Genomic DNA, 71,252 nt, shown 5'->3' with positions numbered 1-71,252 from the left:
TTACATAGGAAATGTAGACGGCATTGATTCAAGAACGTCTCAAATTCTCGCGGGTCTCCATAAAACCTTTTGGGGAGCTAGAGGTATTCCATGATTTTGGATTATATGGACCGTGGGAGTGGTCTCGGTAGAAGTGGATGGGGCTGCAAACGAACCCCCTGTTTGGAAGGAAGAAGGCGGCTGCAAGGTAGCCGGCCTAATCAACGGTTTCCCCACCGGCTCTTTATGTGCAAGGTCGGACATATCTTTGCGTAAATCAGAGACCTCTTTATATAAAGCCTGGTTCTCTGCACGGGAGGTTTGAACCTCTTGTTGAAGTTCTGTAAAGCTCTCCAACAAGGAAGTGAGAATAGTATTAGTATCCATTGTCTCGGCTGGGCTGTACTCTTGGGCTTGTCAATCTGTCGGGATTGAAAGCAGCGCAAGGTACGCAAGCGCCACTAACCTCACTCTGATGGCCACCAGAGACGATAGACGATAGTCCTACCAACTCCGCACCGCACAAACCCCAACAATGGAATATACCCACTATTCGAGCCTGTACTGAAAGGGGCCGGGAGGTGGATTGGTATCGGGGGAATGGTACTTCTGGTATCATCTGGTCGTTACACCACGAGGTTACTGGTACTGGGACACTGCAGGTAGAGGAGGGGACAGAGAGCAAGAGATTAATGCCACAACGGTAACTGTATGAACTTTGATCCCCCCCTTTGATTCGACACTCACCAGTTTCTCAACCCCATGTATCCGAGAAGGAATCCAAGAATACGCACTGCGCACAAGCGAAAAGATTGCCAGAAGTATGGAGAAGTTAACTGCACTTCTCGACCTACAACAATTTATAGGTAACAAAGGTATATAAGGAGGGTTACTTATACTAAGCGTTAAAAGCCACGCTTTGTAAGAACCACAATACACCTTGTGGAACGGTGTAGCCCAAGTAGCAGGTAGTGTCAGTAACACCCGGACAGAGAAAACGGGAATCCCCAGTATATAAACAATAATGGCAGATGCACTTGTACCTAAACTAAACAATAGCAATATACGAAAGAACAGGAGGCGAGCCCGCACTCCTCAGGTATACTTGCACGACTGAATACGGCTTGCAACAAGAATTCTACTGGAGTCCTGACCACGTTGGCTCTTCGTCGGCGTTGATTGCTCCAACGAGGACTGACCACGCTGGCTCTTCGTCGGTGTCGTGCAGATCAGATTTATGACCATGCTGGCTCTTCGTCGGCGTCGTGTTGAACAAGATTTCAGACCACGCAGGCTATTCATCAGCGTAGTTCACGGTAAAACAACTCCGAGAGAGAACACCCAATACTGCTACGAGAGAATACGGAACAAGATTGACAAGCCCCGTTGTGTTCCGGAGGTGGAGTTTATATAAGGTCCTCCCATTGATTCAACCCCCAGCGCCAGATGGCCTTCTGGGACTTGTAGTATTTCCATAAGGGACGGTCAGTACAAAATCTTTTGCCTTTGACTGTGTCGATGGTAGCGATCGCTACACTCTGGCAGGATTCATATTTCATATTGCTTTTTAGGGTTCCCCTCTGGGTCAGCTGGCCTTGCTACAGTGAAAATAGCTTTTTTTGGGTACTAGCCACTATAAGGACATGTTAACGTTAAATTTCTACATGTCCTACTTGCAAATGCCAGGCACCCAGTCTTGTGGGCTATAAGCCCTACAAAGTGGAGAATTATTAATATTTACAAGGAAGGTTTACTCCAGTCTGAAAGGGTTATTTTGACAGGTCTGGCTACAGGTTTTACATTTCTGCAGTCAGGGTACAAAGGTATGCATAGAGTCTTATTTGCTGGTCACAATAATGGATGTCACAGTAGTGCTGCAATCCATAGGGGACATTTAACTGTCCCTGCCACGGATGTATCTTGGGCAATACATTCTAAAGCCTTAGTAGGAAAGTTAAATCTACTAATTAAGAATCTACCAGTGTTACCATGTTTTAGGGTTCAGAGCACATGCACTGCGGTACAAAAGGGGGCGGTGATGGACAGAGCATCTGAGTGGGCTAAGGAACGGTGATGGATTAAACCCAGATCTTTTGACTGGGTGTGAGTGTTTGATTGATTCAGATGCTCCGTCCATCACCACCCCCTTTTGTACCGCTTTTGGCCGCCATAAGTGTGGCAGGGTGTGCTCAGACGTGAGTCCCTTGCTCACTTTGCCACTGGATTCAAGCAAGCCGGGCTGAAGACGGCTGGAATGCCAGAAACCGGTCCTCGGAAGCTTGTTTCCGGTCCAGGGAAGACATGGCTTGGCAGTTCGGGCGGGACTATTTCCATGAGGCACAGGGTCGGACTGATTTGCATATAGCCATATCTCAACTGGGGTGGCAGAGTGGGCTAAAGAACGGTGATGGATTTAACCCAGATCTTTTGACTGGGTGTGAGTGTTTGATTGATTCAGATGCTCCGCCCATCACCACCCCCTTTTGTACCGCTTTTGGCCGCCATAAGTGTGGCAGGGTATGCTCAGACGTGAGTCCCTTGCTCACTTTGCCACTGGATTCAAGCAAGCCGGGCTGAAGACGGCTGGAATGCCAGAAACCAGTCCTCGGAAGCTTGTTTCCGGTCCAGGGAAGACATGGCTTGGCAGTTCAGGCTGGACTGTTCCCATGAGGTACAGGGTCAGACTGATTTGCATATAGCCATGTCTCAACTGGGGTGGCAGAGTGGGCTAAAGAACGGTGATGGATCAAACCCAGATCTTTTGACTGGGTGTGAGTGTTTGATTGATTCAGATGCTCCGTCCATCACCACCCCCTTTTGTACCGCTTTTGGCCGCCATAAATGTGGCAGGATATGCTCAGACGTGAGTCCCTTGCTCACTTTGCCACTGGATTCAAGCAAGCCGGGCTGAAGACGGCTGGAATGCCAGAAACAGGTCCTCGGAAGCTTGTTTCCGGTCCAGGGAAGACATGGCTTGGCAGTTCGGGCTGGACTGTTCCCATGAGGCACAGGGTCAGACTGATTTGCATATAGCCATGTCTCAACTGGGGTGGCAGAGTGGGCTAAAGAACGGTGATGGATCAAACCCAGATCTTTTGACTGGGTGTGAGTGTTTGATTGATTCAGATGCTCCGTCCATCACCACCCCCTTTTGTTCCGCTTTTGGCCGCCATAAATGTGGCAGGGTATGCTCAGACGTGAGTCCCTTGCTCACTTTGCCACTGGATTCAAGCAAGCTGGGCTGAAGACAGCTGGAATGCCAGAAACCGGTCCTCGGAAGCTTGTTTCCGGTCCAGGGGAGACATGGCTTGGCAGTTCGGGCTAGACTGTTCCCATGAGGCACAGGGTCAGACTGATTTGCATATAGCCATGTCTCAACTGGGGTGGCAGAGTGGGCTAAAGAACGGTGATGGATCAAACCCAGATCTTTTGACTGGGTGTGAGTGTTTGATTGATTCAGATGCTCCGTCCATCACCACCCCCTTTTGTACCGCTTTTGGCCGCCATAAATGTAGCAGGGTATGCTCAGACGTGAGTCCCTTGCTCACTTTGCCACTGGATTCAAGCAAGCCGGGCTGAAGACGGCTGGAATGCCAGAAACCGGTCCTCGGAAGCTTGTTTCCGGTCCAGGGAAGACATGGCTTGGCAGTTCGGGCTGGACTGTTCCCATGAGGCACAGGGTCAGACGGATTTGCATATAGCCATGTCTCAACTGGGGTGGCAGAGTGGGCTAAAGAACAGTGATGGATTAAACCCAGATCTTTTGACTGGGTGTGAGTGTTTGATTGATTCAGATGCTCCGTCCATCACCACGCCCTTTTGTACCGCTTTTGGCCGTCATAAGTGTGGCAGGGTATGCTCAGACGTGAGTCCCTTGCTCACTTTGCCACTGGATTCAAGAAAGCCGGGCTGAAGACGGCTGGAATGCCATAAACCGGTCCTCGGAAGCTTGTTTCCGGTCCAGGGAAGACATGGCTTGGCAGTTCGGGCTGGACTGTTCCCATGAGGCACAGGGTCAGACTGATTTGCATATAGCCATGTCTCAACTGGGGTGGCAGAGTGGGCTAAAGAACGGTGATGGATCAAACCCAGATCTTTTGACTGGGTGTGAGTGTTTGATTGATTCAGATGCTCCGTCCATCACCACCCCCTTTTGTACCGCTTTTGGCAGCCATGAGTGTGGCAGGGTATGCTCAGACATGAGTCCCTTGCTCACTTTGCCACTGGATTCAAGCAAGCCGGGCTGAAGACGGCTGGAATGCCAGAAACCGGTCCTCGGAAGCTTGTTTCCGGTCCAGGGAAGACATGGCTTGGCAGTTCGGGCTGGACTGTTCCCATGAGGCACAGGGTCAGACTGATTTGCATATAGCCATGTCTCAACTGGGGAGGCAGAGTGGGCTAAAGAACGGTGATGGATCAAACCCAGATCTTTTGACTGGGTGTGAGTGTTTGATTGATTCAGATGCTCCGTCCATCACCACCCCCTTTTATACCGCTTTTGGCTGCCATAAATGTGGCAGGGTATGCTCAGACGTGAGTCCCTTGCTCACTTTGCCACTGGATTCAAGCAAGCCGGGCTGAAGACGGCTGGAATGCCAGAAACCGGTCCTCGGAAGCTTGTTTCCGGTCCAGGGAAGACATGGCTTGGCAGTTCGGGCTGGACTGTTCCCATGAGGCACAGGGTCAGACTGATTTGCATATAGCCATGTCTCAACTGGGGTGGCAGAGTGGGCTAAAGAACGGTGATGTATTAAACCCAGATCTTTTGACTGGGTGTGAGTGTTTGATTGATTCAGATGCTCCGTCCATCACCACCCCCTTTTGTACTGCTTTTGGCCGCCATAAGTGTGGCAGGGTATGCTCAGACGTGAGTCCCTTGCTCACTTTGCCACTGGATTCAAGCAAGCGGGGCTGAAGACGGCTGGAATGCCAGAAATCGTATTATTATTATGACAGGCTGTATAATAATTTCCTTATGCTGCATGACCCTCTTACCATCACAAAAGACAATGCTTCTAAGTGTCTTATCCATCACCCAGCACTGCACAGGCCACAGCGGTAAACCCCTCATCACCATATAAACACGCCACAATAACTGAAGAGACCGACCCGGTGCCGCTGGGCAAGGACTTACGACTTTAATATAATTCACCACTGTGGGTCCCAACAAGCTGCGCACTACAGATGTGGGGGGGGGGGTAAGGGAGGGTAACAAAGTCCATCCAAGGAGTTCTCTCCACCATGTCTCCCTTCTGGGCCTGCTCAGGACCAGAAACTATAAACAGAATATCTCAGAAGGGACAGCCCAGAGCGGTAACAAGGTACGTGGACTATGAACATATGAAATACTATATAGGGACCCTGCAGAGATGCTCAAAGCTGCCCCGTAGGTGCATTTCCATGTGCGACCCTGTGTGGGGGTGTGAATCTGTGAAGGTGCGCCCTGTGGGTGAATTGTGTGCGCGGACCCACTGTGAAGGTGCTGTGAGTGCAGGGTGCCCTGTGGGTGCAGGTGTGTGCTGACCCTGTGTGAAGGTGCTGTGAGTGCAGGGTGCCCTGTGGGTGCAGGTGTGTGCGCGGACCCTGAGTGAGAGTGTGAATCTGTGCAGGTACTGCGAGTGCAGGGTGCCCTGTGGGTGCAGGTGTGTGCGCGGACCTGAGTGAGAGTGTGAATCTTTGAAGGTGCTGCGAGTGCAGGGTGCCCTGTGGGTGCAGGTGTGTGTGCATGGACCCTGTGTGAGGGTGTGGTGCTGTGAGTGCAGGGTGCCCTGTGGGTGCAGGTGTGTGCACGGACCCTGTGTGAGGGCGTAAACCTGTGAAGGTGATGCAAGTGCAGAGTGCCCTGTGGTTGCAGGTGTGTGTGCTGACCCTGTGTGAGGGTGTGGTGCTGTGAGTGCAGGGTGCCCTGTGGTGCAGGTGTGTGCATTGACCCTGAGTGAGAGTGTGAATCTGTGACGGTGCTACGAGTGCAGGGTGCCCTATGGGTGCAGGTGTGTGTGTGGACCCTGTTTGAGGGTATGGTGCTATGAGTGCAGGGGTGCTCCGTGGGTACAGGTACGTGCATGGACCCTGCTTGAAGGTGTGAATCTGTGAAGGTGCTGTGAGTGCAGGGTGCCCTGTGGGTGCAGGTGTGTGCATGGACCATGTGTGAGGGTGTGAACCTGTGAAGCAGCTGCAAGTGCAAGGTGCCCTGTGGGTGCAGGTGTGTGTGCGGACCCTGAGTGAGAGTGTGAATCTGTGAAGGTGCTGCGAGTGCAGGGTGCCCTGTGGGTGCAGGTGTGTGTGCATGGACCCTGTGTGAGGGTGTAGTGCTGTGAGTGCAGGGCGCCCAGTGGGTGCAGGTGTGTGCGCAGACCCTGTGTGAGGGTGTAAATCTGTGAAGGTGCTGCGAGTGCAGGGTGCCCTGTGGGTCCAGGTGTGTGCATGGACCATGTGTGAGGATGTGAATCTGTGAAGGTGCTGCAAGTGCATGGTGCCCTGTGGGTGCAGGTGTGTGCATGGACCATGTGTGAGGGTATAAACCTGTGAAGGTGCTGCAAGTGCAAGGTGCCCTGTGGGTGCAGGTGTGTGTGCTCACCCTGTGTGAGAGTGTAGTGCTGTGAGTGCAGGGTGCCCAGTGGGTGCATGTGTGTGCGTAGACCCTGTGTGAGGGTGTAAATCTGTGAAGGTGCTGCGAGTGCAGGGTGCCCTGTGGGTCCAGGTGTGTGCATGGACCATGTGTGAGGGTGTGAATCTGTGAAGGTGCTGCAAGTGCAGGGTGCAGGTGTGTGCATGGACCATGTGTGAGGGTGTGAATCTGTGAAGGTGCAGCAAGAGCAGGGTGCCCTGTGGGTGCAGGTGTGTGCATGGATCCTGTGTGAGGGTGTGAATCTGTGAAGGTGCTGCGAGTGCAGGGGCCCTGTGGGTGGAAGTGTGTGCGCCGACCTTGTGTGTGGGTGTGAATCTGTGAAGGTGCTGCGAGAGCAGGGTGCCCTGTGGGTGCAGGTTCATGCGTGGACCCTGTGTGAGGGTGTGGTGCTGTGAGTGCACAGTGCTCTGTAGGTGCACGTGTGTGCATGGACCCTGAGTGAGGGTGTGAATCTGTGAAGGTGCTGCGAGTGCAGGGTGCCCTGTGGGTGCAGGTGTGTGCATGGACCCTGAGTGAGGTTGTGAATCTGTGAAGGTGCTGCGAGTGCAGGGTGCCGTGTGGGTGCAGGTGTGTGCGCGGACCCTGTGGGAGGGTGTGAATCTGTGAAGGTGCTGCAAGTGCTGGGTGCCCTGTGGGTGCAGGTGTGTGTGCGGATCCTGTGTGAGGGTACTATCCCGAGGCCGTTCCCCTTCGAACTGTGACAGCACCAGTGGTAGGCCGAGCCTTGATGGGGATCTTCTCTCGAGTGGGCTTCTCCCGGGAGGTCGTCAGCGACAGAGGCACGAACTTTATTTCCAAATATATGAAATCCCTCTGGCAGCAGTGCGGAGTCACCTACCGATTCACAACCCCCTATCACCCGCAAGGAAACGGACTGGTCGAGCGGTTCAACCGCACTCTCAAGGGGATGATCATGGGGCTAGAGGAACCCCTACGCTGCCAGTGGGACGTGCGACTCCCGTGCCTCCTCTTCGCCTACCGAGAAGTCCCCCAGAAGTCCCTTGGCTTCAGCCCCTTCGAGCTCCTGTACGGACACCCTGTCCGAGGGCCCCTCAGCCTAGTTAAAGAAGAATGGGAAATGGCCCCCCTGAAAACCCCTCTAGACGTCTATAAGTACCTCCTGACCCTCCGCAATCAGACCAGGCGATTCAGGGAGATCGCTAAAGCCAACCTTGAGGCCAGTCAGGAGGACATGAAGAAATGGTACGATCAACATGCCTCCTCCATCGAGTTCGAGCCTGGTCAGCAGGTGTGGGTGATGTCCCCCACCGAGCCTTGTGCCTTGCAAGACAAATGGACAGGACCCTTCAAGGTGATCGAACGCAAGGGCCCTGTCACCTATCTCATCGACATGGAATCCCCCTGGAACCCCCTCCGGGTCCTCCACGCCAACAGACTCAAATCACACTTTGTGCGCGCGGAGCTCAGCCTACTGATGGCTACAGACAGTGGGGCGGAAGAAGACTCCGAGCTCCTCCCTGACCTACTGAGGACCCGTGAAAAAGATGGTTCGGTGGACGGGGTCCGACTCTCAGATGTCCTCACCCCGGAACAGCGCCAAGATTGCCGGGGCCTCCTGCTGCAATTTGCGACCCTGTTCTCCCTCACCCCAGGGGTCAGTCAGTCAGTCAGTCAATTTTTCTTTATTCGATTATTTAAAATCATAAAAGAGCAAGCATTTTGCATAACATGGTTACAATACATTTCATTGAAGCACAAAACAATTTAACAAATCTAAAACATTCAATCAATATTATAAAAACAGATAAGCTGCAATGCAACATACATAAATATCTAAAAAAGCTAAAAAAGAAGGGTTTATTGAGCACAATTCATTTAGGAAGTGAGGAAGAGAGGAAATTCATTTGTCAAAGATAAAGTGCCTGTGCCTTGTGCGGTGCTTATTTTGACGTGCACCTGCAACCAGAAAACTAGCCACTGAGAAAGCTACATGTACATTGGGGAGGAGCTGCAAGAACAACAGGGCTGGTTTAACCTGGATGAGGCCCTGGTGGCGTAAAATAGGGAGCAGATAACTTTTCCTAAACTCAGTGTAATGTCCGCAGAACATAATAAAGTGCATCGTGTCCTGTGTCGAGAAGTGATCACAGTCGCATGGATCGGCATCCTCGGGTCGCGACCAAGATTTGAAGTTACCCAGTACAAAATGAATTAGATCAAAGCAGAATCTCGTTAAGAGAAAGCGATGATAGGAATTTGTAGTAAAAAGGAGATATGGTTCCATTCCTGGAGCTAAGGAGAGCGTGCAATGTTTCCTCACCATAATCTTTTTTAGCTCTACTTCTTCCCTTTCCATGGCGTATAAATTTGTCAGGGTGTTTTTGACTGATTTTATATCGCCATAAGTTATCCCTTCTGGAGAAGAGAAGAGCTCCGGACGACCTGCCAGGGTAAGCTGCATTTTAACGTATCTCAACCAGGGAATGTAGAGGGCTCTATCCAGGGCTAAGCAATCTTTTAAGATGGTATGATTTAAAGTAAGCTCCTGATTGAGCCATGTTTTTATCCAGCCAATCACTGGGGCTAGTTTTAATAAGTCTGAGATATAGCCCACACCTAGCTCTGTATGTATTGCAAAGGTCGAAGTTGATTGGGGGACAGAGAGCAAGGATCTCAAAAATTTATTCTCTACAATCTGTATTTTATCTGGGCTGGTATATCCCCAGATTACCGAGCCATACTGGGCAACTGACAAACACTTGGAGTTATAAACTTTAATGATGCTTTCCATGGGGCGGGCACCCAGCTTTTTGGCAAAACCCAGCAGCCCTGCGGCCGCTCTAGCGACAGCGCTACTTTTGACCAAAAGCTGAGGGCCCCAAGTACCCCTATCGTCGAAAGTGACTCCTAAGTATGGGAAGGAGGAAACTCTCTTAACCTCCTTTCCTGCACAGGAAAAAGTTAGTAACTTTCTTTTCCTTCCTGCGGGTCCAGCGATCATTACATGTGATTTGTCTGTGTTAATTTTCATGTCCAAAGATGACATAAAAGTCCCGAAGGATGCAAGAAGTTTATTTAGCGCGACTCCGGAGCGTGCCAGGAGGACAGCGTCATCCGCGTACAGGAGTACAGGAATCTTTGTCTCCCCTGCACGCGGAATATCGCTGTGGGCTGTTATCATTACTGCCTCTAGGTCATTGATATATAAAGTGAAGAGGAGGGGAGCAAGTATGCACCCTTGCCTAACCCCCCTCTCCGACTTAAAGTGACAAGTGCATCTACCTTCCCGAGTAACTCTGACTGAGGTCAGAAGGTCCTTGTGTAGCTCGGCCAGGTATTCGACCAAGGGGGGGTCGAGACCCATGGCCAAAAGGATCCGCCACAGCTTTGCCCTGTTGACCAGGTCAAAAGCCGATGACAGATCCATAAAGGCCATGTATAAAGACCCCTCCCTGCCGATTACATACTTATTTAAAATTAATTCTAAATTTAGGCACTGATCTAACGTTCCTCTCTTGGATCTAAAACCATATTGTGCATTAGATAAGATACCCCTACTTTCTAAAATAAGGGTCAGTCTTGATAATAGGACTCTGCCCATAATTTTTACACTCGAGTCAATAAGAGAAATTGGCCTATAGCAAGCCGGGTCTGTCCTCTGACCCTTCTTAAAAATTGGCACTATAGTTGAGTTTGCCCAGCTAGAGGGGAAAATAAATTCCCGTGTTGCATTAAAAACATTGGTTAAAATTTTCGAGCTAAAATCAGGGGCACTCTTGAAAAAGTCTGCCGGAACCCCATCTGGACCTGGTGCCTTTTTACAGAGTGTATCGTTGATAGCTTTTTTCACCTCTTCCTGAGTAAAAGGAGAGATGGGATTTGGCGTTAGGGAAAGAGGAAGTACCCGTTCTATGCTCGTGTCATTGTGACGATAAATATTACTAAAATGTGTCACCCATTGCTCGTCTGGGATGGTACAATCCGCTCTTTGATGATCTAACCCTACAAAGTACGGGTGATTTATTACTGCCCAAAATTTAGCACTATCTTTCTGTGTCTCAGGCAGTAACAGGTTATTCCAAGCTTCATCTTTTATCTCGGATTTCCTCTTTCTAATAGCCAAATTATAATTTTTCCTTAGAGATGCTACCAATACTCTGTTCCTAGGTTTGTTTTTTAAGGCTTTAAGTAGAATTGAATGAGCCTTAGAACAGTTTGTATCGAACCATTTGGGGCCCATGGTCTTATTGCATTTAACCTTCACAGTCAGATCTAGATTGACTTGTTGACAAATAGTGCTAAAGGCCTCAACCAGAGTAGTGCTAGAATTTTTGTTGTCTAGACATATGGCAACTTCACCTTCTACCTTGGCCAGTGTATCTTGTAAGAAGGTTATAGGGGTAACTTTGTCCCATTTAAGCCTTCGATTTTGGTCTCTCAGCGCAAGGTTTGTTGCACAAAAATTATCAGAGGTTCTATTACCCAAAGCTCCCTGTGCTAAAACCTCTAAAATCACAGGATTGTGATCGCTAAAAACAGAGATTAAAACTTTGCAAACAAATACATCAGATAAAAGTCTAAGAGATACAAAAATATAATCAATGATTGTGCCTCGGTCCTTGCCCTCATAAGTCGGTAACCGTGAGTCATTTGAGCAAGTATAAAATTCATAGAGGTTGAAGGTAGCCAAAAACAGTTCCAGAGCCTCGCCACTAGGTGTGTGTTCAAAATGCGGCGTGGAAGAATATGGAAAAGATTCCTCTGTTTCTCTTTGGCAACCCGCCTGGCAAGGATGAATATTAAAATCTCCCATGAGGATCACCTCGTACCCATAAGAACTATTTGTATCGTAAGTCGATAGGAGGTCCTCTAGGGATGCTAAATGCTCGGTAGGAAATTGACTGGCTGGGGAATTATAAAAATTGATGAGTAAAATAGGATGGGAGTTTGATGAGCTCAATTCCACCATTAAACAATTTTTAGTGTTAGACTTAATATACCTCGCTTTTCCTTTTACATCAAGTGAAATATATAAAGCCAACCCACCCCTTGCTCTTCCTGCTTTACTGGGGTCTGCAGGTACATAAAAAAGTGAATAACCATCTATAGGCAGACACACTGATGTTTCCCAAGTTTCCTGGAATGCAAGGATATCATAGTTTCTAATTAGGTCCAGCCAGTTCTTATCTTTAAATTTAGCTCTAAGCCCAGCGATGTTCCAGCTCATAATTCTTCGAACCTCAGCACTTACTGAAGAATGAGCCAAAGGGCCAGGAGCTGGCTGTAAACCTTCTGAGTTATTTTCTTCTCCGGCTGGCAAAAGTCAATCATTTTGGTCCATGAATGAAAGAGGCGCAAAGCGATTAAAAAGTTCAAGTGGCTGAATGACAGGGTTAAACGTTGGAGGTTGATGACGGTGAACTGAGGCGTTGTTCCTTAGGTCTTGCCCCCATCTAAAGTGAGACTCCCAGTTGGTATCCCACCCTGGGGCGGGAGTCCTTGGAAAAGAGACATTCTGCTGCTCTCCATAAAAAAATTTCAAAGTAAGTGGAACCACAGTGCCTCTTCTTCGTTGGGGAGGAAAAATATTTGTAAGAATATTGGGAAGAACGTCTGGGTTAGAGAAGCTCACTGCCACACAATCCCCTTTAAATTTTTTTGGCCGGTTTCCCAGCCAAGGAACCCTGGTTGCAGATTTAATCACACTTGCAAGATGGTGTTTCCCACCTGGTGCTAGTCGCATATTGGTAGTTAACCAGTGTAGGGCTTTGCTGCAGAGTGAAGTTGAAGTTTCAGCTATGCCCCCTTCTAATGGGGGTACGTTTGCGAGGACCAAAACCACGGGTGTGGCCTCAACAATAAATTGCAAGGGGTCCGTGGGATGAGTTTGAGGTTGCACTTGTATTTGCTCGGGAGGAATGTTAAGCGAAGGAGTTGGGTCTGATGTGGAGCATGCTGGTATGGAGCCCTCAAATGCTACTGATAGTGTTTGTTGCGTTGGATTTGGCCCAAGCAGTTCCATTTCATCTCCAACATCCGTATTACTTCCAGCTTCAGCTCCTCTAGGATTATTATCCAGATTAGTAATTAGCGTAGTACATTTCTCAATACCACTTGCAACTGTATTTTGAAGTGCGCCCAACTTCTTGACCTCTGCTTGCAGTTTATCGATCTTGGATATGAGAGGTTTGACAATGATATTGATTTTCATCTCAATGAGATCAGCGATTTTATCAAGGAGGGCTTCCTCGGAGGAACAAAAAGGGTGTTCCTCAACAAGAGTCATTTGTTTATGCTTTGGAGTGGTAGCCCTCTTCCGCTTAGTCCCTGAGCGTAAACCCCCCCGCTTGGAAGGATTCTTAGTGCATTGACGTTTAGGTCTACCAGCGTGTCCTATAAGGGATTGATCTAGGACGGAGACCTGTGATTGTGTATCCTGCTCTGGGTCTTGATCAATGTCAGTGTCTATAATAACATCGGTAGGCAAGCCTTCAAGAGCCGGAATTGCGTTCTCCGGTGATCCCGATATAACTTGGGATGTAAAATCAGCTGTAGAGTCTACAGTATGAGTGTCCTGAGTTAATGTACCATTGAGCAGGATTGAAGCGGATGTAGGTGGTGATGGGCATAGCAAGTCAGGTGATAGGCTCAGCCCCAATGACTCCCTCCTTTGCATGTTTATTTTCTGAACAGTCTGGACCATGTAGTTGTTTATCTTATTTTGTTGCACTACTACAGGTTTTTTAGACATTGCTCAGGCTGTATAATATATGTACGTGACTTACTTGAGGGACGATCGATGTCTTCACGCTTGCAGGGTTTCTGGCCCTGCCCCTGCCTCCTCCTGCCGATGAGGGCCGTAGAGGGCCCGCCCTTTGCCCGGGCTTCGCCCCGGGCGCTCCCGCGCGCGACTCGCGGGTGCGAGGGGCGTTCCGTTCTTTCAAGCGCCTCCGGGCGCTCGTGCGGCGTCACTTCCGCCGCCGGGGCTCCTGGGAATTGTAGTCTGGCCGGGCTAGCCGTTTCCCTCACGGCGTCGTTAGGTAGGGCGCTGTAGCGCTAGTGTTCCTGGCGCAGCCAAACTGACTACTCTGCTCGCTGGCCGTTCACCTCACGGCTTGGAAAGTTGTCCCACTGGAGCTCAGGGCGCTCCGTTCTTTCAAGCGCCTCCGGGCGCTCGTGCGGCGTCACTTCCGCCGCCGGGGCTCCTGGGAATTGTAGTCTGGCCGGGCTAGCCGTTTCCCTCACGGCGTCGTTAGGTAGGGTGCTGTAGCGCTAGTGTTCCTGGCGCAGCCAAACTGACTACTCTGCTCGCTGGCCGTTCACCTCACGGCTTGGAAAGTTGTCCCACTGGAGCTCAGGGCGCTCCGTTCTTTCAAGCGCCTCCGGGCGCTCGTGCGGCGTCACTTCCGCCGCCGGGGCTCCTGGGAATTGTAGTCTGGCCGGGCTAGCCGTTTCCCTCACGGCGTCGTTAGGTAGGGCGCTGTAGCGCTAGTGTTCCTGGCGCAGCCAAACTGACTACTCTGCTCGCTGGCCGTTCACCTCACGGCTTGGAAAGTTGTCCCACTGGAGCTCAGGGCGCTCCGTTCTTTCAAGCGCCTCCGGGCGCTCGTGCGGCGTCACTTCCGCCGCCGGGGCTCCTGGGAATTGTAGTCTGGCCGGGCTAGCCGTTTCCCTCACGGCGTCGTTAGGTAGGGCGCTGTAGCGCTAGTGTTCCTGGCGCAGCCAAACTGACTACTCTGCTCGCTGGCCGTTCACCTCACGGCTTGGAAAGTTGTCCCCCAGGGGTCACCCCCTGGTGCTTGCACGGCGTGGACACCGGGGACAGTCCCCCTATCCGACACCGGGCGTACCGAGTACCAGATCGGGTGCGCCCCTGCATCCAAGAAGAAGTCTCCAAAATGCTCACACTCGGAGTCATCGAGCCCTCAGACAGCCCCTGGGCCAGCCCAGTCGTACTGGTCCCCAAAGCGGCTGCCCCGGGCACCACCCCCGAGCTCCGATTCTGCGTCGACTATCAGGGTCTGAACGCTGTCACCCGAACCGACGCTCATCCCATCCCCCGAGCAGATGAACTGGTTGACCGCATGGGGGCTGCCCGCTACCTGAGCATCTTCGACCTGACAGCGGGCTATTGGCAGATCGGCCTCACCCCCAGGGCCCAAGAACGATCCGCTTTCTCCACCCCGGATGGACACTACCAGTTCACAGTGATGCCATTCGGCATGAACAACGCTCCAGCCACTTTTCAACGACTTGTGAACCAGGTATTGGCGGGCCTCGAAGAATTCAGCGCCGCCTACCTGGACGATATCGCGGTATACAGCCGCCACTGGGCAGACCACCTCCGCCACCTCCGAGAGGTCCTGCAGGCCCTTCAACGAGCCGGCCTCACAATCAAGGCCAGCAAGTGCCAAATTGGCCAGGGTCCGTGACCTACCTCGGGCACCAAGTGGGGAGCGGTCTAGTGGCCCCTCTCCAGCTCAAGATCGCTGCCATCCAGTCCTGGCAGCCCCCCGTCACCCAAACCGAGGTACGAGCCTTCTTGGGGCTCACCGGATACTACCGGCGGTTTGTGAAGGACTATGGCAGCATTGTGGGGCCCCTCACGGAACTCACATCCAAGAAACACCCAAAAACAGTCAACTGGACCCCAGACTGTCAAGCGGCCTTCGAGAAGCTGAAGGCCGCCATGTGCACCGCCCCTGTGCTCCAGGCCCCCGACTACAGCCGTGAGTTCATCGTCCAGACTGATGCCTCAGACCATGGCATTGGGGCCGTCCTCTCCCAACTGAACCCCGAGGGAGTCGACCAACCAGTGGCCTTCATCAGCCGACGCCTGCTGGCCCGAGAACAGCGCTGGAGTACCATCGAGCGGGAGGCCTTTGCAGTAGTGTGGGCCCTCAAGAAGCTCCATCCCTACCTCTTCGGTACCCACTTTCGGGTACAAACAGATCATCGCCCCCTGCAATGGTTAATGCAGATGCGGGGGGAGAATCCCAAACTGTTGCAATGGTCCATCTCCCTGCAGGGGATGGACTTCACTGTGGAGCATCGCCCGGGCCAAGACCACGCCAACGCGGATGGCCTGTCACGCTTTTTCCGCCTCGACGAGGAGAGTCCCCAAGAGGATGGGTGACTCTCCCCGCCTTCAGCTGGGGGGGACGCATGTTGGACAGGCCCCAGGAAGGGCTCGCTCCCTCCCCGCATGACGGAGCCCGGACACCGGCTCTTCAGGTGCTACCCACAGAAGCAACCCGCAACCCGTCCCCTACGGGACGCCTGCCCCCGAACACCTCTGTATCACTGGCCCGGGCCACCATCAGCACCATTGCCCGGGCCCAGCCGCCATCTTGGACACTGCACCACGAGGACGCGTGGCCTCAGCTCGACCCCAACCCTGGGCCTGGCCAGGCCCCGACATCCCGGCACCACCATCCACCCAGGAGGTGAACGGACCACTTGGCAGGTCAATGGGAGAGAGGAGTGTCGATGGCTCTCCCCCGCCAGGTGCCGATCGCCACCAGCCTCCCCGGGCGCTGGCTCCACCCCCCTGCTTGGTGTCTGGACTCCCTCATCCCGGACCTCCCGACCTCCAAGTGCGAGGGTCCGGACATCAAAGGGCGCCAGACCTATAACTGAGGCAGCTCCAGAGCAGGAAGGCAGTTGTATCCTGGAGTCGAGAGACACCGTGAAGAACTCATCCTTGACGGACTGCTGGCGCTGCCGCAGCCCTGCCTTGTGAACTATCGTCCTGCCTGCTGGCGCTGCTGCGGCCTTCTGCAACCTTCATCTTCGTTGGGACCTGCTGGCGCTGCCGCGGCCCTTTGCAACCTACGTCCTCGTCGGGACCTGCTGGCGCTGCCGCGGCCCCTTGCAACCACCATCTTCGTCGGGACCTGCTGGCGCTGCCGCGGCCCGTTGCTATCTACGACCTCCTCTGGACCTGCTGGCGCTGCCGCTGCCCGACCCTCCAGAACGCCGAGCTCGAGGATTGTGAGCTATCATCATTCCACCTCAATACCAGATTGGTAACCAGACTGTCCCGCTACCCCCTTTCCATGCCAGAGACTAGAATTGAGAGGATCCTCTGTACCGTATTACCTTACTTCAAGAACTGCATATAAAAAGCGTTAACCTTATCTTTGTGTGGTGTCCATCTGTGGGGGGGAAGTTACTTGTCTGTACGATCGCTAGGAGGCGGCTCTCCCCGGAGGCTTCTCCCCTTGTCCTCGGCCGACCCTCCAGGTCCCGTCTAACACTGTGTGAGGGTGTGAACCTTTGAAGGTGCTGCAAGTGCAGGGTGCCCTGTGAGTGCAGGTGTGTGTGCGGACCCTGTGTGAGGGTATGGTGCTGTAAGTGCAGGGTGCCCTGTGGGTGCAGGTGTGTGCATGGACAATGTTTGAGGGTGTGAACCTGTGAAGGTGCTGCGAGTGCAGGGTGCCCTGTGGGAGAAGGTGTGTGTGCTGACCCTGTGTAAAGGGTGTGGTGCTGTGAGTGCAGGGTGCCCTGTGGGTGCAGGTGTGTGCATGGACCCTGAGTGAGGTTGTGAATCTGTGAAGGTGCTGCGAGTGCAGGGTCAGGTGCCGTGTGGGTGCAGGTGTGTGCGCGGACCCTGTGGGAGGGTGTGAATCTGTGAAGGTGCTGCCAGTGCAGGGTGCCGTGTGGGTCCAGGTGTGTGCGCGGACCCTGTGGGAGGGTGTGAATCTGTGAAGGTGCTGCAAGTGCCGGGTGCCCTGTGGGTGCAGGTGTGTGTGCGGACCCTGTGTGAGGGCATGGTGCTGTGAGTGCAGGGGTGCTCCGTGGGTACAGGTACGTGCATGGACCCTGCTTGAAGGTGTGAATCTGTGAAGGTGCTGCGAGTGCAGGGTGCCCTGTGGGTGCAGGTGTGTGCATGGACCATGTGTGAGGGTGTGAACCTGTGAAGGGGCTGCGAGTGCAGGGTGCCCTGTGGGTGCAGGTGTGTGCATGGACCATGTGTGAGGGTGTGAATCTGTGAAGGTGCTGCGAGTGCAGGGTGCCCTGTGGGTGAAGGTGTGTGTGCTGACCCTGTGTGAGGGTGTGAATATGTGAAGGTGCTGTGAGTGCAGGTTGCCCTGTGGGTGCAGGTGTGTATGCTGACCCTGTTTGAGGGTGTGATGCTGTGAGTGCAGGGTGCTCTGTGGGTGCAGGTGTGTGCGGACCCTGTGTGGGGGTGTGGTGCTGTGAGTGCAGGGTGCCCTGTGGGTGAAGGTGTGTGTGCTGACCCTGTGTGAGGGTGTGGTGCTGTGAGTGCGTGGTGCCCTGTGGGTGCTGGTGTGTGCATGGACCCTGAGTGAGGGTGTGAATATGTGAAGGTGCTGCGAGTGCAGGGTACCCTATGGGTGCAGGTGTGTATGCTGACCCTGTTTGAGGGTGTGGTGCTGTGAGTGCAGGTTGCCCTGTGGGTGCAGGTGTGTGTGCGGACCCTGTGTGGGGGTGTGGTGCTGTGAGTGCAGGGTGCCCTGTGGGTGCAGGTGTGTGCATGGACCCTGTGTGAGGGTGTGAACCTGTGAAGGTGCTGTGAGTGCAGGTTGCCCTGTGGGTGCAGGTGTGTATGCTGACCCTGTTTGAGGGTGTGATGCTGTGAGTGCAGGGTGCTCTGTGGGTGCAGGTGTGTGCGGACCCTGTGTGGGGGTGTGGTGCTGTGAGTGCAGGGTGCCCTGTGGGTGAAGGTGTGTGTGCTGACCCTGTGTGAGGGTGTGGTGCTGTGAGTGCGTGGTGCCCTGTGGGTGCTGGTGTGTGCATGGACCCTGAGTGAGGGTGTGAATATGTGAAGGTGCTGCGAGTGCAGGGTACCCTATGGGTGCAGGTGTGTATGCTGACCCTGTTTGAGGGTGTGGTGCTGTGAGTGCAGGTTGCCCTGTGGGTGCAGGTGTGTGTGCGGACCCTGTGTGGGGGTGTGGTGCTGTGAGTGCAGGGTGCCCTGTGGGTGCAGGTGTGTGCATGGACCCTGTGTGAGGGTGTGAACCTGTGAAGGTACTGTGAGTGCAGGGTTGCCCCATGGGTGCAGGTGCGTGCATGGACCCTGTGTGAGGGTGTTAATCTGTGAAGGTGCTGCGAGTGTAGGGGTGCCCCCTCGGTGCAGGTGCGTGTACCGCCCCTGCTTGAGGGTGTGGTGCTGTGAGTGCAGGGTGCCCTGTGGGTCCAGGTGTGTGCATGGACCATGTGTGAGGGTGTGAATCTGTGAAGGTGCTGCGAGTGCAGGACTCTGTGCTTGTGGCATGAGAGGTGCCCCCCTCCTCTCAGGTGCGTGAGTGCGTCGGTCAGCCCTCTTCAGGCGCAGTCGTGTTTGTTTGCAGAACAGCAGGTGGGCCCTTAAGAGTCACACCGATGGGCACAATGGTTGGCACCCGCCTCAAACACTCAGGTTTACGAGACCCCGGACAGGCTGCGTTTTGTCAAGGAACCCAGAGAGAGGGAAGGAGGTGGCATGCCTCTTACCTCATGGCACAGCCTCGCGCCCCCTGGGGCTCCAAAGGGAACACAGCCCCCTCCCTGGAGGCATGAATCACGCTTCACAGCTTGTTAAACGCTCCATCGACCTGTCCCGGTGTTTTGGTGCCTATCAGCGGAAATGAGTTTTACAACCTTCCCAGGGGCTGCCAGCGCGTGGCCCGCGCCACGGCAGGACTTTATAAATATCTCCCGTCAGGAGGGGGCATGCATGCCAGCCGCACACCGGAGGGTGAGAGCGAGGGGCACCGAGATACACAGGGCACAGGAGCAGGGCACAGAGCGGGAAGAGCGAAGAAAAACAGAACCCAAAGAGAATCAGAGAGATTAAAGGAAAGAAGACAGAAGACAGGAGGGAAGAGAACTTAAAGTAAAACTTACAGAAAAGGAAAGAAGGCGACGGGAGGCCTCGGTCCGGACCCGGCCATGAAGCTGCGGGTGCTCCAGGGGCTGCTGCTCGCCCGGCTGGCCGCAGCCTTCATCCTCCCGCTGCGGGAGTCTCAGGCCAAATGCTACTTCCAAGCAAGAGGTGAGTGCACCCCCCCCCCCGCCCCCCCCCCCAGCCTCCTCAAATCCCCACCCCCCACCACTACCACCACACCCAGGGCTGACCAGCGGTGGGACACTGGCCAGAGGGGGCTAGGGTACAGGTGCGAATACCTGAGGTCCGGGCAGTGATAGGACACTGGTCAGAGGGGTCTAGGGTACAGTTGGGCACACCTGAGGTCTGGGCAGTGATGGGACACTGGCCAGAGGGGGCTCAGAGGTACCGGTGGGTACACCTGAGGTCTGAGCAGCGATGGGACACTGGGCAGAGAGGGGCTCAGAGGTACAGGTGTGCACACCTGAGGTCTGGGCAGCGGTGGAACACTGGGCAGAGGGGCCCAGAGGTGCAGGTGGGCATTCCTGAGGTCTGGGCAGCGATGGGACACTGCCCAGAGGGCTCAGAGGGGGGGGGGGGGGGCACACCTGGGGTCCGGGCAGTGATGGGACACTGTCCAGAGGGGGTCGGAGGGGCAGGTGGGCATACCTGAGGTCTGGGCAGCGGTGGAACACTGGCCAGAGGGGGCTCAGAGGTGCAGGTGGGTACACCTGAGGTCTAAGCAGCGATGGGACACTGGGCAGAGAGGCTCAGAGGGGCGGGTGGGCACACCTGGGGTCCGGGCAGTGATGGGACACTGTCCAGAGGGGGTCAGAGGGGCAGGTGGGCATACCTGAGGTGTGAGCAGCGATAGGACACTGGGCAGAGGGGCTCAGAGGGGCTGGTGGGCACACCTGGGGTCCGGGCAGTGATGGGACACTTTCCAGAGGGGGTCAGAGGGGCAGGTGGGCACACCTGAGGTCCGGGCAGTGATGGGACACTGGGCAGAGGGGCTCAGAGGGGCTGGTGGGCACACCTGGGGTCCGGGCAGTGATGGGACACTGTCCAGAGGGGGTCAGAGGGGCAGGTGGGCACACCTGAGGTCCGGGCAGTGATGGGACACTGGGCAGAGGGGCTCAGAGGGGCTGGTGGGCACACCTGGGGTCCGGGCAGTGATGGGACACTGTCCAGAGGGGGTCAGAGGGGCAGGTGGGCATACCTGAGGTGTGAGCAGCGATAGGACACTGGGCAGAGGGGCTCAGAGGGGCTGGTGGGCACACCTGGGGTCCGGGCAGTGATGGGACACTGTCCAGAGGGGGTCAGAGGGGCAGGTGGGCACACCTGAGGTCCGGGCAGTGATGGGACACTGGGCAGAGGAGCTCAGAGGGGCTGATGGGCACACCTGGGGTCCGGGCAGTGATGGGACACTGTCCAGAGGGGGTCAGAGGGGCAGGTGGGCACACCTGAGGTCCGGGCAGTGATGGGACACTGGGCAGAGGGGCTCAGAGGGGCTGGTGGGCACACCTGGGGTCCGGGCAGTGATGGGACACTGTCCAGAGGGGGTCAGAGGGGCAGGTGGGCATACCTGAGGTCCGGGCATGGTTTTTGGGACACTGGCCAGAGGGGGCTCAGTATCTTGAGTCCTAAGGGGGAGGCAGGAAGACATTACGCCAGGGTCTCTCTGTCCTGCTCCACGGGTTAGCTCCTCAGTGGAAAGAGGTGCTTCCAGAGGCGCTATAACGTAACTATGAGGTAAAGAGGCGCTATAGTGTGATCAGGAGGTAAAGAAGCGCTATGGTGGTGCTATCATGAGATAAAGTAGTGCTATGGTGCTATCATGAGATAAAGTAGTGCTACTGAGGTAAAGAAGCGCTACAGTGTGAGCCTATCCTGAAAGGACGCTTTACAACATAACCGGGTCGCATATTCGGAAGAAGGGATCTTTAATTGCAAAGGGTGTGCGCACGTGGCTTCTTAACCTGTGAGTACAAGCGCTTTCTGTTTCACAAGGTAAATTGCACTCTTGGAAGTAAAAAAGGACATTTGTTCGGTGCGGTTCTTGTTTCGTGCAAAACAACATTATGAACGGGGAGTGAATAGCTTTTTCATTTTGATCTACTGAATGGATATAAATAGTGTTCCTAATCTACATGCATGTTTTATATTAATAGCTCTAAAATGCTAAAATGGCTCGTATGCCGCATAATCTCCCTCACCACACATAGAACGCCGCATAATCTGCCTCGCCATTTAAGATGCATTTCTTTCCTGTCCCTGGGTTTAGGCGGTCAAATCAGAGACGTTTTAAGGCATGGGCGAAGTGGGCAATTGCCCAGGGCCCCATTCATTCAAGGGCCTCCCTCGGAAAGTCACCTTTCTTTCTATTTGACCTCTGTCTCTTATGTTTCATTATCCACAGCTCTCTGCCTACTTTAGTGCTGACGCTCTAGCTCTCTACCTTGTGCCATTGAAATTATTTTTGGGGCCCCAGGCAAGACATATTTCACAGTTTAAAACATAATTTAATGTTGTTGACATCGTGGGTTTGAACTGGCTGGAAATTTGTGAGAAAATGCAATGTTTTTCAGAATTGGGGCCCCTAAAGTATGTCTCGCCCGGGGCCCCTGAAATCTTTCAAATGACGCTGGGTCCAATGCTGCGCCGTGTAATAATCCCAGAAGGATGAAAGGGGTGATGGGAGCGCAGGGGATAGCGCCTGTGACCAGCAGCCTCCGTGCAGGCGCTCTACCCTCTGAGGTGTCTGCCCGTGGCTCCTCCCTGCCACCCTGCAGCCCGTGTGTATCAGGAGGGCGAAGGGGCACCCTATGGCGAGAGGTCGCGGCCAGCCTCAGGGGGTTCAGTATGACCGAACTGTACTTATTACCCATACCTTGACAAGGTAGTGCCTGTCAATAAAGGTGTGGCGCACCCTGGGCTCTCCCAACTGTGCCCGAGGAGACCCTTTCCGCATAATCCCCCGTCTCGAGACCCACAGTCTACTGAGTGCAGCCAAACCATTAAAGATGGATCTTTTGCAGACTCTGCTGAATGTTCCATAATGTCACAGAAACCTTTATAAATAAACACACAAAAGACAGAAATATATCCACTGAGGGCCCTCTGTGTGCTCAGTAGTTTGGCGTCAGTGTACCGCATGCGTCCATGGCCCTGCCGCATAAATTGCCAGATATTTCCAGCGATCTTGATAAAGGGCAGGGGCAGCAGCGCCAGTGCATGGGAGGCTGCTGTGGATCACCGCACGGGATGCACTAGGTGCACAAGAGCACAGCGGAGTCAGGGACTGCCCCCTTGCACCACTGCACCAGGTGCAGCCACGGTGGAGGGAGGGAAGGATACACCTGGGCATGCTTTATCACAAGCTGCCCTGGTGCAGGCAGTGAGAGGGACCCAGCACCACATGCCGCATGTCCTAGTCTTATGCAAGTGTCATGCACACCGCACACGGTCACAAAAATCAAACAGGTGTCTTCAACCAGTCGATCGCGAGCTTCCAGGAGATTCCAGACACCTTCAGAGCAGCCATCAGGCACTACCAGGAGCTTACAGACACCTTCAAGGAATCATTGGGAGCTACCAGTGGCTTCCAGACCCCTTCAGAGCAGCCATCAGAAGCTTCCAGGAGATTACAGACACCTTCAGAACAGTCATCAAGAGGTACCAAGAGCTTACAGACCCCTTCAGAGCAGTCTTTGGCAGCTACCAGGAGCTTACAGACACCTTCAAGGAATCACCAGGAGCTACCAGTGGCTCCCAGACACCTTCAGAGCAGCCATCAGGAGGTACCAGGAGCTCAGAGACACCTTCAGAGCAGCCATTGGGAGCTACTGGGAACTTACAGACACCTTCAGAGCAGCCATCGGGAGATACCAGGAGCTTGCAGATGCCATCAGAGCAGTAATCAGGAGCCACCGGTGGCTTCCAGACACCTTCAGAGCAGTCATAGGGAGCCACCGGTGGCTTCCAGACACCTTCAGAGCAGTCATAGGGAGCCACCAGTGGCTTCCAGACACCTTCAGAGCAGTCATCGGGAGCCACCGGTGGCTTCCAGACACCTTCAGAGCAGTCATAGGGAGCCACCGGTGGCTTCCAGACACCTTCAGAGCAGTCATAGGGAGCCACTGGTGGCTTCCAGACACCTTTAGAGCAGTCATCGGGAGCCACCGGTGGCTTCCAGACACCTTCAGAGCAGTCAAAGGGAGCCACCGGTGGCTTCCAGACACCTTCAGAGCAGTCATAGGGAGCCACCGGTGGCTTCCAGACACCTTCAGAGCAGTCATCGGGAGCCACCGGTGGCTTCCAGACACCTTCAGAGCAGTCATAGGGAGCCACCGGTGGCTTCCAGACACCTTCAGAGCAGTCATCGGGAGCCACCGGTGGCTTCCAGACACCTTCAGAGCAGTAATCAGGAGCCACCGGTGGCTTCCAGACACCTTTAGAGCAGTCATCGGGAGCCACCGGTGGCTTCCAGACACCTTCAGAGCAGTCATAGGGAGCCACCGGTGGCTTCCAGACACCTTCAGAGCAGTCATAGGGAGACACCGGTGGCTTCCAGACACCTTCAGAGCAGTCATCGGGAGCCACCGGTGGCTTCCAGACACCTTCAGAGCAGTCATCAAGAGCCACCGGTGGCTTCCAGACACCTTCAGAGCAGTCATCAAGAGCCACCGGTGGCTTCCAGACACCTTCAGAGCAGTCATAGGGAGCCACCGGTGGCTTCCAGACACCTTTAGAGCAGTCATAGGGAGCCACCGGTGGCTTCCAGACACCTTCAGAGCAGTCATAGGGAGCCACCGGTGGCTTCCAGACACCTTCAGAGCAGTCATCGGGAGCCACCGGTGGCTTCCAGACACCTTCAGAGCAGTCATCAAGAGCCACCGGTGGCTTCCAGACACCGTCAGAGCAGTCATAGGGAGCCACCGGTGGCTTCCAGACACCTTCAGAGCAGTCATAGGAAGCCACCGGTGGCTTCCAGACACCTTCAGAGCAGTCATAGGGAGCCACCGGTGGCTTCCAGACACCTTCAGAGCAGTCATCGGGAGCCACCGGTGGCTTCCAGACACCTTCAGAGCAGTCATCGGGAGCCACCGGTGGCTTCCAGACACCTTCAGATCAGTCATCAAGAGCCACCGGTGGCTTCCAGACACCTTCAGAGCAGTCATAGGGAGCCACTGGTGGCTTCCAGACACCTTCAGAGCAGTCATAGGAAGCCACCGGTGGCTTCCAGACACCTTCAGAGCAGTCATAGGGAGCGACCGGTGGCTTCCAGACACCTTCAGAGCAGCCATCAAGAGCCACCGGTGGCTTCCAGACACCTTCAGAGCAGTCATAGGGAGCCACCGGTGGCTTCCAGACACCTTCAGAGCAGTCATAGGGAGCCACCGGTGGCTTCCAGACACCTTCAGAGCAGTCATAGGGAGCCACCGGTGGCTTCCAGGCACCTTCAGAGTAGCTTGCAGCCTTGAGTTCATTTTTAAATAAGCGCAGGGTCACTTTTTCTTTTCGAAGCTAAGGGAATGCTGTGTTTATTTCTCCTTATTATCAGCCACCTGCAGATAGCAAAGCCTGACCATGAGCGGTGACCCAATCTGATTTATGTCCCAGGCTGGGGCTGAGGCAGAGAGGTAAAGAACTGAAGCACTGAGGCGTTTAACTTACATAAACAGCTTTGTCAACTCCATATTGGAGTGAGAGAACATGACACGTAGGGCCTAACTACGACTTATGGTGTTGCGTGGGCGGGCGGCACGTCACGGCAGTGCCCCAGCACCGCCAGGAGTCACCGCCCCGCCTTCCAGATTACAACTTAAAAGTGGTCTGGCGGGTGGACGGAGTGGCTGTCGTGTGGCGGTGCCTCCTTCAAAGGCGGCAGGCCTTTGAAAATGGCACCACAATGGGAACGCCACACAGGGCTCCCGCACGGCGTGGACTCGAAAGCCCATGCGTTGCAGGAACTGGTGTGCATGCACACGGGGGGGGGGCACATGCTATGACCCCTGTGTACATCCACATGTGGAGGAGGCCAAGGGGACCCCTTTGTTTCTTCTTTGCCATGGTTTTCATGGAACGCCATAAAAACCGCGATGGAGAGAAAACATGTAATATGCTTGGGGGGACCTCGAAGGTTCTGCCAACCTCCAGGAATGTCGGTTCCCTAAAGGCTTCAGCGGGCCCATGGCAGTCAGACCGCCCAAGTCGTAATGGAACAGTCCGACTGCCGGTACGGTGGTGTCTTGAACGCCACAGCCACGCATCTACGAGTCTGCCGGTCATCGGAACGCCAGACTCATAATTGGGCACTCAATGATGTTTCTTAATGTTTTTAAATGGGAGCAAAATAAAATGAAAAGTCACTTTCATTTTTGTTTTTTTCCCATTTCAAATTGTCACATTTACAGACAGCAGACCTCTTGCTCCCAGTGGTCATTAGATACCGGCCGTATTTATACCCCTGCACTCACCGAGCTTTATAGACTCACCCCATTACAGGTACAGGGCCTCTCGTTACAGGTGCACGGCCTCTCGTCAGAGTGCCTGTATGACTGCCGGGTGAGTGGTGCGCTTGTTTGAGTGCAGTGGCCATTAAAGCAGTCGCTAACGTCGCTATCGCCTATTAGCAAAGCAGGCGAAGTGATGGAAATATTCCAGCTATCGCCAAAAATTAAGGCCTGCTCAGACCAGTTCTTAGCCATGTTATCCAATGGAGCTGGATAACATGGCTAAGAGCATTTCGTCGCTAATGCGTGAATATCGCTGTATTCTCAGCGATATTCACGCATTTTGCCGCTATTGCTGGATATTTTAGCACAATGGAGAAAAACGTTGCTAATAGCATGTTTTCTCCGCTAACATATCCAGCGATAGGCAACGATATAAAAAAAAAATGCACTGAGCGCATTTTGCGATAAATATCGATATTCCTTGGTAATATGCCCCTAAGTCTTAGTGTTTTTCTCCACTTTCAATCAAGCCTATTATGTCTCAATGTTTTATGAAGCATGTTTCTCGACTTTAAATTCCTCCATTTTAAACACATTGCTGTGTTTTTCTGTTATAAATATGGCACTGTGTCTACAGGCCGCTGGGAGTAAGATGCCAACTGTTAGTAAATATGGCACTTGGAAATGGGAGAACATGTAAAGGATGCAGCATATTTACAAACCCCTTGTGCAATGGGTGTGTCACTTTTTTATCGCACCGGCAGCGCAGTGTGGTGCCCATATTTACAGGGACACGTAAAGCCACCCTGCATGCATTTTCGTGTGCTTGTAAATACGTCCCCTTTTCATGTAGCACTTTGCGTGAAAGGGGCGTTTCATGAGTATTGCTGTGGGTGTTACTGCGCAAGACCCATGGATTTTGACGCATTATCAGATTTAGGAGGCATCGTAAACTTGGGAATGCATCAGAATCCTAGAAGTAAGGAGGCACAATGAGGAGAGACGCTTTTTTTTCTCGTCGTTTTTTCCTCTTTCTATGCATGCTGGGCTCTGAAGCATGCACAGAAAGAGGAAAAAACTTCTTGGGATTATTTTAGTGCCGGAAGATGCTCCTTCCTGCACAAAAACAATCATCCCTGCAACGCAGGCACCCTTGCACCATGGTGCACCATGGTGCAAGGGTGCCTGTGTTGGAGCATGGCAGCCAATTATGCGTCAGCGCAGGGCAGGGTACTGGGATCCATCATAATGTTGCAAATATGCCGCATCCCTATGCTGTGAAAGTAACGCACCACAGCACAGCCAAATGCCTTGCGGCACCGCGCTGGGTTACTTTATCGGAAATAAGGCCTGTTGAGTCTTATGTAATGCATATAAACATAAAGTTAACTCTTCAGGTACATTTTCTCCCACTTCAAAGTGACACCTGTACACACAGCAGGGATCTTGCTCCCAGTGGCTGGCAGACATGGTTATGTTATACATGTAACGGTGTCACATGGCAAAGGGTATGTCCTGTGCCACCGGTACATACAACACAGGCTCTCAGTCGCCCATACACATATATCCCATTCACACCTACACATGTTAATACATTCTAAAGACCTGGCTCTCACTGACAAGTTGCAGTCCTGTCTTTGTGGCCTTAGTCAAAATTGCACGAGTGGCCTTCGGTATCGCACAAGTATTTCCACTAACCAGAGGTAGCTCTCAAGACCCCTGTTATACGCTCACTTCTCATCAGAGAACCTGCCCAGGTGAAGATACGGTGGGGCACATCCTCAAGCCCCTTTTGCCACAAGAACGTCTCTTTTTCTGACATTCTGGTGGCGATAGGGTCAATGCCTTATCCTCAAGGCAGCGGTAAGCCAATTAACTTGGCTTTAAGCCATGTTAACTGGCTTAACGCTGCCTTGAGAATAAGGTCCCTTTCACGCTAAATTTATAGTAAAAGGGGCAGGCAGTGTATATTGGTGTTGGGTGTGCCACCCCGACACCCATTGTGATCGACGCTGCCACCTATTATCAAGGGCGGAGATACTAGATAGCAGCGCCAACTTTAAGAGAAGGAGAAATTTGGTCTTAAGTTCCTACGTGGAAAAAGCAAAATGGTATTTCAGGAATGTTCATGTACAGAAAGAGGCACCTTCCTGTACATGAACAATCCTCCCCTGCACACACAAACACCCTTGCATTCTGGTGCAAGGGCACCTGCGTTGCCGCTAAGTCGTGAAACTTAGCACCATCTAAGGGGGAAACGCCCTGCTGTAGCACATTCTTGAGAATAGGGTGCAGCCTCGCGTTTACGAAGTGGCAGTGAGAGGTGTTAAGCCAAGGAGGCTAACACCTCTCACCGCCACTTCCTTGAGAATATCCCCCAGTGTGCGGTGTCCTAAGCCACAAGAGGTGCCCTCCCTGGATCAAAGGAACCCTCCTGAGGTCTTCGCTCCACCATGGTGAACCCACTGCGAATCCCACATTCACCAAGAATGGAACTGAGGGCTGTTCATCCTGTGCCGCCGGTGTGCCGTGCACCTCCCACGTCAGAATCAGAATACACTTTATTCGATTTAAAGATTGTTAAACCATAAAAGCACAAAACATAATAAAAAAGAAAAACATACTTTTCATGTATATATACAAAATAGAAATTCGAGCAATGTTTTAGGAAAAAATAGGACCATCCATTGTCAGCCGTTGTCTGACCACCCCTTTCAAATATTTAACAATGTGATCAGTCACGGATCTCTCATTCAGATATTGCAGCTTTAGAAAGGCAGGGCGACATTGTCTCAAGCCTAACTCATTTAAATTGGTAAAATCCATTTTTTCCTGGGCATTGAACAAAACTTGCAAAAAACATAACATGGATTGTCGAATGAACAGAGATATTGTCACATGGGCATAGATATAAGGTGCGGGACCAGTCGTTGATTTTAGGGAAGATAACCCTAGTGTGAAAAATGCCAAGGCGTAGTCGGGTCAATAACAATCTATCATAGGCTCCTGCAGTGTTCAGTAAATATGGTTGTATCCCTGGTTGAGTCAAGAGTAGTTGGTGTGTACTCACTGACGGCTTTACATTGTTACTGGATAGGTTAATGGACTCCAAATAGTCCAAACATAATGATTTTAAGTTATTTCTAGTAACATTGTTTAAACTGTCAGGATTAGCAAAATATTCCGGATGTCCTAAACTCTCTAAGAATTTTTTGACATAAGTCAACCAGGAAATACGATCAACCCCGTCAAGGGACAAACAATCATTAATCAGGTCCCTGTTCAAACCAGTAGAGATACCAGTCCAAACTTTATGCCACAGCAAGAAGGGCTGCAATTTAATCAAGTCTAAAAGATAAGGCAACCCTAACTCATTGTGGCATACAAATGCGGCTGTACTACTGGGTACAGCTAAAAGATATCTCAGGAACCTCTTTTCAACTATTTGCAGGCACTCGGCATTGGCATAACCCCAGATGCCTGCTCCATACATAGCAACAGGAATGCATTTTGCTTTATAGATTGTTAATAAGTCTGCAACAAGGCACCTCCCCAATTTCCTTGCAAAGTTAATTATAGCACCAGTGGCTTTACAACAAATTAGTTTCCTGGATTCAATAGCTTTAGCCTATGGACCCCTTTTCTCAAAAACAATGCCCAAGTAAGAAAAATGAGCCGTGAGTTCGAGTTTCCTGTTTTCGATTACGAATTCTCAGCACTTGATACTGGGCTTACAACATTTGATTGTAAATGTTTTGGTTATATTGACATGAAGATCAAGATCTAGCATATAGGCAGAAAAGCTGGTAATTACATTTCGTGGGCCAATGGGGATACGAGCAAAAAGGACGGCATCGTCAGCATATAACAAAGCTCCTATTGGCCGTCCATTTATGCATGGCAAATCTTGACAATCATTACCTAATTTTGCTCCCAGGCTATTATTATAAAGAGTGAACAAGAGGGGTGCCAACACGCACCCCTAACTCACCCCCTTCTTTACCGGTAGGGTCTTACTGAGTTCACAACCCCTTCTATAGCACACCCTGGCCAAAGCATCTAAATAAGACTGTTTTAAAAAATTAAGAACGGGTGGATCAACCTGCATGACATCTAAAATGCTCGATCGCTTCTGATGGTTAACACAGTCAAAGGCCGAACTCAAATCGATAAAACATAAAAATAAATTCCCCTTTTTAGCCTTTAAATACTTTCCTACCAGTAAGTTCAGATTCAGACATTGTTCGATGGTTCCCACACCTTGGTGGAAGCCCTACTGTAATTCAGAAATTATACAGTTTTCGTCTGCCCGTAACTGGAGCGGTTTAAAATGACGGCCCGGCCACCTTTGCAAAAGAGTCTAATAATGATATTGGTCTGTAGCAGGACGGATCGTCCCGATTACCCTTCTTGTAAATAGGGACAAGTATTGATTCAGTCCAAGTGGCTGTGAATCCCAGGGAGAAACAAGCTTTTAAAACCAGGGCTAGGGGTCGTCATAGCAATGGATCTGATTCAGAGCTGTTCAGAGTCATGAACGAACTCACCACAGATGACAGAACCCTCCCAGCTCAGACCCCCTCTGAAGAGGCATGCAACACTCTCAACTCCTTTTTTGTGGAAAAGATCATAAAAATTAAAAACTCTTTCCCTCCCCCTCCCCAGCCATATCCATAGGACACTCCCTCTAACAACCCCTCGACTCTCACCTCCTTCCCTGCCCTAAATCCCATCTCACTAGCGGAACTCGCCACTCGTGTGAAATCTGGCTCCCCTAACGACTGCTGCCCGCCATCTTTTCTGCGGAGCATCTGCCTCAACTTACCTGACTGTATTCCTCCCCTACTGAATGGGTCACTCAGCAGCGGCATTGTCCCTAGCTCTTTTAAGGAGGCCATCTTAGTGCCTCTCCTTAAGAAACCCAGAGCCGACCCCTTGGAGCCTTCGAACTATCGCTCCATCTCCCTCCTCCCGTATTTCTCAAAATTAATGGAGGCCCATGTCACCCGATGTCTGTCAAACTACATCAAATCCTCCTGTCACCTCGAGCCCAATCAAGCCGGCTTCAGACCTGCCCACTCAACAGAGGCAGTTATCTTGGCAGTCTTGGACACACTCAGGAGCAACGTGGACGCGGGGTCCCCCCAAGCCCTCGTACTCCTGGACCTGTCGGCCGCGTTCAACACGGTGGACCATAACATCCTTCTCCACCGTGTCGAACAGGCAGGCATCCAGGGCACCGCTCTTGAGTGGGTCAAGTCCTTCCTAACTGGAAGAACTCAAGCGGTCCGCCTAGGACCCTATACTGCAACAAAACCCCCCACGTCCTGTGGAGTCCCACAGGGCTCCTCCCTTTCACCGCTCTTGTTCAATCTATACCTCCGGCCACTGATCCTTTCTCTTCAGAAATGGGACATTATTGTCTATACCTATGCTGACTGTTAGACGGACCTGGAGGGTCGGCCGAGGACAAGGGGAGAGGTCTCCGGGGAGAGCCGTCTCCAGCGATCGTACAGACGAGTAACTTCCCCCCCACAGATGTACACCACACAAAGATAAGGTTTAACGTTCTTTATAAGCAATCTTTAGGTACGGTAGAATGGTACAAGGAGGTCAGGACTCAGGGGTCCCCTCGATTCTAGTCTCTTGGATGGGAAAGGGGGTAGCGGGACAGTCTTGTTACCAATCTGGTAGATGCGATGATATGATGGGTAGCTCACAATCCTCGAGCTCGGCGTTCTAGGAGGACGGGCCGCGGCAGCGCCGGCAGGTCCCGAGATGATTGTAGGTAGCGACGGTCCGCGGTAGCGCCAGCAGGTTCCGATGAAGGTGGTAGTTACAACGGTCCGCGGCAGCGCCAGCAGGTCCCGACGAGGTTGAAGGATGCAGAAGGTTGCGGCAGCGCCAGCAGGTAGGACGATAGTTCACAAGGCAGGGCTGCGGCAGCGCCAGCAGTCCGTCAAGGATGAGTTCTTCACGGTGTCTCTCGACTCCAGGATACAACTGCCTTCCTGCTCTGGAGCTGCCCCAGTTATAGGTCTGGCGCCCTTTGATGTCCGGACCCTCGCACTTGGAGGTCGGGAGGTCCGGGATGAGGGAGTCCAGACACCCAGCAGGGGGGTGGAGCCAGCGCCCGGGGGAGCTGGGTGCGATCGGCACCTGGCGGGGGAGAGCCATCGACACTTCTTTCTCCCATTGACCTGCCAAGTGGTCCGTTCACCTCCTGGGTGGATGGTGGTGCCGGGATGTCGGGGCCTGGCCAGGCCCAGGGTTAGGGTCGAATTGAGGCCACGCGGCCTCATGGTGCAGTGTCCAAGATGGCGGCCGGGCCGGGCGATGGAGCTGACAGTGGCTCGGCCCAATGATACAGAGATGTCCGGGGGCAGGAGTCCCGTAGGGGACGGGGTGCGGGTTGCTTCTGTGGGTAACACCTGGAGGGCCGGTGCTCGGGCCCTGTCATGCGGTAAGGGAGCAAGCCCTTCATGTGGCCTGTCCAACATGCGTCCCCCCCAGCTGAAGGCGGGGAGAGTCACCCATCCTCTTGGGGACTCTCCTCGTCGAGGCGGAAAAAGCGTGACAGGCCATCCGCGTTGGCGTGGTCTTGGCCAGGTCGGTGCTCCACAGTGAAGTCCATCCCCTGCAGGGAGATGGACCAACGCAATAGTTTGGGATTTTCCCCCCGCATCTGCATTAGCCACTGCAGGGGCCGATGATCTGTTTGCACCCGGAAGTGGGTACCGAAGAGATAGAGCCGGAGCTTCTTGAGGGCCCACACTACTGCGAAGGCCTCCCTCTCGATGGTGCTCCAGCGCTGTTCTCGGGCCAGTAGGCGTCTGCTGATGAAGGCCACCAGTTGGTCAAGTCCCTCGGGGTTCAACTGGGAGAGGACCGCCCCGATGCCATGGTCGGAGGCATCAGTTTGTACGATGAATTCCCGGCTGCAGTTGGGGGCCTGGAGCACAGGGGCAGTGCACATGGCGGCCTTCAGCTTCTCAAAGGCCGCTTGACAGTCTGGAGTCCAGTTGACCTTCTTCGGGCGGTTTTTGGATGTGAGTTCTGTGAGGGGCCCCACAATGCTGCCATAGTCCTTCACAAACCGCCGGTAGTATCCAGTGAGCCCCAAGAAGGCTCGGACCTCGGTTTGCGTGACGGGAGGCTGCCAGGACTGGATGGCAGCGATCTTGAGTTGAAGAGGGGCCACCAGACCGCTTCCCACTTGGTGTCCGAGGTAGGTCACGGACCCTTGGCCAATTTGGCATTTGCTGGCCTTGATTGTGAGGCCGGCCTGTTGGAGGGCCTGCAGGACCTCTCGGAGGTGGCGGAGGTGGTCTGACCAGTGGCGGCTGTACACAGCGATATCGTCCAGGTAGGCGGCGCTGAACTCCTCGAGTCCCGCCAATACCTGGTTCACCAGTCGCTGAAAAGTAGCTGGAGCGTTCTTCATGAAGTGGTAGTCGCCATCGGGGGTGGAAAAAGCGGATCGTTCTTGAGCCCGGGGGGTGAGGCCGATCTGCCAGTAGCCCGCTGTCAGGTCGAAGATGCTGAGGTAGCGGGCAGCCCCCATGCGGTCGATCAGTTCATCTGCTCGGGGGATAGGATGAGCGTCGGTTCTGGTAACAGCGTTCAGACCCCGATAGTCGACGCAGAATCGGAGCTCAGGAGTGGTGCCTGGGGCAGCAGCTTTGGGGACCAGCACGACCGGGCTGGCCCAGGGGCTGTCCGAGGGCTCGATGACCCCGAGCGTGAGCATTTTTGACACTTCTTCTTGGATGCAGGCACGTACCCGATCTGGTACGTGGTACGCCCGATGTCTGATAGGGGGACTGTCCCCAGTGTCCACGCCGTGCAAGCACCAGGGGGTGACCCCTGGGGCGAGGGAGAACAGGGTCTCAAATTGCAGCAGGAGGCCCCGGCAATCTTGGCGCTGTTCCGGGGTGAGGGCATCTGAGAGTCGGACCCCGTCCACTGAACCATCTTTCTCACGGGTCCTTAGGAGGTCAGGGAGGGGCTCGGAGTCTTCTTCCGCTCCACTGTCTGTAGCCATCAGTAGGCTGAGCTCCGAGCGCACAAAGTGGGGTTTGAGTCTATTGGCGTGGAGGACCCGGAGGGGGTTCTGGGGAGATTCCATATCGATGAGATAGGTGACGGGGCTCTTGCGCTCGACTACCTTGAAGGGCCCCGTCCACTTGTCCTGCAAGGCACACGGTTCGGTGGGGGACATCACCCATACTTGTTGGCCAGGTTCGAATTCGATGGAGGAGGCATTTTGATCGTACCATTTCTTCATGTCCTCCTGACTGGCCTCAAGATTCGCTTTTGCTATTTCTCTGAATCGTCTGGTCTGATTGCGTAGGGTCAGGAGGTACTTGAAGACGTCTGGTGGGGTCTTCAGGGGGGGCCATCTCCCAACCTTCTTTGACTAGGCTGAGGGGCCCTCGAACAGGGTGTCCGTACAAGAGTTCGAAAGGGCTGAAGCCGAGGGACTTTTGGGGGACTTCTCGATAGGCGAAGAGGAGGCACGGGAGTAGCACATCCCACTGGCGACGGAGGGGCTCTTCCAACCCCCCGATCATCCCCTTGAGTGTGCGGTTGAACCGCTCGACTAGTCCGTTTCCTTGAGGGTGATAGGGGGTCGTGAATCGGTAGGTGACCCCGCACTGTTGCCAGAGGGATTTCATATATTTTGAAATAAAGTTTGTGCCTCTGTCGCTGATGACTTCTCGGGGGAAGCCCACCCGGGAGAAGATCCCCATTAAGGCCCGGCCGACCACCGGGGCTGTTACAGTTCGCAGGGGAACAGCCTCGGGGTAGCGGGTGGCGTGGTCCACCAGTACCAGGAGGAACCGATGTCCTTGTGCTGTTCGGGGGTCCAGGGGCCCCACAATGTCTATTCCCACCCTTTCGAACGGGGTGGTAACAACCGGGAAGGGTTGCAGGGGTGCTTTGAGTTTGCGGCCGCTCTTCCCGCTGGCCTGGCACGTGGGGCAGGACCGGCAGTGGTTGAGGACGTCATTTCTCATCTTTGGCCAGAAAAAGTGGGTCACCAGGCGACTGTAGGTTTTGTCCTGTCCCAAGTGTCCAGCCAGAGGGACATCGTGGGCCAAATTCAACAGGAAGTCTCTAAAACGGAGGGGCACCACCAACACTCGACTGGCCCCTAACTCCGCGATTCTCTGTTCACTATACAACAGGTCGTTGTCCCAATAGATCCAATGGGCTCCGGCGGTATCTCCCGCGCTCTGGGCGAGGGCTTGCTGTCGTAGTCCCTCAAGGGAGGGACAGGTCTTCTGCTCTTGACGGAACTGTTCCTGGGTGGGCCCCCCTTCTTGACGCTACTGAGCCAGGTCGGGAAGGTCCTGGAGCTGAGCGAGCCTTTCTGGGGTTTGCTCTGGGGGGTCGGTATGGTCGGTGTCCTCCACTGGAGTGATCGGGGGAGGAGGTGCTGGCCATTCTGGTTCTTCAGGTCGGGGGATGGCACGGGCGGCCATGGACCGGGTGGTTACGCACGCCCAGTCCGGGAGGCCCAACATCCCCAGGTGCTCTCTTCTTTCCACGGCGGCCCACGGGGAACTCTCGAGATCATTCCCCAGGAGACAGTCCACGGGGGCATCATCTCGGACCGTCTCCTTCAACATGCCGGAGACTCCTCCCCATTCGAAGGGGATCGCAGGCCATCCGACACAGACTCTCAGAATTGTCGGCTGAACGGACGGGGCAGAGAATGTTCGGCAGGATCTGTTCTGGGGTCACCAGGTGACAGCGGACGGCCGTCACACTGGCCCCCGTGTCACGTAGGGCTTCAGCCCTGAGCCCATTAATGTTCACCCACTGACTGTATTTTCTGGTGTTGGCGGGTAGGGGAGCCCGCGGGATCATGTCTCTTCCCCCTAGGCACGCTAGAACCATGGCGGCCGGTTCCCACTCTTGTTGTTCTTGTTCGTATTCTTCCTGTTCTTCAGAGATTTGCTCTTCTCCCAGGGCGACGGCAGCTACCTGGCGGGTCCCCGGGGTCCGGTTCTTTGGGCAATTCGGATCATTGGCGTAGTGGCCGACTCGCTGGCATCGGTGACAAGTAACATTGGCTCGGAACCCCGGGCGCATCGGGGGGTTGCCCCGGCTGGCCGGGGGCGGGGTGCTGGTAGCGGGAGCGGCCGGGACGGTGTCTCTTTCCCGTCCCTGGCCTCCTCCTCCTCCTCGGGGACGGTGCTGACCTTGGTTGTTCCTGTTCTGTTCGTTCGGCCCACTCCGGCCTACTCGGGTGCTCTCCCATCGGTCAGCCTCGGCGGTGAGCTGCCGTGGATCAGTCAATTTACTGTCGAGGAGGTGCTGCCTGAGCTTGACGAAGCAGTTGTTGGAGAGGTGCTCCCACACAATAAGATTAAAAAGATGCTCGTAGGTCGTTACGTGGCTCCCCTTGATCCAACCCTCGAAGGCTCGGCTGAAATAGTTCACATATTCCACCCACGTTGTACCCGGGATTCGGGTGCAGTCTCAGAACCTCTGGCGGTACATTTCGGGTGTAAGCCCATATCGAGTGAGGAGGGCAGCCTTCATGTGGTCATAGGACGTCATTAGATGGTCTGGGAGCTGTAACAGGGCATCGCGGCCTTCATTGACAAACCTCCCCCATAGACCGGCTCCCCAGTCACTTCGATCGATCCGGTGGGAGGTCATGGCGATCTCGTAGGCCTTGAACCACTGTTGTATGTCGTCGTTTCGGAAATACTCTCGGACGACATCCTTGGGGATGTGGACCTTTGGTTCTGTCGCTCCTGGGGTGCGCGGTTGCTCGGGCACCCCCAGGTCTTTGTTTTGCTTCCGTAGGTCTAACTCTGCCAGTTTGCGCTCGTGTTCGTACGCTAGTCTCTTTTCTTCGAGTTCTCTTTGTCTCTGTTTTTCTTCCCGCTCTTCTCGGAGCCGCAGATGTTCTAGGTTCAGTTTTTGTTCGGCTAGTTTTAGTTCACCGTCCATTTTAAGCCGTGCCATTTCTAACTCATGTAGTCTGCTTCTTTCTCTCTCTTGGATCTCTTCCTGCGAGAGACCCGTTCTTCGCTCTTCGGGAGCAGTGGTGTTCCTCTCTGATGCTGCAATGTGTTGGTCCGGGGGTCTGACGGCCCCGGTTTCTGCCCAAGACTCAATGGCGTGCTTGAAATCGTCTTTAGTGCTCAGACCGGTGGTAGCAATGCCTAGTTCGATGCAAAATTGTTTCAACTCACGATGGTTGTACTCTTCCAATTTGTCCATCTGGAATTTTTCTGCGCTCTCTCTGGTTGTCATTGTGGTTTAGTCGTGGGGTGAGTCACTCTCTGTACGTACGCGTTGATTCGGATCGCGCCGCTGGCCACCAATGTTAGACGGACCTGGAGGGTCGGCCGAGGACAAGGGGAGAGGTCTCCGGGGAGAGCCGTCTCCAGCGATCGTACAGACGAGTAACTTCCCCCCCACAGATGTACACCACACAAAGATAAGGTTTAACGTTCTTTATAAGCAATCTTTAGGTACGGTAGAATGGTACAAGGAGGTCAGGACTCAGGGGTCCCCTCGATTCTAGTCTCTTGGATGGGAAAGGGGGTAGCGGGACAGTCTTGTTACCAATCTGGTATATGCGATGATATGATGGGTAGCTCACAATCCTCGAGCTCGGCGTTCTAGGAGGACGGGCCGCGGCAGCGCCGGCAGGTCCCGAGATGATCGTAGGTAGCGACGGTCCGCGGCAGCGCCAGCAGGTTCCGATGAAGGTGGTAGTTACAACGGTCCGCGGCAGCGCCAGCAGGTCCCGACGAGGTTGAAGGATGCAGAAGGTTGCGGCAGCGCCAGCAGGTAGGACGATAGTTCACAAGGCAGGGCTGCGGCAGCGCCAGCAGTCCGTCAAGGATGAGTTCTTCACGGTGTCTCTCGACTCCAGGATACAACTGCCTTCCTGCTCTGGAGCTGCCCCAGTTATAGGTCTGGCGCCCTTTGATGTCCGGACCCTCGCACTTGGAGGTCGGGAGGTCCGGGATGAGGGAGTCCAGACACCCAGCAGGGGGGTGGAGCCAGCGCCCGGGGGAGCTGGGGGCGATCGGCACCTGGCGGGGGAGAGCCATCGACACTTCTTTCTCCCATTGACCTGCCAAGTGGTCCGTTCACCTCCTGGGTGGATGGTGGTGCCGGGATGTCAGGGCCTGGCCAGGCCCAGGGTTAGGGTCGAATTGAGGCCACGCGGCCTCGTGGTGCAGTGTCCAAGATGGCGGCCGGGCCGGGCGATGGAGCTGACAGTGGCTCGGCCCAATGATACAGAGATGTCCGGGGGCAGGAGTCCCGTAGGGGACGGGGTGCGGGTTGCTTCTGTGGGTAACACCTGGAGGGCCGGTGCTCGGGCCCTGTCATGCGGGGAGGGAGCAAGCCCTTCATGTGGCCTGTCCAACACTGACGACTTACAGATCATCCTCCCGCTCAATTTACCTCATGCCATCAACACTTTCCACGCAGTCATGATCCACATCCAATTATGGATGAACCAGAACCAATTGAAGCTTAACCCCGGGAAAACCGAGCTCCTCCTCCCTGGACTCAGTCATGCCCACTGGGGCCCTCAGTTCTGGCCCTCGGAGCTAGGTCCCCCCAGCCCCTGTAAAATCAGTAAAGTGTCTGGGAGTGATCATTGACGCCGAACTCTCCCTCAGAGCCCAAGTGGGTGCGGTAGTTTCTTCCTGTATGTACCAGCTCCGGAAGATCCGTAATGTCCGTCACTTACTCCCTCACACCGCACTTACCCAAGTGGTCATCTCACTCGTGCTCTCCCGCCTGGACTTCTCTAACTCCATCTACTACGGTCTCCCACAATCCCTGGTACACCGCCTCCAAGTTGTCCAGAACCAAGCGGCCCGTCTAATTCACAAAACCCCCAGATGGCAATCGGCCAAACCTCTACTCCACAGTCTGCACTGGCTCCCAATAGACCAGAGGGCAGCTTTTAAGGTGGCCTGTCTCACATTCAAAGCCCTCCTCTGCTCCGGCCCCACGTTTCTGAAATCTCTTATCTGCCCTCACCGCCCAAAGCGAAACCTCCGATCAGCCAACCGTCATCTGCTAGTCACTCCCAAAACTAAAACCAAGAAATTCGGCGGTCGGCGTTTTTCTCATCTGGCTCCTGGGCTTTCGAATCTCCTTCCTCTCTCCATCAAATCCTCCCCTTCCCTTCTGAACTTCAGGAAATCGCTTAAAACCCACCTTTTCCCTTCCTTGGGCTAAATTTCCGCCACTCACGCTTCCTTCCTCACTCACTCTGTCTTATAGCGCCAGGAAGCCTATGGTGTAAGTGCGCGCTATAAATTTCACCTAAGATAAGATAAGATAAGATTTAAATAAGTCCACTTGTATACTGTCGGGGCCCGGGTCTTTGCCCCCTTACTTTCATTAATGGCCAAGATCACATCCTGGGCGTCAAAGTCAATTTCAAAGGAAGATGGTTTGGAGGATTTAAACATATGGCCACCTCATTTTGGGGGTCCACCTGATTATTATTATCCTCCCCTATTGCTATTTCGATACTAAGAAGGTTACCTTGGGCGCACCTCCCACGTCACCAACAGTTACTGTGCGCTCGGTATTTTAGACGACTTCAAAAGCATCGCTGTTCTTCCAAGCGATTTAAACCCTGGCAAATGGACACTGATTGCTAGTCACTAAGCACATGTGCTACATAAGTGTGTTTTATGTAATGCTCATTGTGCACTTTTATGGTCGTTGTTGTCAGCCGAATAAAGATTTCATGATGAAGATGAGGATTAGTGAGTAGTGATAGTATAGTGCCGACTTATCTTTGGGGCACAAGTGCATCCCAGCTCCGCTTATCATAACAGGAGCGTGAATGTGGAGTGGGTGGTTGTGCTATGATTGGCTTTGAGGGGTTTCAAATCACCCACAATTCCCATTACTTAAAATTCCCAATACTTGCAATTCCAAGGTAATAACTTGGGGGGTGCAATGTGAAACTGTAAGGCTTTAATGGGGATGAAAAAGAGTTGTGTCTGTAAAAGGGGTGTGGCTTAAACAGATAAACTACGGGGCAGATTTACGAGCCCTGTGCGGCACATTTGCGCCGCCGTTGCGTCACTTCTGTGACGCAACGGCAGCGCAAATCATGAGCCACGTTGCACCCTATTTACAACGGGACGCATCTAGGGAGATGCGTCACGTTGTAAAACCTGCGCCACATGAAACCTGCGTCAGGCTTCATGTGGGCGTTCTGGGGCAGGGGTAGCGTTCCGTCGCATGAACGCCTCGGAAAAAGGCCTGAGTGAAATCTACAAGATATTACTCAGTCACTTTTCTGATGCCGCTGTGTCAAAACCCTGCGCCTGCTTTCAGCAGGCGTAAGGCGTGACGCAGCATAATGAAGATAGGCCAGGTTGGAACAGTGCTGGAGTTGTGTCGCGCCCGCAACACAACTCCAGCACTGAGCCAACCTTACGCCGGCAGATGCGACAAGCATCTGTTTATCCTTGCGCCATGATGCTCAGCATTGTAAATGCGGCGCATCTGTGGTGGCGCAAGGGTAAAAATGCATCACGCATCTTTCCTGGCGCATCCCTGCTGATTTCAAGGGATGCGCCAGGAAACGTAAATCTGCCCTTACATTTCTCTAATTGCCGTTGTGTGCCCCCTGGCCAGTATTTTAATTACTAAGGCCTGTGCGCTGTGCAGAGAAGCCAAGGATTAGATGAGCGTGTATTCTGAACCCCTTTATGACCCACTGACAGGCACTGTGAGATACAGCCTCCGCTCCAGACCCCTCACTCACGACCAGTTGCAAACACCTGGAGGCGACGCTGTTCAAAGTGTGTACAATGCCAGAGTAATATGGCCCAGGAAACATTATACAGAAACGCAACATGAGGGAAACAGCTAACACTATAAGAGATATAGGATCAGTGAAACGTGAACTATGAGCAGGAAGTAAGTCGTTGACAAGGATTGCCATAACACTTTCAATCAAACAGGGGAATTGTAAGCACGCTACTCACCCATGAGGGTCTCAAGGTGCCCTGAGGGGGGGTCCGCAGATCTGTTCAGCCAAAGAGCCAGGTCTTGAGGGTCTTCCTGAAGGTGTTCAGGGAGGGGGCGTGTCTGATGTCTGCCGGGAGCTCGTTCCAGGTCTTGGCTGCAATGTGAGAGAAGGATCTTCCGCCTGCTCTGGCTCTGAGGATGCGCGGGGTTTCAGCCAGTGTGAGGTTGGAAGATCTACATTCATTGTTCAGGAATCGATCAGTGTTAATGCCAGTAAGGTTGAGGACAGGACATTAGAACCTGATAGACAACCGCAACATCTGTTTTTAATTAATTACAGATCTGAGACCTGGAGGGACCTGGCCCACTTAAAGCCCAGGAATCCATCCTCTGAGTAGTAGTAGTACTGTGGGGTGAGAGCGTTTCCTCCTTACCGGATGTGGCCTCCACATTGTGTGAAGGTGAAACTCTGAATGCAAGGGGAAGGCTGCAGATCCCTGCGCTGAGGGAGGCAGCTAGAGGCAGCAAAGAAGGCGCTAGGCTCTGCACTGCAGTGAGGCTCCATGTTGTTATGTTACTTATATTTGTAAAGTGCACATACACCGAATGGTGTCATGGGGCTACGGTGACAGAAACATAGCATACTAGTTATGGTTTACTCGTTGCTCACCTGAAAAGCCAGGTTTTTATGAGTTTTCAGAATTTGGTATAGCAGGGGATGAACCTGACTTCACGTGGAAGGGGGTTCCAATTGTGGGAGGGGGAAATATCAAAAAACGGGAAGCGCCAAGTGTCTTTTTTATAGGTAGGAATGGTGAGAAAGTGTGAGTGCAGGGTGTGAAAAGTTGGCCTGGGTATGCTGACCACTAGTTATAGTGGGCACCCTGTACCAGTCCAAACAACCCTTATTGATGATTAGGTTAAAGACAACCTATATAGAAAGCTATCCTAGTGGTAGCTGTGGAGAGCAGCCTTCAGGCTAAGTCTCAAAGGAATGTAACGCAGCTTGTTTTACCAGATTAGAACCTCCTGAATGACCAAATGAAGGGAGAACCACACAAGAGATATATAAAATATATGTATTTATTACTAAACACTCTCTACTAACCTCTTTATGAGATTAGAGCACAAAGCAAACAATATTAAATCACTACAACGACAGTAAATAGCACAATACACAGTGGGCTCCAGGGGGAGACCAAACCGTATACTAAGAAAGTGTAATATCAATCACGACTTAACTAGCCACAGTCCCTAAAGCACGTAGAATCACTGGGACCCCAAAGAACCTGTTAGACCCGTCCTCCTTGGCGTGGGCCAGAACCCCACGCCAAGAACCCCACAGCAGCTCTGTGCGAGGCCCCCCAGATGTAGCCCTAGCCTTCGTCCTCGCCAACCCCCCCTTAAACCCCCGCATAGCAGCCCCGATTCCCCAGGTTTGTGACTCCCTAGAGCAGCACCATAGACAGCCTAGGGAGAGTCCCTCGTCCCTAGACCCCGGATTCCATCACCCCCCGTGCCGGGCCCAGGACCAAGAGTAACCTGGCCAACAAACGGCCCGTGTCCGGCTGGGGGTTGCGAGACTCTCCCAAAGAAGAGAGGTGGAGTGGTTTCGTTCACATCTCCTGCCTCCCCCAGGACTTGGCCCCGTCCCCCGCTGGCCCTCTGCAAGCCCGGTGGCAAGACTTCAGAGGGGCCAGGACACCAGATGGCAGGAAGCCCTCAATCACGACCGGGGCACAAGAGGCCCGCCCGACACAAGCCCCGGACTTCAAAGGGGAAAGAAACTATAACTGGCGGGTCCGGCTGTTGCCAAGGGTTCTTGCCTTTGGATCCTGTCATCAGAGGTAGCCCTACGGACTTGGTCGCGGCTGACCCTGGATTTCTGAAGGAGGAAAATCTCCCCTGGAACCCAGAGCGAGCCCTGCTGACTGGGTCGCGGCTCGCCCGAGGGGGATCAGAAGAATCGTATGCCTGGAATTCGGAGGGAGCCCTGCTGACGTGTTCGCGGCTCTTCCCGATCCCAAGGACGCCCTAGTCTCCGTGCTCCAGCCGTGCCATCCCGCTTGCAGCTCGAGGATTGAGAGCCGAGCCGGGACGACACGCCTACACCACCGCAAGCTGTACAATGCCCCGGAGTGCGAGCCGTACACTTGGTACGCCTCACACCGCCCCCCGCAGCAGTTCGTCACGCTCGAGGAGTGAGAGCCGAGCCAGGACGACCCACAGCCACCATTGCAAGATGTACAGAGCCCCGGAGTGCAAGCCGTACACTGGGTACGCCTCGCACTGGACCCCGCAGCAGTGTGTCCCGCTCGAGGAGTGAGAGTCGAGCCAGGACGCCCCATAGTCACCCTCGCAAATCGTACAGAGCCCCGGGTTGTGAGCCGTACACTGAGTAAGCCTCGCACCAGCCCCCGCCGCAGTGTGCCCCACTTGCAGCTCAAGGATTGAGAGCCGAGCCTGGACGACCCACGTCACCACCGCGAGCCGCACGAAGCATCGGAGTGCAAGTCGTACACTGGGTACGCCGCGCACCCGCCCCAGCAGCAGTGCGTCCCACTCGCAGCTCGAGGATTGAGAGCTGAGCCCAGACGCCTCGAACCTGCCATCAGGAGCAGCATTGAGCTGAGGAGTGCAAGTTGGTTGTTGAGGACGCTCCGCACGAGAGGTATCAGAGTGACTCGCGGCTCGAGGATTGAGAGCCCCACGTTGGTACCCTCCCCATCTGCTATTTCACTTTCACCCCCTTGGCTCGAGGATTGTGAGCCGACAGCCCACTCGATCCCCATGGCTCAGCAGGCCCAAACCCAACGTGGGGTACTCTGAGACGGGGACTGCCTATACCCCCCCTGAGGCCCGACTATTCAAGAAGGAAAGCTGAACCCTAGCCCAAGTGTATATAATCTCTGATGTGATGAGAAGTCCTATATAAAGAACTTGTTTGCCTGTAACCCATTGGTGTGGTGTCCCTTTGTAGTGTGCTGGTGTCTCTGTGTACATGACCATAAATGCGTAACCCTCCCCTCAGGGAGGTCTGACTCTAGTGCTCGGTAACGTTCCTGGAGGAGAGGAGTCCCGGGGTGGTCAAGAGCACTTACCTCTGTCCCCCAGAGACCTCCCCTCTCCAACAGAACCACCCAAAGAAGTGACACAGGGGACCCACGGAGGACGGGTGCAGTGTGAGAACACAGGTGCGAGCTCTGTACAACCCGGTGGGAAAGTCGCGGTTGGAATTTTAGAGGTTTCAGACACTTCGGAGAGGACTTTACGCAAATCCCTTGGAACATAGAAGGTTCTAAGGCTAGCACCCTTGAGAGTACAGAGATACCTGTGTTACCTATCCCAGAGGAGCTGGGTGCATAAGGGTAAAGTGGTGTCGGAAACCTTTGTTGTTTTCAATAGTGTGATGCGGAAAAAGGCTGCTGCCGGGAAGATGAAAAGTGTCTGCTGGAATCCAAGCCTGGATCTGAGGTGAGGAGAACCTGAAAGCAGAGGGGACAGAGTCTGGGTCACTTCAGGGTGACCAGGGGCACGATAGACAAATGCCCACTGATGTCAGGTGCTTCAGGTGAGAAGATAGGATGCTTGACTCTGCAGCCTCAGGGACGAGAATATGTTGACGATGACCAAAGTCTGGAGGTTAGCTGTCCCACGAAGGATGTCGAGTGCTGGTGCGGTCAGTGTCAGGATAGAACACCAACAAGCCTTGGCAACTGGAACCCACGCGGGCAGAGGAAACAAGCTATGGTGAGGACCAGCAAGGTTCTAGGAGTCGGGATACATCTGGAGCAACCAGGAAAGCCCAAGGAAAGTCAAAGTTACCGTCACATGGACCCACATGCCAATGGACCATGGATCGCGAAGGGACCTCAAGCTGAATCACGAAATACCAGCCCACGGAACACTTGTGGAGTATAGGCCAGAAATCTTTTGTGGAAATACTGCTCAGGGTCAGGACTACACGTAGCCCAAAGCACAGCCTCAGGGATCACAAAAAAACAAACGCTGCTGCAAAAGTACGCGTTTACAGGGGTTCGGGTTGTGCGGTCGCCACGAGGGATACTGGTCTCAGAATTGCTGAGAGAACAGATCGACCTCAGGAACCCACCTCTGCATTGCAGAAATCTTCGGAGTCCTCAGGAGCTCAGGAGATGCAAACCGGTCAGATGCGTTTAGGTGCCTGCTGCTGCAGGGGAGTAACTCCTTTACTCCAAGGGAGATTCTTCAGTCTTCCAGCAAAGTGTAGATCGATTAAGTACTTGGTTTCTGTAGCAGAGTTTAGTCCAGGTAAAATCTAGTCCTGTATTCAGGGATTCCTACTGTATACCCAAGGAAGGGATGGGACAAACTCTGGAGACCCACCTATGGGAGGGTCAGGACAGAGGGGTGGCTACACCCATGTCCTTTGTCCAGTTTCCTGCCAGAGCAGGAGCAAATGACTCCTGCCACCGGTTTGAGCTGGACTATGCACAGGAACACCAAATGTGCCCGCAGTGCAGACTTCAAACACTCTCAGAGTGCACCCACCCTGCCTCAATACACTAACTCCTGTCTGGGAGGTGGTCACACCTCCCTGTGACAGGAAACCTATTGTCAAGCCTTCCCCTGCTCGAGCTTGGCTCAGCAGCAGGAGGGCAGACTTATGTTTGTGGCTGGCAGCATCAACTTTGTGATGCCCAGGTCGTGTACCGGTAGTTTACATACGTCCCTCAAGAAGGGTAGACTTAAATATATATGGTTGGCTGCATCTCAAACAACCCCGGAAAATAGGTTCCGAAGGCTGCAGAGGGGCTCTGCTCATACAGGTGCACCCTCTCACAAAAAACCCAACACCCTGTCTTCAGGATTGATACGGCCTGCCATTAGGGGGACTGATAGATTTATATGTGCAGTGATTTAGAATAAATATAGTGAACCTATATCGAAGTAAGGGGTGCATGCACCACCTTACACAGGCTGCAGTAGCAGACTTGTGGTGTCAGTTTGAATGGTCTCACAGGGGTGGCATAATACATGCTACTGCCCCTGGGAGGCCCCTGGAGTACCTATGCCCTGGGTAAATAGTATACCTGTTAGAAGGTGGTTCTGACACTATGTGCCACCCGGATATTTTTGTTTTTTGAGCACTAATTGTTGAGCTTTTACTGTGGGGGAGCCTCGTAAATTGGGACTCATCCACTGTGAATTTAGGATGTAAGAGAATGTGTGAGGATTTTACTGGTGTCCCCCTGGCTTCACCAGGCCACTGCGCAGCAGCTGGAGTAAGGGACACCGGGCTGGATACATGCAGACATAAGTGTACATGCGTGTGCACACATGTAGGGGCTGCAAAGGGGAGATTCCTAGTGTGCGCAGCCAAGGAGCAGGCGCAGATAGACTGGTGTGGCAGGACTTAAGGAGAGACCCCGCTGACTGCCCCCCAGGGCCCTAACAGCGCCAGAAGAAGAGCCCAGGACCGGAAGCAGGGGCCTCTGCGCAGGGAGAAGAGAGGCCCAGGAGGAGAGCCAGGTGAGGGTTGGTGCAGGGAGCCTGTGAAGACCACTCCCTGCAGAATGCACCCACTTGGTGACCCAGAGGGCAAAGGAGAGTGCTCTCAGTGCTGTCAGGAGCAAGAAGACGTGAATATGGTATTAGATCAGACCCCCAGGGGCTGAGGTATGGCCCTCGGAAGGTAGGTGAACTTTGAACCTTAAGAAGACCAACGACGAAGCACGTTGGGCTCCGCCGCCGGGCCCAGAGATGCCCCCGGGGGGGTGGGGGGGTCAGGTCCTAGGGACTGCCCCCCAAACAAGTAAAGGCGGGGAGCGCCGTCATGCTCCCCATGATGGTGCCCTGCCAGGGGGAGCCCACCCTGGCCACCACCAATGATGGAGGGGGGGAGCGCTGTTGCGCAACCCGCGAAGAGGTAAGATGGGGAGCACCGTAGCGCTCACCGTGAAGGTGTCCTTACAGTGCCCTGCAATGTGCACTTGTGAGTGTGCACTTGTGAGTGTGCACTTTCCAATGCCTCATTTACCCTTCCAGTGCCCTATGACTGTGCACATGCGACTGTGCATTTTATAATGACTCATTTGTCCTTCCAGTGCCCTTTGATTTTTCACTTGTGAGTGTGCACTTTCTAATGGCTCCTTTGTCCTTGCAGTACCCTGTGAGTGTGCACTTGAGTATGCACTTTTTATTGACTACTTTGTCCTTGCAGTGCCCTGAGATGTGCACTTGTGAGTGTGCATTGCCTAAAGCCTCTGTTGTCCTTATAGTGCCCTGTGATGTGCACTTCTGAGTTTGCACTTTCTAACGGCTCCTTTGTCCTTGAGGTGCCCTGTGAGTAGGCACATGTGAGTGTGCACTTTCTAATGACTCCTTTGTCCTTGCAGTGCACTGTGATGTGCACTTGTGAGTGTGCACTTGTGAGTCTTTACATTCTAACACCTCTTTTGTCTTAGCAGTGCCCTATGAGTGTGCACTTTCAAATGCCTTCTGTATCCTTCCAGTGCCCTGTGACTGTGCACTTGTGAGTGTACACTTTCTAACAAAGCCTTTTTCCTTCCAGTGCCCTGTGACTGTGCACTTGTGAGTGTGCACTTTCTAACACCTCCTATGTTCTTCCAGTACCCTGTGAGTGTGCACTTGTGAGTGTGCACTTTATGATGCTTCCTTTGTCCTTGCAGTGCCATGTGAGTGTGCACTTGTGAGTATGCACTTGTGAGTCTGTACTTTCTAACACCTCCTTTGTCCTTGCAGTGCCCTATGAGTGTGCACTTGTGAGTGTACACTTGTGAGTATGCACTTTCAAATGCCTCCTGTATCCTTCCAGTGCCCTGTGACTGTGCACTTGTGACTGGGCACTTTCTAACAAAGCCTTTTTCCTTCAAGTGCCCTGTGACTGTGCACTTGTGAGTGTCCACTTTCTAACAACTCCTTTGTCCTTCCAGTACCCTGTGACTGTGCACTTGTGTGTGTGCACGTGTGTGGGTGCACTTTCTAATGCCTCCTTCTTTATCCTCTGAGTGCCCTTTGACTGTATACTTGTGAGTGTGCACTTGTGACTGTACTGCATAAGGCCTCCTTCCTCCTTCCAGTGCCCTTGGACCGAGCACTTGTGAGTGTGCACTTTCCGATGCCTCCCTTGTCCTTGCAGTGCCCTGTGATGTGCACTTGTGAGTGTGCATGTGTGACTGTGCACTGTCTAACGACTCCTTTGTCATTCCAGTGCCCTGTGACTGTGCACTTTTGAGTATGCACTTTTTAACACCTCTTTTTATCCTTGCAGTGCTCTGTGAGTGTGCACATGTGAGTCTGAACTTTCTAATGCCTCCTTTGTCCTTGCAGTGCCCTGTAATGTGCACTTGTAAGTGTGGACTTTCTAATGCCTCCTTTATCCTTCCAGTGCACTGTAACTGTACACTTGTGACTGCGCACTTTATAATGAATCTTTTGTCCTTCCAGTGCCCTTTGACTGTGCACTTGTGAGGGTGCACTTTATAACGCCTCCTTTGTCCTTGCAGTGCCCTGTGAGTGTGTACTTGTGAGTGTCCACTTTCGAACGACTCCTTTGTCCTTCCAGTGCCCTGTGACTGTGCAACTGTGAGTGTGCATTTGTGAGTGTCCACTGTCTATTGCCTCCTTTGTCCTTCCAGTGCCCTTTGACTGTTCACTTGTTAGTGTGCACTTTATAACGCCTCCTTTGTCCTTCCAGTGCCCTGTGATGTGCACTTGCAAGCGTTAACTTGTGTGTGCACTCTCTCATGGCTCCTTTGTCCTTGCAGTGCCTTGTGAGTGTGCACTTGTTAGTGTGCACTGTCTAACACCTCTTTTATTATTCTAGTGCCCTGTGAGTGTGCACTTTAGAGTGTGCACTGCCTAACACCTCCTTTGTCCTTCCAGTGTCCTATGACCATGTACTTGTGAGTGTGCACTGTCTAACACATCCTTTTTCCTTGCAGTGCCCTAAGATGTGCACTTGTGAGTGTGCATTGCCTAATGCCTCCTTTGTCCTTATAGTGCCCTGTGATGTGCACTTGTGAGCGTGCACTTGTTAGTGTGCATTTTCTAACATCTCCTTTGTTCTTGCAGTGACCTGTGTGTGCACTTGTGAGTGTGCACTTTCTAATGGCTCCTTTGTCCTTGCAGTACCATGAGATGTGCACTTGTGAGTGTGCATTGCCTAACACCTCCTTTGTCCTTATAGTGCCCTGTGATGTGCACTTGTGAGTGTGCACTTTCTTATGGTTCTTTTGTCCTTTCATTGCTCTGTAAGTGTACACTTGTGAGTGTGCACTTTTTAACGACTCCTTTGTCCATGCACTGTCCTGCAATGTGCACTTGTGACTGTGCACTTGTAACTGTGCACTTTCTAATATCTCCTTTGTCCATGCAGTGCCTTGTGAGTGTGCACTTATGAGTTTGCACTTTCTAATGCCTCCCTTGTCCTTGCAGTGCCCTGTGATGTGCACTTGTGAGTGTGCACTTGTGAGTGTTCACTTTCTAATGCCTCCTCTGTCCTTGCAGTGCCCTGTGACAGTACACATGTGAGTATGCACTGTCTATCACCTCCTTTGTAGTTGCAGTGCACTTGTGAGGGTGCACTTGTGAGTGTGCACAGTCTAATGACTCCTTTGTCCTTGCAGTGCCCTGTGATGTGCACTTGTGAGTGTGCACTTGTGAGTGTGACTTTCTAACTCCTCCTTTGTCCTTGCAGTGCCCTGTGACGTGCACTTGTGAGTGTGCACTTGTGAGTGTTCACTTTCTAACGCCTCCTCTGTCCTTGCAGTGCCCTGTGACAGTGCACTTATGAGTGTGCACTGTCTATCACCTCCTTTGTCCTTGCAGTGCACTTGTGAGGGTGCACTTGTGAGTGTGCACTGTCTAATGACTCATTTGTCCTTGCAGTGCCCTGTGATGTGCACTTGTGAGTGTGCACTTGTGAGTGTGACTTTCTAATGCCTCCTTTGTCCTTACAGTGTCGTGTGAGTGTGCACCTATAAGCTTGCACTTTCTAACACCTCCTTTGTCCCTGCAGTGCCCTAAGATGTGCACTTGTGAGTGTGCATTGCCTAACGCCTCCTTTGTCCTTACAGTGTCTTGTGAGTGTGCACATATACGTTTGCACTTTCTAACGCCTCCTTTGTCCCTGCAGTGCCCTAAGATGTGCACTTGTGAGTGTGTATTGCCTAACGCCTCCTTTATCCTTACAGTGTCTTGTGAGTGTGCACGTATAAGTTTGCACTTCCTAACACCTCCTTTGTCCCTGCAGTGCCCAAAGATGTGCACTTGTGAGTGTGCATTGACTAACGCCACCTTTGTCCTTACAGTGTCTTATGAGTGTGCACGTATACGTTTGCACTTTCTAACGCCTCCTTTGTCCCTGCAGTGCCCTAAGATGTGCACTTGTGATTGTGCAATTTCTAATGTCTCCTTTGTCCTTGCAGTGCCCTATGTGTATGCACTTGTGTGTGTGCACTTTCGAATGCCTTCTTTGTCCTTGCAGTGCCCTGAGGTGTGCACTTGTGAGTGTAAATTGCCTAATGCCTCTTTTTTCCTTAAAGTGCCCTCTGGTGTGCATTGTGAGTGTGCACTTTTTAATGGCTCCTTTGTCCTTGCAGTGCCCGGTGTGTGTGTACTTGTGAGTGTGCACTTTCTAATGGCTCCTTTGTCCTTGCAGTGCCCTGTGATGTGCACTTGTGAGTGTGCACTTTCTAATGTCTCCTTTATCCTTGCATTGCCCTTTGACTGTACACTTGTGAGTGTGCACTTGTGAGTTTGCACTTTCTAACGCCTCCTTTGTCCTTGCAGTGCCCTGTTATGTGCAGCTCTTGAGTGTGCACTTGTTAGTGTTCACTTTCTAATGCCTCCTTTGTCCTTGCAGTGCCCTGTGACAGTGCACTTGTGAGTGTGCACTTGTGAGTGTGCACTGTCTAATGACTCCTTTGTCCTTGCAGTACCCTGTGATGTGCACTTGTGAGTGTGCATTGCCTAACACCTCCTTTGTCCTTATAGTGTCCTGTGATGCGCACTTGTGATTGCTCACTTTCTAATGGATCCTTTGTCCTTGCAGTGCCCTTTGAGTGTACACTTGCGAATGTGCACTTTCTAATGGCTCCTTTGTCCTTGCAGTGAACTGTGATGTGCACTTGTGAGTGTGCACTTTCTAACAGCTCCTTTGTCCTTGCCCTGCCCCGTGATATGCACTTGTGTATGTACACTTGTGAGTGTGTACAATCTAACGCCTCCTTTGTCCTTGCAGTGCCCTGTGACAGTGCACTTGTGAGTGTGCAGTTGTGAGTGGAACTTGTGAGTGTGCACTGTCTATCACCCCCTTTGTCGTTGCAGTGCACTTGTGAGTGTGTACTTGTGAGTGTGCACTTGTGAGTGTGAACTGTCTAACGTCTCCTTTATCCTTGCAGTGCCCTGTGATGTGCACTTGCGAGTGTGCACTGTCTAACACCTCCTTTGTCCATGCAGTGCCCTGTGATGTGTACTTGCGAGTGTGCACTTGTGAGTGTTACTTGTGAGTGTGTAAAGTCTAACACCTCCTTTGTGCTTGCAGTGCCCTTTGATGTGCACTTGTGAGTTCGCACTTGTGAGTTTGCACTTGTGAGTGTGAACTGTCTAACCCCTCCTTTATACTTGCAGTGCCCTGTGATGTGCACATACGAGTGTGCACTGTCTAACACCTCCTTTGTCCTTGCAGTGCCCTGTGATGTGCACTTGTGAGTGTGCACTTGTGAGTGTGCACTTGTGAGTGTGACTTGTGAGTGTGTAAAGTCTAACGCCTCCTTTTCCTTGCAGTGCCCTTTGATGTGCACTTGTGAGTGTGCACTTGTGAGTTTGCACTTCTGAGTGTGCATTGTCTAACGCCTCCTTTTCCTTGCAGTGCCCTGTGATGTGCACTTGTGGGTGAGCACTTGTGAGTGTGACTTGTGAGTGTGAACTGTCTAAAGCCTCCTTTTCCTTGCAGTGCCCTGTGATGTGCACTTGTGAGTATGCACTTGTGAGTGTGCACTTGTGAGTGTGAACTGTCTAACGTCTCCTTTATCCTTGCAGTGCCCTGTGATGTGCACTTGCGAGTGTGCACTGTGTTGGACAGGCCTCGTGAAAGGCTCGCTCCCTCCCCGCATGACAGGGCCCGGACACCGGCTCTCCCGGTGTCACCAAAAGAACTACCCCGGCAACCCGCAGAAGCCACCCGTAACCCGTCCCCCACGGGACGCCTGCTCCCGAACATCCCAGCATCGGCTGACCCGGGCCACCGTCAGCACCATTGCCCGGGCCCAGCCGCCATCTTGGACACTGCACCACGAGGCCGCGTGGCCTCAGCTTGACCCCAACCCTGGGCCTGGCCAGGCCCCGACATCGAGGCACCACCATCCACCCAGGAGGTAAAGAGACCACTTGGCAGGTCAATGGGAGAGAGGAGTGTCGATGGCTCTCCCCCGCCAGGTGCCGATCGCCCCCAGCCTCCCCGGGCGCTGGCTCCACCCCCCTGCTGGGTGTCTGGACTCCCTCATCCCGGACCTCCCGACCTCCAAGCGCGAGGGTCTGGACATCAAAGGAGGCCAGACCTATATCTGGGGCAGCTCCAGAGCAGGAAGGCAGTTGTATCCTGGAGTCGAGAGACACCTAGAAGAACTCATCCTTGACGGACTGTGGGCGCTGCCACAGCCCTGCCTTGTGAATCGTCGACCTGCCTGCTGGCGCTGCCGCGGCCCTCTGCAACCTACATCCTCGTCGGGACCTGCTGGCGCTGCTGCGGCCCTCTGCAACCTACATCCTCATCGGGACCTGCTGGCGCTGCCGCGGCCCTCTGCAACCTACATCCTCGTCGGGACCTGCTGGCGCTGCCGCGGCCCTATGCAACCTACATCCTCGTCGGGACCTGCTGGCGCTGCCGCGGCCCATCCTTGTGTGAACCATCGCCCTTGCCGGCTGGCGCTGCCGCGGCCCTTCTCAAGTGAGACTTATCATCCGAGCCTGCTGGCGCTGCCGCGGCCCGACCTTCCCGAACTCCGAGCTCGAGGATTGTGAGCTATCCATCTTACCACCTCAGTACCAGATCGGTGCCAAGACTGTCCCGCTACCCCTTTCCCTGCCAGAGACTAGAATTGAGTGGACCCTCATGTCCCGATCTCACTGTATCGTTGATATCCTTGCTTCAAGAATCGTATATAAAGAGTGTTGACCTTATCCTCGTGTGGTGTCCATCTGTGGGGGGGAAGTTACTTGTCTGTACAATCGCTGGAGACGGCCCTCCCCGGAGGCCTCTCCTCTTGTCCTCGGCCGATCCTCCAGGTCCCTGTCTAACATTGGTGGCCAGCGGCGCGATCCGAACCAACGCGTAATCGTACAGAGAGTAACTCACCCCACGACTCAACCACAATGTCAACAAAAGAAAGCTGATCCACAGAGAAATTCCAGATGGAGAAACTAGAAGAGTACAGCCATCGAGAGCTAAAGCAATTTTGCAAAGAACTAGGCATTGCTACCACCGGGCTGAGCATGAAAGAGGACTTCAAACACGCCCTAGAATCTTGGGCAGAAACGGGTACGGCCGTACCCCAGAACCAAAACCTCCAGGCACCAGAAACAAACACCACTCCGACGGAAAGAAGGAGAGCGGGTCTCTCCCTGGAGGAGATCCAAGAACGAGAGAAAAGCAGACTCCATGAATTAGAGTTGGCACGGCTCCGGTTGGACGGAGAGCTGAAATTAGCGGAACAAAAGATAACCTTAGAACACTTGCGGCTCCGGGAGGAGCGGGAAGAGAAACAAAGGCAGAGAGAACTCGAAGAGAAAAAACTGGCATACGAACATGAGTGCAAGCTAGCAGAGATAGAGATGAAGAAACAGAATAAAGATCTCGGGGTGCCCGAGCGCCCGCACACCCCGGGCACTGCCGAACCAAAAGTCCACATCCCCAAGGATGTCGTCAGAGAATATTATCGAAACGACGATATCCAGCAATGGTTTAAGGCCTACGAGATCGCCATGACCTCCCACCGGATTGATCGAAATGACTGGGGAGCCGGGCTATGGGGGAGGTTCGTCAATGAAGGGCGCGACGCCCTGCTGCAGCTTCCGGACCATCAGATGACATCCTATGACCACATGAAGGCCGCCCTCCTCACTCGATACGGACTCATGCCCGAGATGTACCGCCAGAGGTTCCGCGACTGCAAGCGGATCCCGGGTACAACTTGGGTGGAGTATGTGAACTATTTCAGCCGAGCCTTCGAGGGGTGGATCAAGGGCAGCCACGTAACCACCTACGAGCAACTCTTTAACCTCATTGTGTGGGAGCACCTCTCCAACAATTGCTTTGTCGAGCTCAGGCAGCACCTCCTCGACAGTAAACTGACTGAACCTCGGCAGCTCGCTGCCGAAGCTGACCTATGGGAAAGCACTCGAGTTGCCCGAAGTGGGCCAGGTGAACCAAACAGAACCAACCAAGGTCCCCATCGCCCCCGAGGAGGAGGAGGCCAGGGCCGGGGCAGAGACGCTGTCCCGGTAGCTCCCGCCAGCAACACCCCGCCCCCGGCCGGTAGGGGAAACCCCCGATGCATCCGGGGTTCCGAGCCAACGTTACTTGCCACCGGTGCCAGCGGACCGGCCACTATGCCAACGACCCTAACTGCCCGAAGAACCAGAGTCCCATACCCCGCCAGGTCGCTGCCGCCGCCCTGGGAGAGGAGCAAGCTCCCGAAGATTATGAAGAATACGAACAGGAACAGCCCGAGTGGGAACCCGCCGCCATGATCCTGGCTTGCCTGGGGGAGAGAGACATGATTCCGCGGGCTCCCCTACCCGCCAACACGAGGAAATACAGCCAGTGGGTGAACATTAATGGGCGCAAGGCCGAAGCCCTGCGTGACACCGGGGCCAGTGTGACGGCAGTCCGCTGTCATCTGGTGACCCCGGATCAGATCTTGCCAAGCGTTCTTTGCCCCGTCCGATCAGCTGACAATTCAGAGAGCCTGTGTCGGATGGCCTGCGTCCCCTTTGAATGGGGAGGAGTGTCCGGTATGCTAAAGGTGACTGTCCGCGATGATGCCCCGGTGGACTGCCTCCTGTGAAACGACCTCGAAAGTTCCCCCTGGGCAGCCGTTGAGAGAAGAGAGCACCTGGGGATGTTGGGCCTCCCGGACTGGGCCTGCGTAACGACCCGGTCCATGGCCGCCCGCACCATCCCCGGTCCCGAAGAACCCGAATGGCCCGCACCTCCTCCCCCGATCATCCCAGAGGGGGACGCCCTCAATACTGATCCCCCAGAACAAAACCAAGAAGGGCCCACTCCGCTCCAGGATCTTCCAGAACTGGCCCAGTGGCGTCAAGAGGGTGGGCCCACCCCCACCCCCTGGGCCCACCCCCACCCCCACCCAGGAACAATTCCGGCCAAAACAGAGGACCTGTCCCTCCCTCGAGGGACTCCGACAGCAGGCCCTCGCCCAGAGCACAGGAGACACCTCAGGGGCACACTGGATCTATTGGGACAATGACCTACTGTACAGCGAACAAAGAATTGCTGAATTGGGGGCCAGCCGGGTGCTGGTGGTGCCCCTCCGCTTCAGAGACTTCCTTTTGAACTTAGCACACAATGTCCTCCTTGCCGGGCACTTGGGACAAGACAAAACCTACAACCGCCTGGTAACACACTTTTACTGGCCCAAAATGCGAAATGATGTCTCCAACCACTGCCGGGCCTGCCCCACCTGCCAGGCCAGCGGGAAGAGCGGCCGAAAAATCAAAGCACCCTTGCAACCATTCCCCGTCGTCACCACTCCGTTCGAACGGGTGGGAATAGACATTGTGGGGCCCCTGGACCCCCGAACAGCACCGGGGCACCGGTTCATCCTGGTGGACCACGCCACCCGCTATCCCGAGGCCATTACTCTTCGGACCGTAACAGCACCAGTGGTAGGCAGAGCCTTAATGGGGATCTTCTCTCGAGTGGGCTTCCCCCGGGAAGTCGTCAGCGACAGGGGCACGAACTTTATCTCCAAATATATGAAATCTCTCTGGCAGCAGTGCGGGGTTACCTACCGGTTCACGACCCCCTATCACCCGCAAGGAAACGGACTGGTCGAACGGTTTAACCGCACTCTCAAGGGGATGATCATGGGCCTGGAGGAACCCCTACGTCGCCAATGGGACGTGCTGCTCCCGTGCCTCCTCTTCGCCTACCGAGAGGTTCCCCAGAAATCCCTCGGTTTTAGCCCCTTCGAGCTCCTGTACGGGCACCCTGTCCGGGGGCCCCTCAGCTTGGTTAAAGAAGAATGGGAGATGACCCCCCAGAAGACCCCCCCGGACGTGTATAAGTACCTCCTGACCCTCCGCAACCAGACCCCGCGATTCAGGGAACTCGCCAAAGCCAATCTTGAGGCCAGTCAGTAAGACATGAAGAAATGGTACGATCAACATGCCTCCTCCATTGAGTTCGAGCCCGGTCAGCAAGTATGGGTGATGTCTCCAGTCGAACCTTGTGCCTTGCAGGACAAATGGACAGGGCCCTTCAAGGTGATTGAGCGCAAGAGCCCTGTCACCTACCTAATAGACATTGAGTCCCCCCGGAATCCCCTCCGGGTCCTCCACGCCAACAGACTCAAACCACACTTCGTACGCTCGGAACTCAGCCTACTGATGGCAACAGATAGTGGGGCGGAAGAAGACTCCGAGCCCCTCCCTGACCTACTGAGGACCCGTGAGAAAGATGGCTCAGTGGACGGGGTCCGACTCTCCGATGCCTTGACCCCGGAACAACGCCAAGACTGTCGGGCTCTCCTACTGCAATTTGCGAACCTGTTCTCGCTTACCCTGGGGGTCACCCCCTGGTGCCTCCACGACGTGGACACTGGGGATAGTCCCCCTATTCGACACAGGGCGTACCGAGTGCCGGATCGGGTGCGCGCCTGCATCCAAAACGAAGTCTCTAAAATGCTCGCACTCGGAGTCATCGAGCCATCCGACAGCCCCTGGGCCAGCCCAGTCGTACTGGTCCCCAAAGCTGCCGCCCCGGGCACCACCCCTGAGCTCCGATTCTGTGTAGACTATCTGGGCCTGAACGCTGTCACCCGAACCGACGCTCATCCCATTCCACGGGCAGATGAACTGGTTGACCGTATGGGGGCTGCCCGCTACCTGAGCATATTCGATCTAACAGCGGGCTACTGGCAGATCAGCCTCACCCCCAGAGCCCAAGAACGATCCGCCTTCTCTACCCCGGATGGCCACTACCATTTCAAAGTGATGCCATTCGGCATGAAAAACGCTCCAGCCACCTTTCAACGATTCGTGAACCAGGTATTGGCGGGCCTCGAAGAGTTCAGCGCTGCCTACCTGGACGACATCGCTGTATACAGCCGTCACTGGGCAGACCACCTTCACCACCTCCGAGAAGTCCTGTACGCCCTCCAACAGGCCGGCCTTACCATCAAGGCCAGCAAATGCCAGATTGGCCAGGGGTCCGTGACCTACCTCGGACACCAAGTGGGGAGCGGTCTGGTGGCCCCCCTCCAGCTCAAGATCGCTGCCATCCAGTCCTGGCAGCCACCCGTCACACAAACCGAGGTCCGAGCCTTCTTGGGGCTCACCGGATACTAAAGGCGGTTTGTGAAAGACTATGGCAGCATTGTGGGGCCCCTCACAGAACTCACATCCAAGAAAAACCCCAAAACAGTCAACTGGACCCTGGACTGTCAAGCGGCCTTCGAGAAGCTGAAGGCCGCCATGTGCACCGCCCCTGTGCTCCAGGCCCCCGACTACAGCCGGGAATTCATCGTCCAGACGGACGCCTCAGATCATGGCATTGGGGCAGTCCTCTCCCAACTCAACGCCGAGGGAGTCGACCAGCCAGTGGCCTTCATCAGCCGACGCCTGCTAGCTCGAGAACAGCGCTGGAGCACCATCGAGCGGGAGGCCTTCGCCGTAGTGTGGGCCCTCAAGAAGCTCCGGCCCTACCTCTTCGGTATCCATTTCCGGGTATAAACAGATCACAGACCTCTGCAATGGTTGATGCAGATGCGGGGGGATAATCCAAAACTGTTACGATGGTTCATCTCCCTGCAGGAGATGTACTTCACTGTGGAGCATCGTCCAGGCCAGGACCATGCCAACGCGGACGGCCTGTCACGCTTTTTCCGCCTCGACGAGGAGAGTACCCAAGAGGATGGGTGACTCTCCCCGCCTTCAGCGGGGGGGGACGCATGTTGGACAGGCCTCGTACAAGGCTCGCTCCCTCCCCGCATGACAGGGCCCGGACACCGGCTCTCCCGGTGTCACCAGAAGAACTACCCCGGCAACCCGCAGAAGCCACCCGTAACCCGTCCCCCACGGGACGCCTGCTCCCGAACATCCCAGCATCGGCTGACCCGGGCCACCGTCAGCACCATTGCCCAGGCCCAGCCGCCATCTTGGACACTGCACCACGAGGCCGCGTGGCCTCAGCTCGACCCCAACCCTGGGCCTGGCCAGGCCCCGACATCGAGGCACCACCATCCACCCAGGAGGTGAAGAGACCACTTGGCAGGTCAATGGGAGAGAGGAGTGTCGATGGCTCTCCCCCGCCAGGTGCCAATCGCCCCCAGCCTCCTCGGGCGCTGGCTCCACCCCCCTGCTGGGTGTCTGGACTCCCTCATCCCGGACCTCCCGACCTCCAAGCGCGAGGGTCCGGACATCAAAGGAGACCAGACCTATATCTGGGGCAGCTCCAGAGCAGGAAGGCAGTTGTATCCTGGAGTCGAGAGACACCTAGAAGAACTCATCCTTGACGGACTGTGGGCGCTGCCACAGCCCTGCCTTGTGAATCGTCGACCTGCCTGCTGGCGCTGCCGCGGCCCTCTGCAACCTACATCCTCGTCGGGACCTGCTGGCGCTGCCGCGGCCCTCTGCAACCTACATCCTCGTCGGGACCTGCTGGCGCTGCCGCGGCCCTCTGCAACCTACATCCTCGTCGGGACCTGCTGGCGCTGCCGCGGCCCTCTGCATCCTACATCCTCGTCGGGACCTGCTGGCGCTGCCGCGGCCCTCTGCAACCTACATCCTCGTCGGGACCTGCTGGCGCTGCCGCGGCCCATCCTTGTGTGAACCATCGCCCTTGCCGGCTGGCGCTACCGCGGCCCTTCTCAAGTGAGACTTATCATCCGAGCCTGCTGGCGCTGCCGCGGCCCGACCTTCCCGAACTCCGAGCTCGAGGATTGTGAGCTATCCATTTTACCACCTCAGTACCAGATCGGTACCAAGACTGTCCCGCTACCCCTTTCCCTGCCAGAGACTAGAATTGAGTGGACCTTCGTGTCCCGATCTCACTGTATCGTTGATATCCTTGCTTCAAGAATCGTATATAAAGAGTGTTGACCTTATCCTCGTGTGGTGTCCATCTGTGGGGGGGAAGTTACTTGTCTGTACGATCGCTGGAGACGGCCCTCCCCGGAGGCCTCTCCTCTTGTCCTCGGCCGACCCTCCAGGTCCCTGTCTAACACACTGTCTAACACCTCCTTTGTCCTTGCAGTGCCCTGTGATGTGTACTTGTGAGTGTGCACTTGTGAGTGTTACTTGTGAGTGTGTAAAGTCTAACACCTCCTTTATCCTGTGATGTGCACTTACGAGTGTGCACTGTCTAACACCTCCTTTGTCCTTGCAGTGCCCTGTGATGTGCACTTGTGAGTGTGCACTTGTGAGTGTGACTTGTGAGTGTGTATTCTCTAATGCCTCCTTTGTCCTTGCAGTGTCCTTTGATGTGCACTTGTGAGTGTGCACTTGTGAGTTTGCACTTGTGAGTGTGCACTGTCTAATGCCTCCTTTGTCCTTACAGTGTCCTGTGATGCGCACTTGTGATTGTGCACTTTCTAATGGCTCCTTTGCCCTTGCAGTGAACTCTGATGTGCACTTGTGAGTGTGCACTTTCCAACAGCTCCTTTGTCCTTGCCCTGCCCTGCGATATGCACTTGTGTATGTACACTTGTGAGTGTGTACTATCTAACGCCTCCTTTGTCCTTGCAGTGCCCTGTGATGTGCACTTGTGAGTGTGCAGTTGTGAGTTTGCACTTGTGAGTGTGTAAAGTCTAATGCCTCCTTTGTCCTTACAGTGCCCTGTGACTACGAGGGGAAGGAGTTCACCTTGGGGGAGTCCTGGCTGAGCTCTGACTGCATGCTCTGCACCTGCCTGTACCCCATCGGCGTGGGATGCTGTGAAATGTAAGTGACCTGATTATACTCAGGGGGGAGGGGAGAGGGAGGGGAAAAGGCAGGGGGGGTCCACTTTCAGAGAAGGAAACACCAACCTTCAATCAATCAATCAATCTGGATTGGTATAGTGCAGCTTCTCACCCCTGAGGGGATCCAGGCGCTGCAGGGCATGGAAGATGAGACAGCGCAGGGGGAGGGACAAGAGACAGGAGAAGAGTGGCACAGAGGGGAGCACCAGTTCTTGTGAGGGTGAAGAACATGAAGACCACTGAGATGCAAAGGGAGGCCAAGAGCACACGGAGGGCGTGAGTGGGAGCCAGGAATGCATCAGGTGCACAGGGAGTGTGATGGCGGCGCGCCACATAGAGGTGACAGCGCCACAGCGAGGGGACAGCGCCACACAGAGAGTACAGCGCCACAGCGAGGGGACAGCACCACACAAAGGTGACAGCACCACACAAAGGTGACAGCGCCACACCGAGGGACAGCGCCAGACAGAGGGGACCGCGCCACACAGAGTTGACAGCGACACACAGAGGTGACAGCGCCACACCGAGGGGACAGCGCCACACAGAGGGGACAGTGCCACACCGCAGGGACAGAGCCACACAGAGGGGACAGCGCCACACCGCGGGGACAGAGCCACACAGAGGGGACGATGCCACATATCGGTGACAGCGCCACACACCGAGGGGACCGCGCCACACCGAGGGGACAGCGCCACACAGAGGGGACGTATATAAAGGTGAGTAACCCAATATACCCTTGCGGGCTCGGGCAAAGTTTATAAAAGAAGATGGCCAGCAAGGGGTTTCGTTTGTTCTGAAATTTTTACAGCACCGTTAGGACTTGTTTAGGAATAATCACAGTACCTACGCCTGAGTTTAATCAGGGGCTGTTCTATTTAATTCCAAAAGAACAAAAGATGTTACCACACTAACATCAAATTTGCACACGAATAATCAATAAAACGTGAAACCAGGGTTTTTGTTTTGTCTGACAATTATTATTGAGATTCAGGACAAAGTGTATACATTTCTGTACAAAAAAATGAATAATCATATAGAATAGGGTGCATACATAGATATAATGAGGATATTCAAGGTATTGGTTGCTTATCCTTAGGCATATCCAAATTTTGAGTCCAGACTGCTGGGTCACAGTAGTTGATTGATTTTAACTCAAAGTCAGAAGAAAATCAAAAGATGACATGAGACAAACTATGCAGAGTTGGACTAAACAAGTCGACGTTTCGGCCTTATTGCAGTTATTCTTAAGACCATCATCAGGACAACAAAGTGGTACATACAATTGATCCCTGATCGCTTTCTATTGACGTTCCGCGGCGAATGATTGAAATCATTACCAAGCATCAATTTAAACTGGACTAACTGCCAGAATCTCTCCTTTGCTTCGCTATACTCGTTGTAAGTGTATTCCATGCACAATTAATTCTTTCCTGTGCCCGACCTCAACGCAACCAATTCAAGGTGCTGGTGCCGTCAAGAATCCCTAACTGACGTGCATTTGTTTTGGAAAAAAAGGGTCATCAATTGTATGTACCACTTTGTTGTCCTGATGATGGTCTTAAGAATAACTGCAATAAGGCCGAAACGTCGACTTGTTTAGTCCAACTCTGCATAGTTTGTCTCATGTCATCTTTTGATTTTCTTCTGACTTTGAGTTAAAATCAATCAACTACTGTGACCCAGCAGTCTGGACTCAAAATTTGGATATGCCTAAGGATAAGCAACCAATACCTTGAATATCCTCATTATATCTATGTATGCACCCTATTCTATATGATTATTCATTTTTTTGTACAGAAATGTATACACTTTGTCCTGAATCTCAATAATAATTGTCAGACAAAACAAAAACCCTGGTTTCACGTTTTATTGATTATTCGTGTGCAAATTTGATGTTAGTGTGGTAACATCTTTTGTTCTTTTGGAATTAAATAGAACAGCCCCTGATTAAACTCAGGCGTAGGTACTGTGATTATTCCTAAACAAGTCCTAACGGTGCTGTAAAAATTTCAGAACAAACGAAACCCCTTGCTGGCCATCTTCTTTTATAAACACAGAGGGGACAGCGCCACACCTAGGGGACCTCGCCACACCGAGGGGACCGCGCCACACAGAGGTGACAGCGCCACACCGAGGGGACAGCGCCACACAGAGGGGACAGCGCCACACAGAGGGGACAGCGCCACACCGCAGGGACAGAGCCACACAGAGGGGACGGTGCTACATATCGGTGACAGCGCCACACCGAGGGGACAGCGCCACACAGAGGGGACTGTGCTACATATCGGTGACAGCGCCACACCTAGGGGACCGCGCCACACCGAGGGGACCGCACCACACAGAGGTGACAGCGCCACACCGAGGGGACAGCGCCACACAAAGGTGACAGCGCCACACAGAGGAGACAGCGCCACACGAGGGGACAGCGCCACACAGAGGGGACAGTGCCACACAGAGGTGACAGCGCCACACCGAGGGGACAGCGCCACACAGAGGGGACAGTGACACACCGAGGGGACAGTGACACACCGAGGGGAGTGCGCCACACAGAGGGGACAGCGCCACACCGAGGGAACAGCGCAACGCAGAGGGGACAGCACCACACAGAGGTGACAGCCCCACACCACGGGGACAGTGCCACACAGAGGGGACAGCACCACACAGAGGTGACAGCGCCACACAGAGGTGACAGCGCCAAACCGAGGGGAACGTGCCACACCGAGGGGAAAGCGCCACACAGAGGTAACCGCGCCACTCAGAGGTGATAGCGCCACACCGAGGGGACAGCGCCACACAGAGGGGACAGCGCCACACCGAGGGGACCGCTCCACACAGAGGGGACCGCTTCACACAGAGGTAACCGCGCCACTCAGAGGTGACAGCGCCACATAGAGGTAATGCATTGTAGAAAGTCAAGAGAGAGGAGCTTTGATAGTGAGGGGCGAGCGGTCACTTAGGTGTAACAACAGGTGACAGGCATCTTCAGTGGGGGGCACACTGTGGCCGGTCTGTGAGGCAGGGACAGTGTCTCAGAGTACATGCACTGTGCACACAGGTGACAGGCAGCTGCAGTGGGGGGCACACTGGGGCCGGTCTGTGAGGCAGGGACAGTGTCTCAGAGTACATGCACTGTGCACACAGATGTAGGCATCTTCAATGGGGGGGGCACTGGAGCTGTGCACACTGGGGCCCCTCTGTGAGGGGAGGGACAGTGTCTCAGAGTACATGCACTCTGCACACAGATGTAGGCATCTTCAGTGGGGGGGGGCACTGGAGCTGTGCACACTGGGGCCCCTCTGTGAGGGGAGGGATGGTGTCTCACAGAGGCATGCGCAGTGCACACAGGTGACAGGCAGCTTCAGTGGGGGCACACTGGGACCTGTCTGTGAGGGGAGGGACGGTGTCTCACAGAGGACAAACACAGGGCGCACAGGTGACAGGCAGCTTCAGACATAGGTGACAGGCAGCTTCAGTGGGGTGCACACTGGTGACTGCCTGTGGGGCAAGGGGCAGTTGTGTAGTTCCCACTAAACCGTAGAACCTGCACGTTTTTTGTACAACATAAACTCTGGGTGAGGTGCCTAGGCTGATTCTGATCACCCCTGCAGGATAAGTTGGCCTAGAGACCAGCTAGCGCACAGTGCCACCATGAGACCCCTAACCTTACCAGGGAGCAAATTGTTTCTGGCAACCACTGAACATCACAACCCTGACCCTCAAGGACCGTGGACCTTTCGCTCAGTCACTCGTGCTTATCTGTGCTCAGAGAAATGTACAGAAAATACACAGTGGGATATTTTCAATATATTTATTGAACCATTGTTATTCCTGTGTAGAATATATGCGCTGCGATAATCGATAAACAGAAGCAGATGAATGTTATCAGCACCAAAAAAACAAAGAGTAGATACAGTTCTGCCATGGTGCAAAAACAGTGAATGTCTGCAGACATATAAACAAGGCAGTAATCAGGCATGCTCCTACTCTACAAACCCTGCTCTGAGCATACGTAGAGTGTGTGTAGATGTGAAGCGAAGAATCCTCCCAAGAGCTGATCCAACCCCATTACTTGGCAGGAGAGAATGTAGGACCTCTTCTTGGTCCCAAACTGGACACCCCTCACAAGGTGTCAGACCGCTGCGTGGTGAAGTTTCGGTGTCAGCTGAAGGGCCTTTTCTGCTAATCTGTTGGGATGCTCAATATCTAAAATAGAAAGCATCCTTGTGATAAGCGTATAGATTAGCAACGTTATGGATATGCGTAGATAGCCCTTTCACCCCGCGGATGAAGATAGAACGATATTTGTACATAGTGCTAGGAAAGGCCTTTTACATGGTGTACGACGTATCATGATAATGTAATATAAAGCTAGATGTGTCAACATAGTAGTTTCAGAAAAACCAATCCAACATTGTCGTATACACAAATATGTGCAAAAGGTGACAGCAGAAATGTCATTGTGCAAATTTAGGACAAGGTAAGAAAATAAAATGTATACCTCCGTTACTTGGGCCTAACCCGGGCACCCACTCTTCATACTAAGGGTCGATACATAAAGCTATCTAATAGCCAATAGGTCTAAAACCACTTTTAAAATCTTATAAAAGCAAGCTTCCCTTTAAAATGTTCAAAAAGCTCTTAAAAAGTCATTATAGTATTTGAAATCCCAAGTACGCAGAAAGCCATGGTGCCTACAAAAAGAAAGCTCCCCCAAAAATTGTTTTGATAAATTTTGCCATCAGCTGGACAAGCCATTTGTTTATGTGTTCCAGTTAGTAGACACAACATCGCTGTTGCCCGCACTCACAGACAATGTTCCGAGATGCACACCTTGAAGCAGGTTTATGGAGCAAAGGTGATTCTATCCTGTTCCCACAGCAGCCACTAAGGGAGGGACTGCATCCCGTTAGCGTATCGTAGAGCGGGTATCCAGTTCATTAGGCGCCAAGGAATCCAAGGGTGGCTCGAAGAATGCATTCATCAGCAACAGAATACACTGGGAACAACAATACCCATGGCCCTTAAGGGGTCAATCAGTAACCCAATGTCCAGTGGCGCAATGGATTGTGATCCGAGGAATAAATCCAATGTGCATTCATAGCTGCAAGACAAGGAGAAGAATACGGGTTGTACGCCGTGAAGCCAAACAGGCATGAAGGACAAGAACCAGTGCTCATTCAGTTTTCAAAGCCGAGGTGAGCTGAAGCAGTGTGTCATGTTCTCACGTCCCCAATCCGGGTTGAACTGGGAGGTCCATTGCGGAGCAGCAAATTTAAAATCAGGATACCCGCCACAAGTAGCAGGACGAGTCGGAGACCTCCAAAGAGGCTTCCCAACACGGAGTGTATGAAAGATGGGTAATATAACTGCACTTTGGGGAACTCACTAGCACTGGAGAACATGAACATACTTGGCAAACTCAACACCACTCTGTAATTTAACAGCACTTTGGGGACCTCATCACTGCTGGGTAATATAACTGCACTTTGGGGAACTCACTAGCACTGGAGAACATGAACATACTTTGGCAAACTCAATACCACTCTGTAATTTAACAGCACTTTGGGGACCTCATCACTGCTGTGTAATTTAACTGCATTTTGGGGATCTCACTAACCCTGAAGAGTCTAACAGCACTTTCAGGAACTCACTAACACTGCGTAATTTATCAGCACGTTGGAGAACTCACTACCAGTGGGAAACTTAACATGTGTGAACTTAAAACCATTTGGGTAGATAATTTGTGAATTTCACAGCGTTGGAAAATTTCAAAGTATTTGCAATTTAGCTGGAATATTGGAGAATTTAATAATACTGTGGATTTAAATGACTTTCAGAAAATTAACAGCATTAGGGAAGGACGCAGAGGACTTGAAAATGTTTGAAGATTGTGGAATTTACCAGAGTTGCATGCAGTGCAATGTAATTTGGAAATGCGGGAACATACCAGAGCTTTGGGAACTGAACAGTATCAGCGAAATGTACAAAGAGAAGCATTTAACAGTATTAGGAATTTGAAAAGTATTGGGTAATTTAACTGCATTGTGGTATTTAACACATTTTGGAACTTGTATTTCCTAGAATATTTGAGAAAAATGAAATGTGTAAAATCGCTTTTGTAACAGAAATAAGGGAGCTTAGGAGCACTGGAAAATGTAATAGTGTAGGGAAGTTTAACAGCATAGCTGAATTAAACAGCACAGGCAAATGTATTAGTGTTTAGGAATGTAACACTACTGGAGAATTTAACAGCTTTGGAACATTTTACAGCATTTGGAAATTCTACAGTACTGGGAATTCGAATAACAATGGATACCTTAGTATTGTAGTAGGCACGCGGAAGCAGCAAAGATGTTTGGTTGCAGATATTACTAAGCAAATAAAACAAAACAACATGCAAGTCAAGCTGACCCACAAGGTGGGCCGCGGTTAGAAAGGCGCAAATGCACAATCTGATCAACTGAATAGTCCAAAATTAAGGTTGAGATATGCTGGACACCAAAATGGCCATCTTCATGGATGGACAACCCACAAGGCCATGTCCCAGCCTGTTGACTTGTCTTGTCACCTCCCTTTCTTAGATGACCCACCCACGCCACCACAGCCAACACTGCTGAGGCCAGCTCCTGTGGTTATTCCCTCAGTAGGCTTGTTAAGACCCCTGCATTACGTCCTTCAGCAAGATACTCCGTTTCTCTTCCCCTCTCTTCCCAACACATTGCCATCTTCCCAAATGCATGGTCCTACCTGCTGCCCTTCCTAGCATATCTAAACCGCAAGTACAGCCATGTTACTAGAGACAATATCTGACCCACCTCACAAGACCTGCTTTACTCATGGTAGTCAAGGCATCCCCTGCTTACGGAGACACTGCAGACTCATCAGGAGGTACCACACTCAACAATCTTCACAGAGCCACGCCTCATCTTTCATGCATGTATCCGCTATGTCTTCCACAAAACAACCATGTGGTTCAGAACGATCACTCCACCTTCTACCGCGTCCTTCCAATGCCTCTCCAACGGAAGAGCCTTCAAGCCAACGTATGTGGGGCAAATATTCAGACCAGGAAGCAGAACATTGTAAAACAAGTATCCAGGCTGACAAAACCAATCTATTAGGTGAGCTAAGGCACAACCTACTGTAATCATGAAAATACTACCAAATGTTTGGAAAATTACAACTGCATTGATTTACAGTTTGTGGAACTCTTGAACCATCATTGATGAAGCATCCATGCTTTTGGGAGGAAGTGTTAAGAATTCAGGTGATACAAACTGGGAATGTACCAAAACTAAGCAAGCAAGCAGTCCAACAGTGTATGTGGGACAATAGAACAACAAAGATTTGAAAGGGTGATAACAAAACAGCTAATACCTCAATATTGAGGGGAAGTGTGTTCCACTGTATGCATTAGATAACTAAAAATGAATTAGGAAGTAACAGAAGAAGAAGGTAACAAAAGCAACTGATAAGTGTAAGAGAAGATTAGTGAAGTAAAGCTGAGGCAAGAGAGCAGAAAGAATAACCTGAGGAGGAATAGGTAGTGGTGATAAACCACTGACGAGGCGCCAGAGTCAAATATTGGTTTTCGTATAACAGAAAAAGGGTTAAGGGAAAACAGATGGAGCAGGCGCTGCTCCGCGGCATAGTGCATATCTTAGAAACAAAGAACAAAGAAGATGATGTATGAAATGGCAAAACACAATATTGGGAAGAGGTAATAAAAAACTGGGAGGAAATCATCCTTGAATTGAATGATATAGAATTCGTAGAATTCGGAACAATGACATGAAAGAGTTGCTCAAATAACTAAGGAGAATGTGACAGGATTAACACATGTTAAGCAGGCTGTGGGCGATGAAGCGACAGAATTGAAGTGGAAGCCACTAAGGATGGCAGAATAGACAAGAGTGCACAGGAGGCGGGGTTGTAGCAAGGATGAGGTGAGGATATATTGAGGATCTAGGCATATAACAATGTATTAATACAATTCCCTAGAGTACAGGTAAGGTTGTAGCACTGGGATTGCAGGGCTCTGTGACAACATCTAAGGATAAGATAAGAATGAACCGAGGATGGGAGTAAATCGTGAGGGGTATTCTGAAGAAGGTATGGCTCGTGGTGTGGAGAATGTTGTTGCAGGCTGGGGTCCTGCTGTCCCACTCATGTCCTGTGTGGTCAATGAGAAGTCAACGAGTTGGGCTGGGTACTTTGTTTACACACACAACATCCTTCTGATTGTTCTTGCTGCACTCCCCTGACTCCCTTTGCTAGGATCCCCTCTTCTGTCTGTTATCATTGTTTACTTTGAGCAGAGAGTGATTGATGCGTTTTCATTGCTTCCTCGTCAGTGCCCAGCATCCGATCGACTTCCCCGACTGGTGCGAGGCCCATTACGATGCCCGGACGTGCCAGATCTCAGTGGTACAGAAAGCTAACCCCAGCATGCCCTGTGTTCACAGCATGGACTACGAATGGGGTTCCGCCGACAGCCCGGATCCCACACTCGATGATGTCTTTGAGACCCGTTTGATGAGCTAGTGTCATGAAGATCCACCCGCCCACATGAGAAGGGTCATTTTCCAGGAGACCTTTCCTGCAAGCACTCCCATCATACCACTCAGAGTGCAGTGCTGGCCCGAGGGCTGCCTTGGCCAGGCAACCAGGGAAACCACTATCAAGCTAAGGACAGTGCAATACATATTAAGATAATAATATTTACAACAAGAAGAGGGAGTAGGGAAGAATATCTGGAACTAAGATATCAACATGACACTCAGTGCGAGTGAGCGTAGAAAATTCACAGACATGGGTGCACTGAGTGAGGCGGGAGTACCCATCAAAGGAATGCCATAGGGTAGACACATGTCCATCTGTCCACAAAAATGTAAATGGAATCTGCCTATTGGTCATTGTATCGTCAATAGAGCATGTCCAGTGAGCTGTAGCAGGACTTGAAGCGCCTGTCGTATCATCAGGCCAGCTGCAGACCCTACAACAAACAGAGCAGCCACGCACACCTTGAGAGACATCCACCTATTGTACAGTCATTGTTCATTATATATTGTCTGTTAGTGTGCCTTGTAGACATTTTGCAATAAAACAAAGAAACGTTGACAATTGTGAATACTAATTGATGTAAGCAAGGGCATTTTTAACAAACTTTGAAATAAATTGAAGCAGAGTTATTAGCATTAAGAAACTTCATATTCCTCCATGGCATGTCACATAGCTCTGTGTCCTCTCCAGGAAGCAAAATGTAGGTGCCCACTCCAGTCACCCCAAACTTTATCCTCCCCTGATAACTCACCAACATATACAACATGTGAGCTGAGAATTGTGCTTCCCCCCTGTTTAACCACACAATTTAGCATTCTGCAAATGTGTACAAACAGATGAAAGAAATACAGAAGAGTTTGAGATTAAAGTAAGTCAGACCAGGTGGGGTTTACAAGTCAAAGAAAAGAAGGTTTTCAAAATGACATCACATCGGTGGTCACCTATTTAATCAAGACACATTTCCAGACAACGCGAAGAAGCACAGACTGAGTTCCTCTAACTCCTGTGAAGTGTTGCAACAATTGAGTTACTCACTGTACCCCTAGGTCCCATCTTCAAGTGATTTCAACTCATAATTTGATTAATATCTACATCAAAGACCTGATTATGTAAAATACTGACTATTTATTCAAAGTTTATCATAATGAAATCTATCTTCATCCTTCCGCTTTTTTGGTTTGTTTTGGGATCTTCTGATCTATGTAAGACTCCAATAAATGTGCTTGCTGTCTTTCCATGGTCAGGATAACCTAGACATGAGCTTCTCCTTTCTGCTACTAATCCTTCTTCTAGGTTGAGTAAACCTCCCAGCTTGAGCCTCATAACGACAGTGTTTCCAACTCAACCTTTCAGAGCTTGAAAGGTCTTTTACCACTGACTTCCTATGGTGCTTCTCGAAGGAGTTTGAAAGTTAGCCGCACCCTCCCCCGGGGTGGGGTGGATTGTAGTTTCTGAAGATGTGTTGTTAGGGAGTCCACTGTAAAGCCAGGACCCCCTCATCATGGGCTCACGGACAGAACCAGAGTGATCTTCAGGGAGCGACTCTGAAGACAAAGTAATCATCAGTCATTCAAGGGTGCCATGGATGCGAATTCCATGGTGAGACCTTAGCTTGCATCAGTCCTTCTCGGTCAGGAGACGAGAGGCAGACTCTAGGGCTGAGAGCCATGTTCAGCTGTGCAAAGTGACCAGCAGAACTCTGGGCTTCGCTTCCACATCTTCAAGCAAGTGAGGAATAATGGCGATGGGGCATGGAGGCCACTACCAGCTGCACCATGTCTACAAGTGGCACCTGTATCTGCTCCAAGCGGAGGATTGGCACACTTACCACATGGTGAAAGGCTGGCAGAGTACCTGCAGGATTGGACAGTCAATCAATCAAGCAATGTTACCATTTGTAAAGTGCACTACCTACCCGTGAGGGTCTCAAGGCACTATTTTGTCCGAGTTCAGCTTCAGTCGGCTGCTCCTCATCCATTCTTTGATGGCCTTCATTCCTTCCTGGAGGTTGGTTTTGGCGGTGTGGGGGTCTTTGGTGAGGGAGAGGATCAGCTGTTTGTTGTGGGCGTAGGAGATGATGTTAAGGTCATGCAGTCGGGCGACGTGGGCGAGTGCTGCCATGTAGATGTTGAACAGCTTTGGGCTAAGGGAAGTACCCTGGGGTACGCTGCAGATGATCTCGGTGGCTTCGGGGCGGAAGGGGGCAGGCGGACGTTCTGTGTTCTGCCGGAGAGGAAGTAGGTGGTCCAGTCCAAGGCCTTTTCTTGGATCCCTGTGTAGTGGAAGCATGTTCGTAGTGTGCGGTGGCAGACCGTGTCGAAGGCGGCTGACAGGTCCAGAAGGATGAGGGCTGCTTTTTCTCCGTTGTCTAGCAGGGTCCTGATGTCATCGGTGGCGGCAATGAGGGCAGTTTCGGTGCTGTGGTTGCTGCGGAACCCGGATTGGTAAGGGTCAAAGATACTGTTCTCCTTGAGGTAGTGGGTCAGATGTTTATTCACGGTTATCTCGATGACCTTTTCTGGGAACGGGAGCAGGGAGATGGGCCGGAAGTTCTTGAGGTCCTTGGGGTCCACCTTGGGTTTTTTGAGTAAGGCGTTGATCTCGGCGTGTTTCCAGCTCTCCAAGAAGGTTGC

The 71,252-nt window shown here is 52.9% G+C and overlaps 1 protein-coding gene across 1 annotated transcript; it reads left to right on the top strand.

The window, feature by feature from the left end:
- The first annotated feature begins 19,301 nt into the window (after positions 1 to 19,301).
- MSMP (microseminoprotein, prostate associated) lies at positions 19,302 to 69,784 on the top strand. The gene is made up of 3 exons (XM_086962811.1): positions 19,302 to 19,568; positions 59,929 to 60,037; positions 68,412 to 69,784. Exons 1-3 carry the CDS (start codon positions 19,466 to 19,468, stop codon positions 68,599 to 68,601), a joined length of 402 nt encoding a protein of 133 aa, XP_086818937.1. The 5' UTR covers positions 19,302 to 19,465; the 3' UTR covers positions 68,602 to 69,784.
- Positions 69,785 to 71,252: the final 1,468 nt, after the last annotated feature.

The sequence above is a fragment of the Lissotriton vulgaris genome, chromosome 3_1 (assembly GCF_964263255.1).
Source record: "Lissotriton vulgaris chromosome 3_1, aLisVul1.2, whole genome shotgun sequence".
NCBI lineage: Eukaryota > Metazoa > Chordata > Amphibia > Caudata > Salamandridae > Lissotriton > Lissotriton vulgaris.
Note: the sequence above shows the minus strand (reverse complement) of the source record. Positions and strands in the feature narration are given on the sequence as shown.

What these genes read in the sequence shown, in the direction of transcription:
- MSMP (XM_086962811.1), top strand. Translation starts at nt 19,466, where the DNA reads ATGAAGCTGCGGGTGCTCCAGGGGCTGCTGCTCGCCCGGCTGGCCGCA. An exon ending in ATGCTACTTCCAAGCAAGAG is followed by an intron (nt 19,569 to 59,928) that starts GTGAGTGCACCC and finishes TTGTCCTTACAG; the next exon opens with TGCCCTGTGACTACGAGGGG. An exon ending in GGCGTGGGATGCTGTGAAAT is followed by an intron (nt 60,038 to 68,411) that starts GTAAGTGACCTG and finishes CTTCCTCGTCAG; the next exon opens with TGCCCAGCATCCGATCGACT.